Source organism: Aegilops tauschii, chromosome 2 (genome assembly GCF_002575655.3).
Source record: "Aegilops tauschii subsp. strangulata cultivar AL8/78 chromosome 2, Aet v6.0, whole genome shotgun sequence".
Classification (NCBI taxonomy): Eukaryota; Viridiplantae; Streptophyta; class Magnoliopsida; order Poales; family Poaceae; genus Aegilops; species Aegilops tauschii.
The window spans coordinates 71,773,288-71,842,921 of NC_053036.3; the positions used below are offsets into that span (position 1 = coordinate 71,773,288).

At 49.6% G+C, this 69,634-nt stretch overlaps 5 protein-coding genes across 5 annotated transcripts; 4 read left to right on the forward strand and 1 right to left on the reverse strand.

Moving 5' to 3' along the window:
- The first annotated feature begins 7,829 nt into the window (after nt 1–7,829).
- On the forward strand, nt 7,830–10,431 carry LOC109769581 (uncharacterized). Its single transcript, XM_020328313.4, has one exon. It carries the CDS (start codon nt 8,029–8,031, stop codon nt 10,264–10,266), a length of 2,238 nt encoding a protein of 745 aa, XP_020183902.1. The 5' UTR covers nt 7,830–8,028; the 3' UTR covers nt 10,267–10,431.
- An 8,630-nt stretch (nt 10,432–19,061) lies between these two features.
- On the reverse strand, nt 19,062–19,721 carry LOC109769610 (uncharacterized). The gene has a single exon (XM_020328350.1). It carries the CDS (start codon nt 19,719–19,721, stop codon nt 19,062–19,064), a length of 660 nt encoding a protein of 219 aa, XP_020183939.1.
- A 6,916-nt stretch (nt 19,722–26,637) lies between these two features.
- On the forward strand, nt 26,638–27,950 carry LOC109769597 (protein SRC2 homolog). The gene has a single exon (XM_020328334.3). It carries the CDS (start codon nt 26,845–26,847, stop codon nt 27,865–27,867), a length of 1,023 nt encoding a protein of 340 aa, XP_020183923.1. The 5' UTR covers nt 26,638–26,844; the 3' UTR covers nt 27,868–27,950.
- Nucleotides 27,951–44,981: 17,031 nt separating this feature from the next.
- On the forward strand, nt 44,982–48,296 carry LOC141041954 (autophagy-related protein 18d-like). Its single transcript, XM_073509531.1, has 5 exons — nt 44,982–45,440; nt 45,546–45,707; nt 47,383–47,626; nt 47,734–47,866; nt 48,069–48,296. Exons 1-5 carry the CDS (start codon nt 44,982–44,984, stop codon nt 48,148–48,150), a joined length of 1,080 nt encoding a protein of 359 aa, XP_073365632.1. The 3' UTR covers nt 48,151–48,296.
- Nucleotides 48,297–52,516: 4,220 nt separating this feature from the next.
- Nucleotides 52,517–54,392, forward strand: LOC109769621 (autophagy-related protein 18a-like). Its single transcript, XM_073506871.1, has 5 exons — nt 52,517–52,847; nt 52,901–53,214; nt 53,547–53,778; nt 53,904–54,033; nt 54,305–54,392. Exons 1-5 carry the CDS (start codon nt 52,517–52,519, stop codon nt 54,390–54,392), a joined length of 1,095 nt encoding a protein of 364 aa, XP_073362972.1.
- The last annotated feature ends 15,242 nt before the right edge of the window (nt 54,393–69,634 follow it).

Consider the following 69,634-nt stretch of genomic DNA (forward strand, 5'->3'; position numbering starts at 1 on the left):
GCCCCAACGCTCAACCACCATCTGGGCAAATCCCTCTGCTTCAAACCACGCCGTTTCGAAGTAGAACCTAGGGCTACGGCGGATGAGCTCCTCCCCTGAGGAGAAAATGAGCGGGACGTGGTCTGATCCGATGCGCGTCTCCGCCACGAGGGAGCACATGGGGAACAGAACCTCCCATTCCGGAGTAAAAAAGACCCTATCTAGCACGCTACGGACCGGCTGCATTTGCTTGTTAGTCCAGGTATATCTAGCACCAGTCCGTGCGGCCTCCCGCAATGCTGCTGCCGCAATGGCATTATTGAATAAGGACACCCTTGTCCAGTCAATATGAGCATTATTCTTATCCGCCCCCGAGCGAATTAAGTTAAAGTCTCCCCCTACCACCACAGGGAGGTTGATATCCCTTTTGGCCCCGACCAGGGTGGTAAGTTCTAGCAGGAACGCTGGCGATCTGGAGTGGTCAGCCGGCCCGTAGACACACACGACCACCCACGACAGGCCAGAAACACGATGCTTAATAGTAGCAGATAAAAGGAACACACCAACATCCCAATGCAGAACATCACATACATCTTTATTACAGCCCAAAAGAATGCCACCAGAATGACCGACAGAGGGAACCCACTGCCACTCAAAACATTGAAGAGGATCAAAAGCAAGAAAATCCCTGAAGGTAAAATCAGATTTAATCGTCTCTTGTAACGCAACCACGTCTATATGTTCTTTGACCATGTATTCCCTTAGCTGCGTGCGTCGACCACCGTGGCCACAACCACGGATATTCCAGAACATGTAACGCATCTAAATCACCCTGTTACGTAGGCGCACACCTCTAGAGGTCACCGCCTTCGCCACTCTCTTCCTAGCCGTCGCTCGGCCATTAGAAGGAAGGACACCAGCTTCCCTAGCTAGTGACACCTCGTCGGGCACTCTCTCAGCAACAGCCTCTACTGGCACACTGGCTAACTCGCTGTTGTTAGCACAGCGCACAGCAGCGGCCGCCAGCGCAGCCTGCGCCTCTTCCCTAGCGCGCACAAGAGATACAATATCGGCGCCTCTTCCCTAGCGCGCACAAGAGATACAATATCGGACTGCGCACCACGAGTCTCCACCCCGCAGTCATCTAGAATGCTCACCAGCTGCTCATCCGAGAAGGCATTAAGAATGCGACAAGAGGGCAAGGGGTTACCTGCGGCGTCCATGTTCTTGTCAGCGATGCGGAGTTTGGCGCTCTCCAAGGAGGAGAGGTCGCCGAGCTTGGCCTTGGCCCGAACGCTCGGGGCACGCTGCACCACCGGGATCGCCTTGGTGCGCCTGGCCTTGTTGATAGTCCCCGTCGTCCCCAGCGATGCGCCCAACTCACCACCAAGGTCAGAGCTCTCCGCCTCCGCCACCACCATCGCCTGCTTGTTCACCGGTTTCCTCCCCGCCGTCTTCTTCGGTTGCCTGCCCCCACTGTTGGAACCCCGGCGCGGAGCAGGCGTATTGTCAGCTGGCTCGCTCACCACGCCACCATAGTCCGCCCCCACAGCCACTGGTGAGGAAGAGGTTGGAAGAGAGGGAGGGACAGCAGAGGAGACCCCGCCCACGCCAGTCATAGTCGCCGCCACCTGGGATGGGCCAAGGTTGGACCCGTACTCGTTGAAGGAAAGTTCCAGCGACCTGGCTAGCGGGGGCCCGCTGACCGCGGTGTCCTGGGTCGCCACCCCCATGGCACCAATCTCGGCCGACAGCGCACCCAACTTGTCCCAAGTTTTCGTGTCAATGGATGTATCCTGAATGCTGTTGTCTTGGTCCTCTCCCCTGTCTGTCATCTTGGTATCCTGGTTCTCCGCACCACGAGGGCCGCCCTCGCACCCTTGCGACTCCTTGCCTGGTTCGGCCCTGCCGTGCTTTTCGGTGCCCAGCGTCCGTGCGCCCGGATTCGCGTCCTTGTCAGGAGGGTTGGCAGGGCCCGCTCCCAGCACGGCCCGCTCACCACCCCTTTTGGGCAGGGTCTCACGCTCCACCTTGATTTGGTATCCCTCATGGTTGAACCACACCTCGACAACTCCATTGAGCTTCTCCGGGGCTTTGCACGCAAGCTTCATCCGAACAGGCCCCAACCTGATCAGAGAAAGTTCATCGACCACAATTGGCCTGCCCAGCATCCGGAACCCTTCCCTGATGCGATCCTCACGCCTATGTTTCTTTGGGATGCCATGGAGACGCACCCAAGTCTCCGACATCACCATGGGTTGGACCTCCTCGTGTAACATGTCGCGCACCCGCGCAGTGATGTCATTGATGGACAGAAACAACTTACCACTAGACTTCGCCATGTGTAACAGATTTGCAGAAGGAAAGACCACCACGAAGTCATCATCACCCACTTGAGATACCTGCCAGTCCCAGTCGCCTGTCACCATGTGCTTCAATTCTTGCTTGAGAATCCGTAGGTTCAGTTTCCCCGGCTCCGCAGATAGGATGGCCGCGTTCTTGATGCGAGCATCTATGGGTGCTTCGGTCTCGTCCACGTCCTCGAACTCCAGGCAGAAAAAACCTTCCCCAGAAATGGCGCTGCCCATGATTTGGAGGTGGAGTTGCCGGCCCCTTGTTGGACAGTGTGCAGACGCATGCCCTTCTTCCTTGCAGAGCACACAAAGGGGCAAGAACTTGCACTGGGACTGGAAGTGGCCGGGGCGCCCGCACTTGAAGCACTCCACGTCCGCCGCCACTTCCACTAGGATGGGTTCCTCCGCCGTACCCTTGGGAGCAGAGGGCAGTGCCACCGCCAGTGAAGCTGCCCTCGGCTTCATGGCCTTTGGGTCCCCGTGGCCCCCACCACCGCTGGGGAACGGCTCGGGCTTCCTCTCAAGCTCACGACGCCGCTGCTGAACCTTCTTTTTCTTCTTGCGCTCCTGCTGCTGGATCCACCACGGGGGAGGAGGACCCCAATCCCCCTCGCGCCCGCCCTGGTCGCGGGCTCCACCTCGCTCTTCTCTGGCCTCGCGTCCACCCGAGCGCTCGCGCATCACACGCTTCGCCTTGTCACGAAGTGCCCGCTCCCTACGCCGCTCCGCCTCCGGATCTGAGACCTCCATCAGCCGCTTGTCCGCACGCCTATCTCCCATCACCACCGCCGCGAAGGACTGGAGAAGGGGGGGAGATCTGGATCGAGCGAGCGGAGTGGGCAAATCGCCGCACCTCGCGAGTGGTGGCTGGAAAACCTAAACGGGGATCCAGGCAGCCCCGCCTCACCCATTTATATCCAGTGATCGGGCCAGAGTCGGGCCGCGGCGCGTTGGGCCGTTGGGAAGCATGAGGCCGCGGTTCCGAGGCCGTCTCCAGTCCTAGTCCACTCGGCCCAGGCCCAGAAGCCGCTGCCAGCCCCACGCACGTCGCCGACCCCGAAGGGGCCCCCACCAACGGCCCACCCGGCCCAACCCTAGGGCCTGGTGCCAAGCGCATCGGCGTCGGACCGCACGACGCCCCCGCCGCCTCCACCGCCGCCGCCACGGGGGACGCCGGCAGGCGCGGCCAGTCCTCCCTGGACAGCTCCGTCTGCGACACCGTCAGGCTCGCCGCCGCCTTGGCTCGAATGCACGTCGCCGCCCCCGACGAACCGCCGGCACCCGAGCCCGAGTCGAGCTCCCGCGGCGGCTGCCAGATGCGAGAAGCTATGGATGTGGAGCCACGGCCGCCCGGCGCGAAGCGACTCCCGCGCCCCGAGCGCGAAGCAACCCCGCCCTGCTTCGCAGCCAAGGCCACGAAGTCGCCGATCGACGGCCCTGCCGGCGCCGCGCACAGGCCTCGCTCCGGATCTAGCTCCCCGCCTCCGTCCTCCTCTTCCGAGTCCTCCGCCGCCAGCGCCCAGAAGCGATTGTGGCGACCTGCATCCCCCACTGCCGGTGAGCCGGCGCGGCCCTCCCCGCCGCTCACCTGTAGCACGCTCGCGTTGCCCGGACCCCGGGCCAGCCCGTCTTCCCCGCCACGGCTGGCTGCCACACCGCGGTCGGCGCGTCGCCCACGCTGTCGCCCATCTCAGTTCTCCCTCACTTTGGGATGTTTTGATCTCTTATGCTTATTCTTCATCGTAGCCAATGAGTTGGTCGCAATTCGCCAGCCGAAGACGCGTACCTTAGGTGGAGCAGGGCACCTCCACAATGCTCTCCAGATAGCACGATTGCCATCCGGTGCACTGCTCGCAGCACATGAAGACGTGCGAAATTTATCCTCAAGACCAATCTTGTAGGCCGACTTGACAGAAAAGATGCCTTTTGGGTCTGGACCCCAAGCCAAGACATCATGCATCCTTGGCGAGGGATGCAACTTTAGTATTTCATCAACATCAGGTGGCAAGAAGTGTTGTTGAAGTAGCTCAGTGTTCCATGCACCACGATCATCAAGTAGTTCTGCCACCCGGCGTAATCGGCACCTTCCAGCCTGTGATATGGGCCGGTATGACGCCGGCCGTTCGAGCCAAGGGTCGCGCCAGATACGAACATTTTGACCGTCACTGATCCGCCATACGAGCCCTCTCTTGAGGAGCTCCAAGCCATATGTTATGGCCTGCCAAGTAGAGGACGCGTTATCTGCAAAAACAGTATCCTCCGACCGCCCATTAGGATAATATTTAGCTTTCAAAACCCTTGCACATGAGTTGTCCGGATTGATGAGTAATCGCCATGCCTGCCGTGCCAAAAGCGCCTGATTGAACAAGCTATAATCCCAGAACCCCATACCACCCATCGCTTTGGGTTTGATGATCTCATCCCAAGCCATCCAATAGGTTTTCCGTTTCCCTTTCTCCGCACCCCACCAATAATTCCGGACCATCCGAGTAAGATCATCACATACAGAGAACGGCAGTTTAAATACTCCCATGATGTACGTAGGGATGGATTGCGCCACCGCCTTGATCAATACTTCTCTCCCAGCTTGGGCCATGTAGCCATCTCCCCATATACAGATGCGTTTCATTAACTTCACTTGCAAATTGTGGAACTTGCCTTTATGCATAAGACCGTCTGGTGTTGGAAGTCCCAAATATTTGTCCTGAAATTGATCTTTCATAATTTGTAGCTCTTGTTTTATTATTTCCTGGGCATTATTCGGACATAACTGTCCAAACAGAACCGAACATTTGGCTGGGTTTATAATCTGTCCGGTGGCTCTCTCGTACACATGAATAATCTCCTTGACTGCCACAGCCTGCTGTTTGTTCGCCTTGAAAAATAGGAGTGTATCATCAGTGAATAACAAGTGCGAGACCCCCTGTGCAGCCCGGCATAATTTTAGTGATTCAATAGCATTTGATCGCACCCCCTGTTTGAGCAACTCAGAGAAACCATCAGCCACAAAGAGGAAAAGAAATGGCGAGAGGGGATCACCTTGCCGAAGACCACGCTCCGGTGCGAATGATTCAAAGAGGGTTCCATTAAATTTAACCATGTATCTCACCGTGGTGACGCACGTCATGATCCATTGCACCGACCGATGAGCAAAGCCCAACTTATTCATCACTCGCTCCAAGAATCCCCAATCAACCCTGTCGTAAGCTTTGGAAAGGTCCAACTTGTATGCACAGAAACTAGCATCCGATTTCTTCTCTTGATGTATTGCATGAACACACTCAAAGGCCAACAGTGCATTATCCGTAATCAAACGACCTAGAATAAATGCGCTCTGAAACGGTGATATGATCTCATCCAGTATAGGGCTCAAGCGATTAACCAGACACTTTGTAACAATCTTATAAATTACGTTGCAAAGACTGATGGGCCGAAAATCTTTAACACGTGTTGGTTCATCTGACTTTGGAATAAGAAGAATGATCGCCTCATTTACACCCTCGGGCATAACACCGGTCTGGAAAAAATTCCTCACTGCCCTAACATTTTCCTCCTTGAAAGTGCTCCAGTTCCGCTGAAAGAAGCGAGCCGGCAGCCCGTCACTTCCTGGAGCTTTTAGGGGGCCGATCTGAAAGAGTCTGTCAGCTATCTCTTTTTCAGAAAATTCAGCACACAGCTTGTCGTTCATCTCGTCAGTTACAACTGTCTCAAAAAGATTTACCACTGGAGTTGGATCCAAGGTCGGGTCACGTGCAAAGATAGACTGAAAATAATCTTGCACCAAGTTCCCCATGACAGTATGATCAACTTGTTCCACACCACTGTTATCAATCAGGCTTTTCACTTTATTTTTACGCGCTCGCCAAACTGCCTTTCAGTGAAAAAATTGTGTGTTGCGGTCTTCTTCATTTAGCCAATCGATGCGTGACCGTTGTAGCCACAACATTTCCTCCTGATACAACAATTCATTCATATGGTCTGACACCTTTTTTATTTCATCTCTATCCGCATTTCATATTAAGGAGCTCTTCTAACTTGGTTCGATTTTTCCACTATGACCAGCCTGATCGACGGGATCTCTTATCTTTCCGGCATTCATCACAGTCAAATCAGAGTTTACAGGTCGATCCAAAATCCTTTTTACCTTTTGGGTCATCCATCCAGCAAATTAATCACCTAAACTAAGTTTTTATAGGCCTAAAAAAACTCAGTACGTGCGGTTAACAAGCAAGGCGGACAGAGCAATAATCAAGATCTGCGTGTGCTCCACAAGAACCAACCCGTCAAGCGAATAGGTTAATTAAGCCATTAACAGTACGTACAAGAAAGCACAGTGTCAAGAGATATTTCTGAAGAATAGAATCATCATGAACACTAGTACTACGGCTCTGTCTTTGCACCACTACACACCGGCACATTGGAAGGCTCAGCAGCAAAGAAGAGTCTGAAAGAAACGGTAGAACATATCCGAGAGAACCTCGCATCTTTGCAACAGAGAAAGCCGAACGAATAAATCGCAGAGAAAAGCCGGATTCGAAGCAACGCCAAGGATATTGGCATCGATCGTATGCAGGCAATCTTCTGAACGTCTGTGTCAGATTCCCTTGAGCTGTCGATCGAGCATCAGATGCCTCCATATCTTTCTTTGCCTACCGGGGAAACATGGATTAACCCGAAGCTGCTGTCCCTTGTGGCTTGTGCTTGCCAATCACGGTGTGTCTGCTTGTGAAGATGAATTTTTCCATCCAATGGCCTTGGATCGGGCAATATCAAGGTGCCACCGGCTCTGAATTGCCTGGTTGCTGGGAATTTTTCTCCAACGGACACAACATAACTGCTGCCTCTGTTTTCGCAGTCTTCAGAAAGGAGAAGCCCCAAATGCCTGCAATCATCTTTGTTTTTGTCCCTTCTAACAGAACCTCTAAACATTCTATTACAACTTTAGACTTTGCATCCGATTCTTCCAAAAACAAAGTATATATCTCCCACCACTACTCTGGTACTAGTATGGGTCGAGGTTATTATATGTACTATGAGGTGCAATAATAGTGTACTAAGTCTAAAATTCACAAGGCGGCTATTAGTGACACTTTCGGCGAACCTTTATAACTCTTTTCGCGAACCTATAGTTCTTGAACATGCTTCTACATATGTCACAAAATATCAAATTTCAAATATGACCAAAATACAAAAAGAGTGCTAAATAGTACTAGCACGATACTATTAGCTCTGTATTTGATAATTTTAGTAATTTATTGTAGGATTTGTCCTTTTGTTTGTCAAGTTGTGGGCCAAACCTAGATCTGAAATTTTGTGACGACAGTTGTACGCGTTCTTTCTATGTGCCATGGTTTTCTTTCCAGATTCTCTACAACTTTCAGCTTCACGATTTGTTTTACTATAATGGCGTATGATGTCCTAATTTTATTTCCGTAGCTTTATTGCACTAGCTAGTGCTCAGTGCTCACCAATATATATGTGCCTCGAGAATCAAACAGGTGTCTATGACGATGCCCCGATCTGAATTTACACCCTGTTTTGCTTGCAAACTGGAATCTTATTTGCCCGCAAGCAGCGCCCCTACGCCTATACATACACGTAGCGCGCATTCCTCTCCCTCTCAGCTTGAAACCACCATCACGATCACCACCTAGCACGAAGCACTGCAAAGTCCAGCTTGCTTCAGTTCATCGGCATGGCGTACCGAGTGCTGGAGGTCACGCTCCTGTCAGCCAAGGACCTGAAGAGCGTGAACCTCATCACGCGCATGGAGGTGTACGCGGTTGCGACCATCTCCGGCGACCCCATCACGCGCCAGTGCACCCCGCCGGACCCCCACGGCGGCCGCAACCCGACCTGGAACGCCACGCTCCAGTTCGCCGTGCCGCCCACCGCCGAGGAGGCCACGGGCGGCTGCCTCCACATCCTCCTCCGCGTCGAGCGTATCTTCGGCGGCGACCGCGACGTCGGCGAGGTCATCGTGCCCCTCTCGGAGATCCTCTCCGGCGTCGGGCACGGCGCCGACTACGGGGCCCACAGCATGCCCCAGTTCGCGTCCTACCAGATCCGCAAGGTGCACCGCACCGAGGTGCGCGGCTTGCTCTACCTCACGTATCGTCTCGGCCCCATCGTCCTGCCGGAGCCCCATCTGGAGATACCCGTCGACGAGTGGCCGGTCGTGGCGTACCCGGTGAAGCAGGTGATGCCGCCGCCTCCGCCTCCACCGCAGGCTGCCTGGCCCGGGTATGTGGCCGCGGCACCGCCGGCGAAACCACCTGCCGGCTACGTGGCTGTGCCGCCTGCAAAACCAGCCGGCTACTTGGATGTGCCGTTTTCGCCTGAGAGAGCACCCGGGCATACGGCCTGGCCTGCGCCTCCGAAACCACCGGTGCCATCGCCGGCAAAGCAAGAAGGACATGCCGCCGTGCCGCCGTCTCCCAAACCTTCCTGGTACGGGACCGCGCCATCGCCGGCAAAGCAAGAAGGGCATGCCGCCGTGCCGCCGTCTCCGAAACCTTCTGGGTACGGGACCGCGCCATCGCCTGCAAAGCAAGAAGGTCATGTCGCCGTGCCGCCGTCTCCGAATCCTTATGGGTACGGGACCGCGCCATCGCCTGCAAAGCAAGAAGGGCATGACGCGGTGCCGCCGTCTCCGAAACCTTCTTGGTACGGGACCGCGCCGTCGCCTGCAAAGCAAGGAGGACATGTCGCCGTGCCGCCGTCTCCTGAACCATCCGGTCGGGTGGTGTCCATGCCGCCTTCTCCCAAACCAGTCGGACGTGTGGTGTCTATGCCACCGTCTACTCCGAAACCATCCGGTCAGGTGGTGACCATGCCGCCTTCTCCAAAGCCAGTGGAACGTGCGGTGTCCATGCCACCGTCTCAGAAACCGGTCGAACGTGCGGTGTCCATGCCGCCGTCTCAGAAACTGGCCGGGCCTGCGGTGTCCATGCCGCCGTCTTCGAAACCGGTCGACCGTGTGGTGTCCATGCCGCCGTCTCAGAAACCGGCCGGGCATGTGGTGTCCATGCCGCCAGCTCCGAAGCCACTTGAACGTGTGGTGTCCATGCCGCCGTCTCAGAAACCGGCGGGGCATGTGGTGTCTATGCCGCCGCCGCCTCCGAAACCAGTTGAACGTGTGGTGTCCATGCCACCGTCTCAGAAACCGGCCGGAAATGTGGTGTCCATGCCGCCGCCGCCGCCGAAACCAGTCGAACGTGCGGTGTCCATGCCGCCGTCTCAGAAACCAGTCGGGCGTGTGGCATCCACGCCGCCGTCTCCAAAGCCAACCGAGCAGCACGTGCCCTTGCCGCCGTCTACAAAACCAGCGGCACAAGTGGCCCCGCCACCGTCTCCCAAACCTTCTGGGTACGAGGCCGTGCCTTCTCCGAAACCAGCTGCACATGTGGCAGTGCCGCCGTCCCCAAAACCATCGGGTCATTACACCGTGCCGCCGTCTCCGACACCGGCCGGACATGTCGCCATGCCGTCGCCGTCTCCGAAACCATCCGTTCATGCTGTGCCGCCATCTCCAAAACCAGTCACGAATGTGGCCGTGCCGCCGTCTCCAAAGCCATCCGGCGGGCATGTGTCCATGCCGCCGTCTCCGGCACCATACGGCCAGGTGGTGTCCATGCCGCCGTCTCCAGCACCATACGGCCAGGTGGTCTCCATGCCGCCTGCTCCAAAACCAGCCGCCCCTGTGGTTGTGTCGCCGCCTCCAAAACCAGCCAACTTGCCGGCAGATCACAACCCCAGCATGGAGTTCGGGTGGGGGCTGGGCGCCGGCCTGGTCAGCGGCGCAATCAGCGGGATGCTGGCCGGCGGCAACAAAGGAGAACCGACGGCGTATGCACCACAAGTCGCACCACTCGCCCGCAGTCGTCAAGTGTCTGTGTCTAAGACGTACGGCAGAGATGTTTACACGCACTAGTAGCTAAAGATTCCAATTTATGGCTTGATAATATACGAGTGTATAAACACTTGTATTGGCATGACTGGGTTTGTAGCTAGTTATGCTATAAATTAAGACATGGGTACGAGTATGTATACTTTGTAATTTGGAATAATGAAGCTTTTATGCTCCTTATTAAGTTGCATATATGGAAGAGTAAACAGCACGAAACCACCATATGTGGAAAATCGATTTGCTCAAACTACCTAAATTGCAGTGGATCTTAGTACTGAACATACTGAAACGTGTGGGTAAATGATGTTTGTGTCTTTGTGAGCATACTGAAACCTAGATGTGGTAGTTTTGTGCAATTTGCTCATATCATTACCGACAGCGTATGCACCACATAGTTGCAGAGATTTACGTGTTTGCTATTTGTAAGGCAACTTTGACTAGATTTGGTATTAATCGATTCGGGAGAGAAGAGGAGGCGCAACTCTGTGGCAGAGCTTGTAGCGGCAACCGACAACAAGGCTCGAGGATGCCGTCGAGGTCAAGCCAGAACAAACCCGGAGCCGGTGACGATGTGACAGTGGCGTGACTGATGGAAGCAGTCAAAGGTAGACGAATCAAGGAGTGGGGTGGTCTGCCAACGCTAGAGAAGAGCAGGGCATAGAGGGATGCCTGGAGGGGCGACACGGCGCAAGCGGCGCCGGGGCGTGCGGTGGAGCACCGCCGGTCGTATGTGGTGGCAGCAGGCTGCAGACCGATGATACATGAGTTGAGGGCGCTGGATTTCAATATAGAGGAGGAGAAGAAGGAGAAGATGGCCTATTGTTGGATTAAAATCCGACAGGTGACGGGGGCCTCCATATTGTAGGCCCCATAGATTAATCCCTATCATACTTTTGAAAAGAAAAGATTACTCTCCATCATCGGGTGTACACGAAGGGATGGCCATATTTTTTTTTCGGGAAAAACTTCCAATCTATTCATCTTCAATCATGGTAATACAACGAACACTAGAAATAATAAAAATTACATCCAGATCCGTAGACCGCCTAGCGACGACTACAAGCACTGAAGCGAGCCGAAGGCGCGCCACTGTCATCGCCCCTCACTCGCCGGAGCCGGGCAAACGTTGTTGTAGTAGACAGTTGGGAAATCGTCGTGCTAAGGCCGCATAGAACCAACGCACCAGAACAGCAACCGCCGCAGATGAAGAGTGTAAATCAAAAGGATCCAACCTGAAGACATACGAACGAACACGAACGACGAACATATCCGAGCAAATCCACCAAGGGAAGATCCGCCGGAGACACACCTGCACACGCCCACCGATGATGCTAGACGCATCACCGGAACGGGGACTGAGCGGGGAGACCTTTATTCCATCTTCAGGGAGCCGCCGCCGTCTCGCCTTCCTGAGCAGGATACAAATCCTAAAAAAGCTTGAAAAAAGATCTAAAAACGGAGCCCTCCTACCGGCAAGGGCTGAGATCCGCTCCGTCTCCATGGCCCTAAGGCCACCGGAGACGGGACGGACCGGCGCCGGCGCCGACGCCAGCGGGAGGCAGAAAACCTTAGTTTTTTTTAGGCGGCGGCTGCCTAGGCCAAAGTGGATGGGGTTACGAAGGGATGGCCATATTAATCTGATGGTCCTTTTCAATTTACTGGCGCAGCCAATTTCATCAATCCGCGCAACACAAGAACATCCACGTAGCTACACACACCACGTCACAAGCATGATGAGCAATTTTCGTGGTGCACTTCGGTTGCAGCAAGTACATAGCAAGATGCAACAACAGTTTACTACCCATGTGAAAGAAAGAAAAATCAACAGACCACCCTGTACAAAAATCCGAAAAGAACACGCAAGAGGAGAGGGTAGAATGGTGAAATAATTTGGAAATAAACACGCAAAAGGGGAGGACAGAATTTACTTCGACAATAATTTGTGCGAGCACCTATAGCTGTACACATCGAGCATCTTCAGTACCATGCGTCTCAATTATGCGCAAGGCAGAGCGAGGGCGACAGCTGAACCCAAGATATCAAACCACTTTTAACCACCGTCCAGACTATCCAATCGCTGATAGTTATCCACTACAAAAATGAAAACAACACTGAGACGGAAGAATTGATTCGCGGTTTTACCGTTCGTGCACTGCAGTAACATCAGATGTAGAGACATAGGTGGGGAGGAGCACCAAGAGAGATTGGCAGGTTCAGATTTGAGCCACCTACCAAGCCAGTTTTACTGTGTCAGTGGGCCCAACATGTCAAATTCATTATTTAAGAGCTCGTAAATCAACAATTTGGGTCATGTGTGTGTCATGTCTTAATGGTGTTGGGTTTGAGTAAAATGTCAGTGAAATGATGTTTATGAGCAAACCGAACTTAAATTTGACAGTTTTATGAAATTTACTTATATCCTTGCATAGTTGTAGAGACTAATGTGTATGCTATTTGTAAGGCAGCTAAAAACAGACTGGCGTCAGCCGATTTGGGAGAGAAGAGTAGGCACAACCCAGAGGTACAGACGGCGTCACCGCGGCGAGCGGCGACGAGGCATGGGGATGTCGGCGAGGTCAAATCGAAAGTGACCCGGAGCCAGTGACAATGCGACAGCGGTGTGGCCGATGGGGGAGTCATAGGTTTACGATTCTAGATGCAGGGTGTCCTAATGGCACCGGGAAAAGCACTGGTGGGTGTGGGGTTAGAGGGATGGCTGGGGTAACATGACAGAAGTAGAGACAAGGGGAGGGCGATCAGGCGTGCGCAGGAGCGCTGGCTGCCAAGGGTGGTGGTTGCAGGTGAGCTGGCCGATGGTACATGAGGTGGTGGCGCTGGATTTCAATTTAGGGGGGGGGGTGAAATTCAAATTTAAATTGAAATTACTGATGGGTGTGGGGTTAGAAGGATGGCTGAAGAAGAAGATGTTCTGGCATTGGATTGAAATTGAAATCTAACAAGTGGAAAAATTGACCGATGCCAAAAATAAACGGAAACACTAACGCCCACACGTGTGGCACGTCTCCAACTCGCCCACACGCCTGGTTCGTCGTTGGTTGTTTTTTGCACGAATCCTGACATCAAAAGATGGATTTTGTGTGCCACGTAGGACGAGCCCGGTGTGTGGTGTGTAGGTAGTTCGCCCGCACGCTGTTTCTCCCTCGGACGAGACCGGTTGCGAGTCGAGGCATGCGGTGGAACTGCCGTCGCGCCCGCATGCCGCGCACGACTTCTGTTCCCCATCTTCCACGACTGGCCATTTTCCCACTCCCCCACACCCAAGCTGTCATTTGCCATGTTTTTTACAGGGTACATGATAACTGCCCTATTTGTGATTGTAAGCAGATGGCAACTCTTTTTACCCCGAATATGATATTGTTGCCACGTCTGTTTTTTGTAGCGCTACATGGCATCTGTCTAGTGTTAGTAGGTGGCAACTCCTAAAGATACCACCGTCGCCATCTCGCCCACACGCCCGTCTCCTCTCTCCACACCCAAGCTACCAGTTGCCATGCGTTTTGCAGTGTACATGGCAACTGCCCTAGCGTGCTTGTAAGCAGATGTCAACTCTTTTTTTTTACCCGAACATGTCGGTTGCCATGCGTTTTGCAATGTACATGGCAACTGCCCTAGCGTGCTTGTAAGCAGATGGCAACTCTCTCTTTTTTTTTACCCAAACATGTCAGTTGCCATGTGTTTTGCAGGGTACACGACAACTGCCCTAGTGTGCTTGTAAGGAGATGGCAACTCTCCTTTTTACCCGAACATGTTGTTTTGCCATGTCGCTTCGTAGCGCTATATGGCAACTGCCAAGTGTTAGTAGATGGCAACTGCCTTAGTGTGCTTGTAAGCAGATGACAACTGCCCGTCTCCTCTCCCACACACCAAAAGCTATCATTTGCCATGTGTTTTCAAATCATGACAACTGTAGTAGACCAGACCATACATGGCAACTGCTGCAGTTGCCCAAAAATGGCATCCGACACTTGACCTGAGATGGCAACTGCAGTTGAGCAACCATGGCAACTGTAGTTGTCAGACATGGCAACTGTAGTTCAGCAACATGGAAACTGCAGTTAAACGAACATGGAAGATGGTCCGGACCATGGCAATCGCGGCGGGACGCGTGGTTACTGCCACGCGGGCCGTCTGGCTCGCAGGCGGGGAGGGGCGACAGCCGAGACGGGTCGTGCGGGCCGCGTGGTCGCTCGCCCGGACGTGCTCGTGCGGGCGATCGCGCCGCACACCGAACATGCGGGATGTGGCGGGGTGCGCCCGGACGTGCTCGTGCGGGCGGGCCTGTGTCGATGCCACACGGGGCGTGCGGCACATACCCCCTAGATGCCAAACGTGTGGCAGTTATCGTCGTCCAAAATAAATTCCCGAGCGCTTAGTTGGGCCCACTGATTAATAGCCATCATACTGTCGAAAAGAAATTGTTACTCCCCGCCATCAGATCTACACAGTTGTATGACCCATATTAATCTGAAGGTCCTCTAAGATCTACCGTTGCAACAAATTTCAGCAATCGGCGCAACACAAGAACAATCTACGTCGCCACACGGCAGAGCATGCTGAGCAATCTATCTCGTGCGCTTCAATTGTAGCAGAGTACATGGCAAAATGCAACGACAATTTACTACCCATGTGGAAGAAAAAAAAATCAACAGAGCACTCTACACAAAAATCCTGAAAAGAACACGGAAGAGGAGAGGACAGATCTGTAGCTGTACACGTAGAGCATCTTATGTTCTGTGCGTCTCGATCACGCGCAAGGCAGGGCGATGGCGACAGCCGAACCCAGGATATCGAATCACTTTTAACCGACGTCCAGACTATCCAGTCGCTGATAGTTATCCAGTCAAAAAATGAAAACAGCACCAAGACGGAAGAATCGATTCGTGGTTTACCGCGCGTGCGCCGCAGTAAATTAGTAAACCTGTACCTATAACACATGTTCTACCAATCTATCAACAACAGGCAAGACAAACACATCAGAAAATATCGAGAACTGGACTAAAGTGTGAGGACAAACCAAAAATTCTCTCCATAATATCTGTACAATTAACTATGCAAAGTACACTTAAAAAATATGAAAATATCTTGCAAGTTATTAACAATTAGGAACGAATCGATCCCGTGATATATTTCCAAAATAAGAAAGCTCAGAATTAGAGTATAAACAAACAGCACCTTGGTCTTGTCTTTGCACTACTGCGGTCCTGAAATGCCTGCAGCACATTCAAAGGTTGAGCGGCAAAGTTTGGCTGAAAGAATTGGTATACATATCCGAATATCGCATCTTTCAGCGACGGAAAAGCAGGAATAAACCGAAGCGAAGCCGGACCGAAATATCGGAATCGATCATCAGAATAGAAAAGCAGGAGCTTTATGCTGGCCATGATTGCTGTTATGAATCTAGTCTCTAGGGCTACGAGAACAATGCCTTGCCCAAGTTGCTGAGCATCCGATGCCAACAAATCTTGGCCTACCAGTACCAGCCAAACTTGGACTAACAATACTGCTTAACCGCAAGCTGCTTCGTCATCAGGGAATTGTAAATATGCATCCGTGGCGAGCCTCGCGTTGTTTTTGTATTGCATTGTGTACTTGATGTGTGTAATAATAATACAGTTATATAGAGACACAAAAAAAAACTGTTATATAGTTCTAATAGTATTCCCTTCTTGTAGCTTCTATTCTCCACCGGATGGCTAAGAACCCAGAAGTGCCACTGAAGCAATATTCAAGTTCCCAAACACATTACCATAGTATATATGCAGAATCGATACTCCCATCTAACTTTTACACATTTTGGGCCCCGAAAGGAATGTAATCATCACTTGGGCCACGCTTGATTGCCATTCTATAGGACATTATCCATGTAACTGCAACCAGTTTTTAGTTCCGAGCTAAAAATCACACTTGGTTCGGCCCAAAACGATTGTTTTTGCCATTTCCATCTGGAAAAAAATGGTGGCCACCCAGACAACGATTATACTCAAATTTTGGTAAATGAAGTTGATTCCCACCTTTCTTCTTTTCTATTCATGATAAGCACCTCCTATATTAGCGCCAGCATGCAAATAAAAAGTGCAACGGCACACATAAAATGCAAAAGAGTGTTATTGCACAAAAGGTTGTGCAGTAATGCCAAAAAAGCATAATTACACAAATACAAAGGTGCAGTTGAACAGGTAAAAAGTGCAACTGCACAAATTAAAAGAGCTAGTACCGAGTTTAAACTTTAAAGACCAACTCGCTACTGCTATGTGCAATATGAAAAACATATTCAAACAGTAGTAACTAAGATAAACACTTATATATACCGAAAAAGGCTTTCGCCCCGCTTTATAAATAAAGCAACCACCAAGCACAGAGTATCAGGTAACAACAGAACACACAACACACCAACACAACGCCACCGTAGACAAGGTCCAGCACTCACACACAGACCAACGCACACAGACCCAAGCTCCACTATGGGCACAGCATCACAAACCCAACACAGACTCACAACGAAACACCCCTAAACGGCGGTGGCAGCGGCGAGAAGACGACAAACTAATCTGGTTCTGGTGGTGGCGGGGGAAGTGGTGGAGCCAACCGGAGAGCCATCGCGTGAAGCTGGGTGATGATGGAGGTGATGGCGTCTCTCTCCCTGGGACGGCTAAGCGGCCGCCAAAGCTGCAACTAACCAGACCACTTGAACAAAGCGTCAGTAGCACGACGAAGAGGAATACGCTGAATCGCAAGTTTATTCCTAACAGTCCACAGTGTCCAGGCAAGAACTCCAATGGTCAGCCACCTAATGTGGTGCAACACGGGGGGGGGGGGGGGGGTCGCCTGGAGTTCGGCAAAGAGAGAGGGGAAGTTGTTATGGTCCCAGCTTCTGCCCACAATCTCGCGGAAACAGCTCCATAGGAACTGCGCGGACACGCAGGTGAAGAAGATATGGTTCGAATCTTCTTCAGGCCCACAGAGCGGGCAACGCCCATCACCAGGGCCATTGCGCTTCAGAACCTCTACGCCAGATGGGAGGCGGCCGCGAATCCATTGCCACAAGAAGATCGTAATTTTCAGGGGAAGGCGAATCTCCCAAATGGAGGAGAGCGCCTCATGGCCGAGCGAGGGGGCGATGGCCCAGTAGAGTGATTTGGTGGAGAATTGCCCAGACGGTTCAAGGCGCCATCTGGCGCGGTCATCGTCTGTCGTGAGATCAGGCTCATGGAGTGCAATACAGTCAAGCAACTCCTGTCAGTCCGCATTCTCAGCCGGTCCAAAAGGCCTCCGGAACGCAAGCCACCCTAGGTCACCAAGGGCGGTCGCTACGGAGATCTGCGGGGCAACCGCGATGGAGAACAGGTCTGGAAAGCGGGCCGCAAGGGGCGTGTCACCAGTCCAGCGATCGAACCAGAACAGCGTGGCGGTGCCGGAACCAATCTCGATCGAGGTCCCGATCCGGAGGACAGGGAGGAGCTGAATGATGGATTGCCAGAACTGGGAGCCCCCAGATCGCTGGCAGAAGGCGAGAGGCTGGCCTCAGAGGTATTTCCGCTGAATGATGCGAAGCCACAGGCCACCATCTCCCTTGCCTATCCGCCAGAGCCACCGATTCAGAAGGGCAATGTTCATGCGTTTGGAGGACATGATCCCGAGGCCTCCCTGGTCGCGAGGTTTGCAGATCTCAGACCACCTGACCATGTGGTACTTCTGCTTATCCCCCTCGCCGACCCAGAAGAAACGCCCCTGAACGGTGGCAATCTCGTGATGTAGAGTCTCCGGAAGGCTGTAGAAGCTCATGATGAATAATAGGAGGCTAGAGAGGGACGAGTTAATGAGCACCGTACGGGCCGCTTTCGAAAGCCATCGACCCTGCCAGGGCTCGATACGGTGCTGGAGCTTCCCCACTGTGGGGCGTAGCTCGGCCACCGTAAGCCTGGCGTCACTAATGGGTATCCCCAGATACGTCGTGGGGAAACACCCAAGCTGGCAGTTAAGCCGATCCGCTATGCTTTGTCGCTCGTCTTGGGCGTAGCCCAAGACCATCACCTCACTCTTGTCGAAGTTGATCCGAAGGCCGGACATCTGCTGGAAGCACAATAAGAGGAACTTGAGGTTCGAAATATCACTCTCCGACCTCTCCACCATGATAATGGTGTCGTCCGCATATTGGAGAAGGGAGATCCCGTTGCCTCCAACTAGATGCGAAACTATCCCCTTAATGTGACCCACCGCCTTGGCCTTATCGAGGATGGCCGCCAGCGCATCGACAACCATGTTAAACAAGAACGGGGAGAAGGGGTCGCCCTGGCGCACCCCACAAAACGTGGGGAAGAATGGGCCGATCTCCCCATTAATGTTCACCGCGGTGCGGCCTGATGACACCATCTGCATCACTCTGGTCACCCACCTATCGTCGAAGCCCTTCCGGAGCAGACATTCCCGAAGGAAGGTCCAGCTGACCGTGTCATATGCCTTGTGGAAATCCAGTTTCAGGAAGACTGCCTTGAGGTGTTTGGCGTGCACCTCATGGAGAGGTTCGTGGAATACCAAGACTCCATCAAGGATATAGCGGCCCTGGATGAAGGCCGACTGGTCAGGGTGAGTGATCCAGTCGGCAATAGGGGCCACCCTAATGGCGTACCCCTTCGCGAGGATGCGGAAGATGACATTGATCACCGTAATCGGTCAAAATTGACGGATGTCCGAGGCGCCCGTCACTTTAGGGATGAGATTGATTACCCCATAGTTCAACCGGGCGAGGTCAATGGATCCAACCAGTAACTCGTCAAATAGGGCCATCACCTCAGGTTTGATCACCTCCCAGAAGGTCTGGAAAACTTCACTGGGAGGCCATCCGGGCCGGGAGCCGAGGAAGGGTTCATGCCCTTAATTGCCTCCCACACTTCCACCTCTGAGAACGGGGCCGTGAGGGCCGCGTTATCCGCAGGCGAGACGCAACAGTGGGCAGGCCAGATATCTTGCGCTAGTGCAAGACCTCCTCGAGGGGAGGCAGAGAATAGGTCTCTGTAGAAGCCGTCGACATGTGCCCGGATGTCCTCCGGCCGCTGAAGGAGGGTCGGTCCATCCCACAGGAGGGGGATGGAGTTACGGCGTCTACGGCCGTTAGCAATAGCCTGGGAGTAGGCAGTATTAGCGTCCCCCTTGAGGACCCAGTTCTGCATACCCCGCAAGCGCCAGTATGCCTCCTCGTCAGTGTAGATGACCGTGAGCTGGTCTTCCAAGTCGTATCTCAGCATCCATTCGTCTGCCGAGAGGCCAGCGGCGTCAGCCCGCAGATCGAGGGCCTGGATGCCCTCAAGGAGGGCTTTCTTCCGCTCACGGATGTCCCGGCCTACGTTTGCACCCCACCCTTTCATGAATTGCCGTGACCGCTTGGCGCAGAAGTGCCAGGAATCAACGGCTGACAGGGCCCGGTGTGGGGCATCCCTCACCTCGCGCCACCTGGCGGCCATCGCGGCGGTATATCCTGGCTGACGCAACCAGAAGGTTTCGAAGCGGAAGCGTGGCGGCAGGGGGGGTGCTCATTCTCCGAGGAGAGGAGAAGGGGAATGTGGTCAGAACCAATCCGCGTAATCGCCCAAAGCGATGCTAGGGGACACCGAATGTCCCACTCAGGGGAGGCGAAGACTCGATCGAGGACCGAGCGAGTCGGATTAACTTGGTGGTTAGTCCAAGTGAACTTGGCCCCTACTCGATCGAGCTCACGCAGCCCCATATCAGCGATGCAATCATTGAACATTTGCATCCGGGGAAAGTTCACTAAATTATTGCTCTTGTCTTCTTCCGTCCGGATGAGGTTGAATCACCGCCCACTACCACCGGTAACTGGGCCGACGCCACCTTCCTCCGGAGCTCAGCGAGGAAGGTCTCAGACCGGCGGTGATCGGCTGGACCATAAACCGCAATGATCTCCCATTTAAAGTTTAGGGCCCGCTTGAAGACCTCCATGCTAACAAAGAACTCGCCCCGGTCCATGCTCCCCACCTCAAGGGTGGCATCCTTCACACCTAGGAGGATGCCACCCGAGTGGCCCGTACTCCCACTAGAAGGGAGCCAGTGCCAGGCGAACAGGTCGGAGCTCAGATGTTCAAGTTCCGACAGGGAGAATTTCGTACGCATCGTTTCTTGAATGGCTACAATGTCAATTCGCTCGGTTCGCATGTACTCTATGAGTTGGCGGCGACGACCATCTTGGCCAAAACCGCGGATGTTCCAGAATAGGGCTCGCATCACGTATCCATCGTGGGGCTGCTTGACCCCAAGACATGTGAGGTGCTCTAGACGCGGAGGGCTGCGGTACGGGAGCGGGTGCGGCCCCGGATCTCAGCGGGAGCGGCCGCCGCGCGAGGAGGGGCGCTCGGGGCAACCCCGGGCGGCGCTCCCGAGGAGGGAGGGGGGCGTGCACGGGCCTCGGCGAGCCGACCATCGAGGATCTCCCATGCATGGATGGCTTCGATCTGAACTAGAGGGGGAGCAACCTCCCCCCTGAACACTATGGCTGAGTCCGCTGCCACCTTAGCAAGGTGGCCAAGCGGAGCCGACTCCAAGGCAGAAAAGGAGCAATTAGCAGAGGTGGCCGGGATGATCGTGGTACCTGACTCGAGGTTCCGGGCAGCGTCCCAGAGAGCGGCCTGCTCGGGGATAGGTACAGCCGGACTACCCACCGGCCTGGCCGCCTCAATCCGAGCACTGCGGCGCGAGGAGGACACCGGGGTCGAGGTCGAACGGACCTCCTGGAAAAGGCCGCAGTCCGAGGGGGAGGCGGAGGACCAGCCACCGGGGTGGTCACCACCACTGCCAGTCCCTCGAAAGCGCAGCACGGAGGCACCAGGGGAGGAGCAGGGGTCATCACGCAGGGAGCGCGAGAGGAGGGCGGCGGGTCCGCAGGTGCGTCATCCACCGGAGGCGGGATGTTCGGTCGTGCAGACGGACCAACCTCCATCTCCGGGGGCACCGGATGGGGCGAGACTGGGGCCGAGCCCATCGCCCCCATCGGCTCCAACTGGAGATCGGGCGCTGCGGGAGAGGGCGGAGCAAGCAGTGCCGGAGTGGCGAAGATGCCAAGGGGGGATCGTCGGGGGAGCGGGGCGAAGAAGCCGGGAAGACTTGAAGACTAGCATCTGAGGTGTCGAGGCCGTCATCGGGGGATGGGGGAGCCGCGGCATGGGAGCGGCCCGCCCCAGCCCCGCCCCTGGCAGTCGGCGCAGGAGGTTGGTCGTGCGGGGGGGCTGTCCTCGAAGTCGTCGTCGTCCTCGTCCGAGCCAGAGGGGTGGCCGTGACGGGGGTCTCGGTCGCTGCGATGGCCTCCGGCGCCTCCCCCATCTGGGCCGCCCCCAGGAAGCTGTCGTCTATGCGGGGGCGGCCAATGTGGTTGGGAGGCTCAGGGGAGATGCGGAGGTCGAAGCCCTGGTCGTTGAAGAACACTCGAATCGTGGCACGGAGTCTGGAAGAGTCGAGGGATTTGACCTTGACCCGGACCTCCTCCTCCTTGCGGAGGGAGAGCTCGTCGACCACCACCACCTTGCCGAGGATGCGAGACATGTTCCGGATGACCCGCTCGGAGCGGGCGATGTTCGGGAGGCCACCAATGAGGATCCAAGCCGTGTCTAGGACCGCGACCGCCATGGGGTCCCGCACCGGCACGGAGATGTCCACCACTAGCTTATTGAGGGTAAGGGTGATGTCTCCGCTGCAGGTGCCTTACCCGTGGCTGACCACGTCCGGGAAGACGACCGAGAACTGGCCTCCCGCCAGCATGGTGACCTGCCAATCCCAGGTGCAGTGGTAGAGGTGGTTGAGCTCGGCCTCAATCATCTCCGGCGAGGCCACCCCATCCTTCACGGTGACAATGGCCAGGAGCGATGGTGAGGGGACGGGGATGTCGGGCACCTCGATGTGGGAGTAGCCGTGGCCCTCAATCCCGTGCCCGTACTTCATCAGCTCCTCCGCCACCGGACGATCAGGGCAAAGGAAGGCGGGGTGGTCCGGGTCCGAGCAGAGGTAGCAACACTGAGGCCAAGTACATGCCACCTGGGAGTGGCCAGAGAGGCCACAGTTGAAGCACTTGACGAGGTCGGCGGAGCGGTCGTCGGGGAGGAGAGCGGTCGTAGTCGAGGCAGCTGTTGGAAATATGCCCTAGAGGCAATAATAAAATGGTTATTATTATATTTCCTTGTTCATGATAATTGTCTATTGTTCATGCTATAATTGTATTAACCGGAAACCGTAATACATGTGTGAATACATAGATCGTAATATGTCCCTAGTAAGCCTCTAGTTGACTAGCTCGTTGATCAATAGATGGTCATGGTTTCCTGACCATGGACATTGGATGTCGTTGATAACGGGATCACATCATTAGGAGAATGATGTGATGGACAAGACCCAATCCTAAGCATAGCACAAGATTGTGTACTTCATTTTGCTAGAGCTTTTCTAATGTCAAGTATCGTTTCCTTAGACCATGAGATTGTGCAACTCCCGGATATCGTAGGAGTGCTTTGGGTGCATCAAACGTCACAACGTAACTGGATGACTATAAAGGTGCACTACAGGTATCTCTGAAAGTGTCTGTTGGGTTGGCACGAATCGAGACTGGGATTTGTCACTCCGTATGACGGAGAGGTATCTTTGGGCCCACTCGGCAATGCATCATCATAATGAGCTCAATGTGACTAATGAGTTAGCCACGGGATCATGCGTTGCGGAACGAGTAAAGAGACTTGCCGGTAACGAGATTGAACGAGGTATGGGGATACCGACGGTCGAATCTCGGGCAAGTAACATACCGATAGACAAAGGGAATTGTATACGGGATTGACTGAATCCTCGACATCGTGGTTCATCCGATGAGATCATCGTGGAACATGTGGGAGCCAACATGGGTATCCAGATCCCGCTGTTGGTTATTGGCCGGAGAACGTCTCGGTCATGTCTGCATGGTTCCCGAACCCGTAGGGTCTACACACTTAAGGTTCGGTGACGCTAGAGTTGTTATGGGAAATAGTATGTGGTTACCGAAGGTTGTTCGGAGTCCCGGATGAGATCCCGGACGTGACGAGGAACTCCGGAATGGTCCGGAGGTGAAGATCGATATATTGGACGAAGGGTATTGGAGTCCGGAAGTGTTCCGGGGGTACCGGGTGACGACCAGCGTGTCCGAAAGGGGTTTCGGAGACCCCGGCAAGCGTTGGGGGCCTTATGGGCCAAGGGGAGGGGGCACATCAGCCCACTAAGGGGCTGTGCGCCCCTCCCACCCCATCTCACGTAACGTGGAGAGGTGGGGGCGCCTCCCCTACGACAGCCACCCCTCCCGGCTTGGGGGGCAAGTTTCCTAGGGGTGGGGGCGCCCAAACCCATCTAGGGTTTCCCCTATGGCCGCCGCCCCTCCCCTAGGGAAACCCTAGGGCGCCTCCTCCTCCCTCCTTCCCCCTATATATAGTGAGGGAGAGAGAGGGCAGTCGCACCCCTTCCCCTGGCGCAGCCCTCTCCTCCTCCAACACCTCCTCCTCCTCCATAGTGCTTGGCGAAGCCCTGCCGGAGAACCACGAGCTCCATCGCCACCACGCCGTCGTGCTACTGGAGTTCTCCCTCAACTTCTCCTCTCCCCTTGCTGGATCAAGAAGGAGGAGACGTCCCCGGGCTGTACGTGTGTTGAACACGGAGGCGCCGTTGTTCGGCGCTTAGATTGGAATCGACCGCGATCTGAATCGCTGCGTGTATGACTCCACCAACCGCGTTCTTGCAACGCTTCCTCATCACGATCTTCAAGGGTATGAAGATGCACTCCCCTCTCTCTCGTTGCTAGTCTCTCCATAGATTGATCTTGGTGATGCGTAGGAAAATTTTGAATTATTACTACGTCCCCAACAGCAGCGAGGTCACGGGTGGAGCCATAGGCCGGGGCAGCGCCATTGGCACGCCCAAGGCCGCGCTTCTTCTTGCGCTTGCCACTGGGTCGGCCCCTTCCCGCCCCATTGCCGGCGGGGAGGAAGTTCGGCTCCCCCCAAGGCGGCTGGTACCGGCGGACCGAAGCGGCAGCGGGATGGGGGCTTGCTGACCTTGGGAGCGGGCCGGGGAACGGGGCCTGCCACCGCGGGCCGGGGAGCGGCTGGCATCCCGCCGGCGAGCCGGGGACGGCGACCTGCGACGGGGCTCACGCCGGTCTGCAGCCGGGGGAGGCGAGCGGGAGCGGGAGCGGCCACGTCGGCCAGCGCGGGGAGGAGATCGGCGGGGAGGGGAGCGGTGGTCGTCGTGTGCAGGAGACCGGCGGTCGCCGCGGGAGGATAGGTGCCGGCGGAGATCCGCCTCATGGCGGATCGAGTCGGGGGACGGGCGGCTGGGGTCGCGTCGCGCCTCCGCACGGGAGACGTCGGGGCGGCGGTCGTCTGCGCGCCGCTTGGGACGCGGCTCCGCGTCGTTCCAATCGCGGGGCATGGAGGCCGACGGAGAATTCGGCGGCAACGGGGGAGGGTGCGGGGTGCTGGCGGCGGGAGACGGGTGCGCGAGGGTTAGGGCACGGGAGGGTTGAGAGGGGGGCGAGGGAAGCCCGCTGGAGGCCAAATAGGCCGGATGGCCGGGCAGGCCGGCCCACCAGGTCCGAAGCCTAAGCTAGGCCGGGAAGCGTCGGAGTCGGCCCTGGTCCGAGGCCCCTTCCCTGGCCTAACACGGGGGTGGCCCACAGCCGGGCGGCCCAGCCAGCGAGGCGGGGCAGCAGCGGCTAGGGTTTCCCCTAGTTCTGCGACCACCGCCACGGCAGCGGCCGGCGTCGGCGTCGGCGCAGGGGCTCCAGAGGGCAGGGGCGTCGACGAGGATGGCCAGGCGTGATCCGGAGCGACGAGGAACCAAACGAAGCGATGAAGGGCCGGAACGGCGAGGTGCGGACGATCACCGGCGAAGACGCCGCCGACGGGAAGGGAGCAGGCCGAAGGCTAGGAGGGGCCGCCGTCGAGCGCCATGAGCACCGGGCACGACCCATGTCGGACCGCCCTGCGACGCCCCACGCCGGAGCGCAGCGGCGGCGAGCGGCCCGAGATCCAAGGTCGGCCCTTTGGCCTGGAGTCAGGAGGAGGGGACGCGATGCAGGCCGCGAGCATGAGGTGGGGAGGGACCTCCTCGACGCGGCGCGTCGACCAAAGCCGGGCGCAGCACAGCTCGGCGAGCCGGAGGCTGTGCCGGACGGTGGGACGGCCAGCGGCGGAGTCGTCGTCCTCTGCCAAATCAGCCCAGCGCAGCGGCAGCACCTCCACGACAGGGGCGGCAGCGCACGGGACAGACGGGCCAGCGGCCAGCGGGAGGCGGCGGCGCAGGCGAGCCAGCCGCGACCGGCGCGGCACCGTCGGGGTCGCGGGAGCAGAGCGCCCATCCGTTGTCCGGTCCTCAAATCACTATTTTCAACACTTACATATAAAATAATACAAATATAGAACTAACAAAATTTTGGACTGTAGATGACAGAGGAACTCGTCTGAACACAGAGACGATAAAGACTTCTTTACTTAGCTCAGCGACACTTATTTTGAAACGGATGGATGAGTACTTAGCACACAAAGTTGTGTCTAGGCGGATGGGTAATGCACTAATAAGCTATTGAACCCATCAGCTGACCAGACCAGCGCCTCACAATTCCACTAGGCGGATGGGTACTGTCACTGAGATTGAGATGAGCTTCACGCTTCTGGCCGTAGTCCTGTTGGCCAAGGAGCCGAGGGCATGGAGGTGACGAAATCACGATCCATGTCGGTCAAAGTTGGTCAAGTGAAGTACGTAGTAGTAGTACTCCATTTTAACCGCGGGCTGCTTTCCCGGACAGGAACCGATGCTATGCGAATTTCGAAGGGTGGATACGCACTATGCTAAGGTGATCACCACGTCCACGGCGTGCAATTTCTATTCCACCTTATCCAAGCAGCTCAGTGGCGCTAGCCAACATAGTACTACTATATGGTGGCATGCATGTGTGCACGCAGCCCTCGGTCGTTTCCGTTTTGGATGTACTTTTATGCTCGTAAAGTTGATAACTCGAAGAGGTAGTAGTAGAACTTTAACTGACATGCACACTCCTGTGGAGATGCATAGATGGATCATGTATATCCAGTAGTTATCCACAGCTCAACCCATGCATGCAAACAAAAGATGACCACCGCTTTGAACTTTGAAGCAGTTTAGTTCCTTTTCTTTGTTTGTATTTTGTTGTTTAAAAAACAGAAACAACTTATTCTCGATCGGTGGCTCGGAATCCAGAAGTGCCATTTGATCTGATCGTCAAGTTGCCATGCACTATGAATATAATCCTGTGGGCATAATAATCACACAGCTCTTGAGCCCACACTATGCAACCGGCCCGGAAGTTTCCCATCTGAATTTTCACATAGTTTTGGAATTGTGGGCCCACACCTCCTGCTCCTATACATACGCTCCCCGCTCAAGGTGTTGCGTACCCCGCAGCTTCAAGCAAGCCACGACCACGAGGCACGAGCTAGCTAACCCAGCACACCTGCTAATCCTAGCACACGAGCAACCATCTAGCTTAACTACTTCGAGAGTGAGTGAACTCCAGCTAATAAAGTAGCAAGCATGGCGTACAGAATGCTGGAGGTGACCCTCCAGTCGGCCAGGAACCTCAAGAACGTGAACCTCATGTCGCGCCTCGAGGTGTACGCCGTGGCCACCATCTCCGGCGACCCCATGACGCGCCAGTGCACCCCGCCGGACCCCTACGGCGGCCGCCACCCCACCTGGAACACCACGCTCCGCTTCACCGTCCCGCCCACCGCCGCCGCCGGCGCCAGCGGCTGCCTCCACGTGCTCCTCCGCACCGAGCGCTCCCTCGGCGACCGCGACGTCGGCGAGGTCGTCGTCCCGCTCACCGACATCCTCGGCCTCGGCGGCTCCTTCCGCGACCCGCGCGACCTCGGCCCCCGCCCGCCGCAGTTCGCCGTCTACCACGTCCGCAGGGTGCACCGCCCCGCCGACACCTACGGCGTTCTCTACCTCTCCTACCGCCTCGGCGGCGTCGTCTTGCCGCACCAGCAGCCTCATCCTCATGCGCCGCACCCGCACCACGACCACATGCCGAGCGCCGCTGCCGCTCACGAAGAGCACCACGTCGTCGCGTACCCGGTGGCGCGGCCGTCGTTCCATCATCACCAGCCGTACGCCTACATGCCGGGCCCGGCGCTCATGCCGCCGCCGCACTCCGCGCAGGCTTCTTCCGGTTCCGGCGGGCACATGTCGTCCTCGCCGCCGTCTCCACGGGCTTATGGTGGTGGTGGGCATATGGCCCTCGCTCCGCCGCTTTCAAAGGCTTACGGTTACGGGCACCTGTCGATGCCGCCGCTCCAAGCCTCCGGGCACACGGCCACGCAGCTCCAAGCCTCTGGGCACACGGCCACGCCGCCGGCGCCTCAAAAAGCAGCAGCCGGGTACAACGTTAACGCAGGCGCCTTGCCATGGACGACTGCGAGGAGTAACGGCAGCGCGGACTTCGGCATGGGGCTGAGCGCCGGCGACATGATGTCCGACGCCGCGGCGTACAACGCCGGGTACAGGGCGGGGATGGCCCGCGAGTGGAGCGGGGCCCGCGGGGCCGTGTACTAGCTAGTGGAACATCGGGTTGATCAGTCCTATTACTTATTATTAAGCTGAATACTAGTAATAAAGTTGATTTGATTTACTTGGAAGTTTTGGTCGCGACTCGCAAAGATCGAGCTATCGCAACTGCATGTCGCGCGCGTCCCCTGCTAGTACACGGTGTGCGTAACAGCGAATGCCAGGACGCCGCGCGCCATTCTATTTTTCAAAAAAACCTTCCTAACTTAATTTAATTTTAGTATAAATAATAAGGGAGGAGCTAGCCCCTCATAAGACTTAATAATCACCCGGGACCCCTCTTTTGGAGAAACCCTACCACCCGGCCGCCGCAATCGACAAGATCTATCGATCGTCTCGTGAGATCCATCGAGTCGACGAAACGCCCTGACCTTGAGATTGAGATGGAGAGTAGCGATCAGTCCAATCCAAGGAAGAACCGCAGCAATCGAGTTGCCCCTCCGGAGAGTCTAGGGCGCCTGCTCCAGCAGCTCAAGGAGGAGAAGGAAAAACTCAAGGAGTCGGAGTCGGAGTCGTCGGAGGCCACGTCGGAACGAGTTAATTCACTCCGGGAGGAAATCAGGACGCTGCGCCCCGAGCTGTTTGGTGGTCAGGGAGGAGCCCGCGGCATGCCGGAGCAGCCCATGATTCGTCCGTCGCCTCGTGATCAGTCTACGTCGATGGAAGGAAAATCTAGTCAGCAGTCTCAGCCTGTTTCTTGCCGACCCCATGAGAACGAGATCGGTCAGTCTCGTCGTGGCAGCAAGAAGGGGAAACGCGGAGGTAGTGCGGGTGCCGCCGCTCCGACGGCGAGGCCCAACCATGATTCAGCCATGGATCAGCAGCAGGTCCAAGACCAAGGCTACCACGAAAAGGTTGATGTCTCTGGTGGTGACGGTGATGATGATATGAAGGAGGAGATGGACAGAGGCAAATCGGCCCAGCAAATAGCCAAAGAGGAGGAGGAGATGGCCTTTGAGGCCAAGACCTTTGCCTCGTACCGTACAAGCTGGGAATCTAACTGGGGAGCGAGTGGTCGCGCGTTCTTCGAGGACACGAGTGAGTTCTACTGATCAGTAGCAAGTAAACACATTCGTGCATGCTTATGCTTTGATCCATTCATGTTAGATTTTTGTAAGACGCGGTTCTGTTTGGTTGGTGTTTGCAGCGACCGTGAGTCTCATGCACTTTACTCACTGCACACCTGGATGCGACCCAGGTGATGCCGCGATCGCTGGGGCCACCCTGCAGATCTTCACCATCAAGCTCCTGGAGATAAAAGGCGGCCTCGAGTAGCCATTGTCTGTGTACGGCGTGGTCGCTGCGCGAGACTGCGTGGATCACAGCCGCAATCTCCTCTTCTCTTGCGATAGGTGGAGGTCACAGAAGCTCAGTCAGGACGTACGTATGCTAGTACTTCATAATATTTTCCTATACTTTTTTGTATGTTATATTCTTGTTTTTGGTGTGCACATGTGGTCGCATTCTTCTCTACTTGCTTCTTTTGTTATCATATCGTGTCGGTTAAAAAAATGGCTTCGAAGAAGCGTCTGACTTGTTCTTTTAGAATTGCTGGTACTAATAGCGTGTTTGGTGATGCCTGCAGGATCTTTTTTGCGCTTAATTGGCCCATCTCGTGCCATTGTTTTTATTGATGATGTTTATTTTGAAATCGAGCTAAAAGTAAAAGGCAAAACATTGCCTCAAGATAAAGCATTGATCAATGGGAGGCGCCATTATAGCGGAGGACGTACCATTTGCTTCAGCAACTGCTTCTGCACAATAGAGTTGTGCATGGAGCGAATTCATGAAACTGTCCAGGCCACCATATTGGGTGTCCGCGTCAAAAACGGGCCATGGCCTTTCGATTATGGCGGTCAAGCACTAGTAGAAAACAGGGTACTAGTCCCGGTTCGTGAGGGCCTTCTGTCCCGGTTTTTGAACCGGGACTAAAAGGTCGTTACTAATGCCCTCGGCCTTTAGTCCCGGTTCTTACATGAACCGGGACAGAAGGTCCTCCACGTGGCCGCTGCGGCCAGCCCAGGCAGGGGGCCTTTGGTCCCGGTTGGTGGCACCAACCGGGACCAATAGGCATCCACGCGTCAGCATGTGGCTGGAGCTGAGGTTTTTTTTTGAAAGGGGCTGATTTAGGGGTTTTGGGGGTTAATTTAGGTTGTTATTAGGTAGCTATTAGAGAGAAGTGTCCTCTCTTATATCTCCGTGCTTGGTTTACCAACGCTACGTACTGATATGCCTAAACATGGCTTAGATTGAAGTGAAGGAAACATGTGGTGCATGTCGAAAGTAATACTAATCCTAACTTGATCAAGTTTGGATTGTACTACTTTCGACATACACCACATGCATGTTGCCTTCACTTCAATCCAATCCATGTTCATTTCACCCGTTGATATATAATAACTCTTCATGCTCGCATCATGCATCATCATATATAATAACAAGTCCTACTAATCATCATCATACAACTTCTACTTGTTATTAATAACAAGTCATACGATCATCATCCTCATAGTCATCGAACCAACCCTAGCTACTTAATTGTTCTTAACACATGATCATCAGTATTAGGTAGTACACCGAAATACCCTCTTTAAGGTAAAATAGCATAAAACAATATAGACCCTGACTCTCCATTATGGAGAATGGAGATCATCCTGTCTCCAATTCTTGCGCTTCGCTTCCTTTTGCTTCCAAGAACCTCCTTACGACTGTCCATACATTTTTTCCATTCCTTGATTTGCATGTCTCCACTTCTTTTAGAAATCCGGTATGGACAGTTGAGATTCGTAGAATGACCTGGACATATGTTCAAAACATTAAGGAGACCACTCTGATACATCAAGTGAGGCACACAATCCTCTGGAATTATCTGTTGAAAAACATAGTAATAACTTCATAGTTAGAAATGATGTACTAGTTTTAGAAGTATGCAAAAGATGTACGGATGTCGTAATAGTAAAAAATCTTACCAGGGTATCTCCATAGTAGTTACCGTAGTTCAACACGTGCACTAGTGGCACGTATTGACCATAATGTGGAGGAGTTTTACAATAGATATTGTAATTCTCAAGATCAGTACAAAACTCGACCAGATGATTTTTCTCCTTATAAGTTAACTCAGAGCCATCGGTGTAGTAGGTTCTGTCTATCATGTTCCGCACATTGTTTGAACAATCAAAATAAGCTGTCAATGGAAATAAGTTGTCAACTATTTTGAAATGAACAATATAAATTAGTTAATAACTATGTTTGAGAAACTCACATAGCGGTAGAATTGGAGGCGTATCAATAAGGGCCCAAATGTCCATATTGTCCTGCTCGATGTCAGGATCACCAAGATCCATGGTGACAAGCATACCCTCATCAAAACCATACATCTTGCAAAGTGCTTCCCATTTTTTGCAACCAAAATGGGTTACGCTCTCATAATTATACAACTTTACTTCAAAATCCACATCATGATGGGTCCTTAGGTGAATTTTCTTTGTTTCAAAACTTTCATGGTCTTCAAAACCCATCCTCTCCAAGACATAGCGTCTTGCATGGCATGGGATAAGCTAGTCGAATTGTAAAAGATGAAAAGTACACGTTGAAATATTTGAAGTCGTGCTTAATTACAAAAAAATAACACTTGTCGTCGTTCCGTACCGTTTCAACATCGAAGGTCTCCTCCAGCTTAATGCTGAAGCGCCGATCTTCGTCAAGGTGAGGCCTGTCGCACATACCTCGGTCGTCGTGGCACCATTCGCACTCCCCCGGACGGTTTTCGTTGTCCGAGTACGACATTTCCTATGTTCATAATTCAAATATTAAACTTTTACAATTAAATATATGGTGGAGAAGCTACCCCCATGGGAATGAAGGAGAAGCTACCCCCACGACAACAGTCGGGATCCTTCGTCCTCTCATATATGGTGGAGACTCGACAGACTTACAGTCAACCCGAGGACTCATGCATATTAATTATAGGACTCATATTGACATGGAGATTTGGCCGGTCTCACCTCGAGGTCGCAGGGGGGTCGGTGACGGTGACGACGGCGTGGATGATGGAGGGGGCTCCTAGATTTCTGTAAAAACAAAAACCCTATAAGCTATCAAGTAATCAAATGCATACGCCTTGCATAGTGCTCTTCAATTTTAGCGTTCAAAGTAGGAGTACTTTTCCAATTTGAGCATTCAATAAGCAAAATCAAATCGTAAAATAAAGTAGTATTCAAATTAGCATGCATTCAATTATAAGCAAAACTACATCATCTCTTGCGTCCGTCGAATATTATCACTAATTAATACACCTCGAATACTATCATACATATAGCATCGCTAATATAGCTAGAACCGTAGCGCCCGATGGGTATCGGCGCAGGCGGTGGACACCCAAAGAAAATGAACCATCACAGGATCATAGCTCCAGTGAGATCCCTGAAGAACCTGCCAGGTATTGTCGGACCTGCCCTCTAACGCAACCATGTAGCAACGCACGTGCTCGTCCTCCTGGCTGACACGGTGATGTACCACCTCCGCGGTGTCCGGAAGCCTCGGCACCGTCAATGGCCCACGCGGCCGCCACCAAACAAGGATCGGGTCAACAACGGGCTGGCTCCTCACCAACCTACGCACCCCGGAAGGTAGCACCTCCCAATACCAGCCTGGCGGAGCCCAGTCCCGGACATGGCCCTGATCAAGCAGGCCTCCACCGCCGAGTCGACGGAGAGGATGCGGGATAGGCATCGTTGACGTCGATGCGGGATAAATTGCTTCTATATATAGTAAAATAAAGTAGTACCTAATTACTAAAAATAGTAAAATAAACTAGTTCAACTACTAAGCACTTACTATAAATAAATAAAGTAGTACTTACTAAAAATAAACTACTTCTATAGTAAAATAAAGTAGTTTAATTATTAAATCAACTAGTTCAACTATATATTAAGCACTTACTATAAATAAAATAAAGTAGTACTTACTAAAAATAAACTAGTTTAACTAGTTCTATTATTTTTCTAACTAATTATATTAAACACTTTCTCTTCTTTATTTTCCTTGTTCCTCTCCTGCTTTTTCTTCTAAATATGAACATATACATAAATGACTTTGATCATACACAATTTTCCTATACATACACAATATGAACATATACATAAATTGACAAAGAAAATTCTATGAACAAAAAAATCATTAAAATTCTATGAACAAAATTACAACAGAAAAAATCATAAAAATTCTATGAACAGAAAAAAAATCATAAAAAATTGACATATTCGATCTTTGCATATATATGAACATACAAACATGCATATTCAACAATAATATCACCAAAAAATATATGAACAGAAAAAAAATCTAACACAATATGAAAAAAAATCTAACAAAAAAATCTATGAACAAAATCTAACTCAATTAACTACACATCTAAATTACTACACATCTAAATTAACTACACATCTAATTAAATTGGCAACATTTATATAAGCTAGTTCACGGGATGGCGACGGGCAGGGGACGGCGACGGCGACGGTGCGTGAGGGGCGGCGCGGCGACGGGCGACGGTGAGGGGAGGCCGCGTTGCGGGGCACGGGGCGGCGACGGGCGACGGTGAGGGGCAGCAGCGTCGCGGGGCGCGGGGCGGCGACGGCGTCGGGGCGGCGCGGGGCGACGACGGCGAGGGGCGACGACGGGGACGGCGAGGCGGAGAGGGGCAGCCTGGCGGCGTCAGGGCGGGGAAGAAGGAACTGAATGAAATTTTGACGACTGCATTATATATAGTCGACGCATTGGTCCCGGTTCGTGAGACAAACCGGGACGAATGCTACCTTTAGTCCCAGTTGGTGGCACCAACCGAGACCAAAGGCCTCTTTTCAGCAGCCCAAAGGGCGGGAAGCAGAGGCCTTTGGTCCCGGTTGGTGGCACCAACCGGGACTAAAGGCTGGCATTGGTACCGGTTGGTGCTACGAACCGGTACGAATGGCCCCCTTTAGTCCCGGTTGGTGGCACCAACCGGGACTAAAGGCCTCGTGCTGCCCGTGCCCAAATGTTTAGTCCCACCTCGCTAGTTGAGAGGGGCGCGCAGTGGTTTATAAGCCCCACTGCCGCACCCCTCTCGAGCTCCTCTCCATTGCAGGCTTACGGGCCTAATTGTCACTGCTATGCCTGATGGGCCTACTGGGCCTTCTGCGGGCCTGAATCCTGGCCCATGGTGTAAGCCAGATTTACACACGCGAAACACTTAGGTTGACTTGACGAGCCTAGCATGTACAGACATGGCCTCGGAACACAAGAGACCGAAAGGTCGAACATGAGTCGTATAGTGGATACGATCAACATGAAGATGTTCACCGATGATGACTAGTCCGTCTCACGTGATGATCGGACACGACCTAGTTGACTCGGATCATGTATCACTTAGATGACTAGAGGGATGTCTATCTGAGTGGGAGTTCATGAGATAAACTTAATTATCCTGAACATAGTCAAAAGGTTTTTGCAAATTATGTCGTAGCTTGCGCTTTAGTTCTACTATTTTAGATATGTTCCTAGAGAAAATTTAGTTGAAAGTTAATAGTAGCAATTATGCGGACTGGGTCCGTAAACTGAGGATTGTCCTCATTGTTGCGTAGAAGGCTTATGTCCTTAATGCACCGCTCGGTGTGCTGAACCTCGAACGTCGTCAGTAGATGTTGCGAACATCTGACAAACACGTTTTGATAACTACGTGATAGTTCACGGTTGAGAATTGAGGCACCAAAGACGATTTCGAAACGTCGCGGAACATATGAGATGTTTCGAGGGTTGAAATTGGGATTTCAGGCTCGTGCTCATGTCAAGAGGTATAAGACCTCCGACGAGTTTCTTAGCTTGCAAACTAAGGGAGAAATGCTCAATCGTTGAGCTTGTGCTCAAATTGTCTGAGTACAACAATCACTTGAATCGAGTGGGATTTAATCTTCCAGATGAGTTAGTGATGTTTCTCCAAAGTCATTGCTACCAAGCTGCTAGAGCTTCGTGATGAACTATAACATATCAGGGATACATATGATGATCCTTGAAATATTCGCGATGTTTGACGCTGCGAAAGTAGAAATCAAGAAGGAGCATCAATTGTTGATGGTTAGTGAAACCACTAGTTTCAAGAAGGGCAAGGGCAAGAAGGGATACTTCATGAAACAGCAAATCAGTTGCTGCTCTAGTGAAGAAACCCAAGGTTGAACCCAAAACCCGAGACTAAGTGCTTCTGTAATGTGAGGAACAATCATTGAAGCAGAACTACCCTAGATACTTGGTAGATGAGAAGGCTGGCAAGGTTGACAGAAGTATATTGGATATACATTGTATTAAATGTGTACTTTACTAGTACTCCTAGTAGCACCAGGGTATTAAGATACCGGTTCGGTTGCTAAGTGTTAGTAACTCGAAATAAAAAGCTATGAAATAAACGGAGACTGGCTAAAGGTGAGATGACGATATATGTTGGAAGTGTTTCCAAGCTTGATGTGATCAAGCATCGCATGCTCCCTCTACCATCAAGATTGGTGTTAAACCTAAATAATTGTTATTTGGTGTTTGCGTTGAGCATAGACATGATTGGATTATGTTTATCGCAATACGGTTATTCATTTAAGGAGAATAATGGTTACTCTGTTTATTTGAATAATACCTTCAATGGTCTTGCACCTAAAATGAATGGTTTATTGAATCTCGATCATAGTGATACACATGTTCATGCCAAAAGATATAAGATAGTGATGATAGTACCACATACTTGTGGCACTGCCATTTGAGTCATATTGGTATAAAATGCATGAAGAAGCTCCATGTTGATGGATCTTTGGACTCACTCGTTTTTGAAAAGATTGAGACATGCGAACCATGTCTATTGGTGTATACGCATGAAGAAACTCCATGCAGATTGATCGTTTGAGCTCACTTGATTTTGAATCACTTGAGACATGCAAATCATACCACATGGGCAAGATGACTGAAAGTCTCGTTTTCAGTAAAATGGAACAAGAAAGCAACTTGTTGGAAGTAATACATTTTGATGTGTGCAGTCCAATGAGTGTTGAGGCACGCAGTCACAGATGATTTGAGTAGATACTGAGTATATTTACTTGATGAAACACAAGTCTGAATTATTGAATGGTTCAAGTAATTTCAGAGTAAAATTGAAGATCGTCGTGACAAGAGGATAAAATGTCTATGATATGATCATAGAGATGAATATCTGAGTTGCGAGTTTGGTACACAATTGAGACATTATTTTGTTTCACAACTAACACCGCCTGGAACACCATAGTGTGATGGTGTGTCCGAACATCATAGATGCACCCCATTGGATATGGGGCATACCATGATGTCTCTTATCGAATTACCACTATCGTTCATGGGTTAGGCATTAGATACAACCACATTCACTTTAAATAGGGCACCACGTAATTCCGTTGAGACGACACCGTATGAACTATGGTTTGGAGAAACCTAAGTTGTCGTTTCTTAAAAGTTTGGGGCTGCGACGCTTATGTGAAAAAGTTTCAGGTTGATAAACTCGAACCCAAAGCGGATAAATGCATCTTCATAGGACACCCAAAAACAGTTGTGTATACCTCCTATCTCAGATCCAGAAGCAAAAGGGATTGTTTCTACTAACGGGTCCTTTCTCGAGGAAAAGTTTCTCTCGAAAGAATTGAGTGGGAGGATGGTGGAGACTTGATATGTTTATTGAACCGTCACTACAACTAGTGTGTAGCAGGGCACAGGAAGTTGTTCCTGTGGCACCTACACCAATTGAAGTGGAAGCTGATGATAGTGATCATGAAGCCTCGGATCAAGTCACTGCCGAACCTCGTAGGATGACAAGGACGTGTACTGCTTCAGAGTGGTACGGCAATCCTGTCTTGGAGGTCATGTTGCTAGACAACAATGAACCTAAGAGCTATGGAGAAGCGATGGTGGGCCCGGATTCCGACAAATGGCTCGAGGCCATAAAATCCGAGAGAGGATCCATGTATGAAAACAAAGTGTAGACTTTGGCAGAACTACCCGATGGTCGTAAGGCTGTTGAGTACAGATGGATTTTAGAAGGAAGACGGGCAATGATGGTAAGTGTCACCATTAAGAAAGCTCGACTTGTCGTTAAGATGTTTTCCGACAAGTTCAAGGAGTTGACTGTGATGAGACTTTCTCACTCGTAGCGATGCTAAAGAGTCTGTTGGAATTATATTAGCAGTTACTACATGATTTATGAAATCTTGCAGATAGGATGTCAAAACATTGTTTCCTCGATGATATTCTTGAGGAAAAGTTGTATGTGATACAACCAAAAGGTTTTGTCAATCCTAAAAGATGCTAACAAGTATGCAAAGCTCCAGCAATCCTTCTAAGGACTGGAGTAAGCATCTCGGAGTTGGAATATACGCTTTGATAAGATAATCAAAGATTTTGGGTTTATACAAAGTTTATGAGAAACTTGTACTTCCAAAGAAGTGAGTGGGAGCACTATAGAATTTCTGATGAGTATATGTTATTAACATATTGTTGATCAGAAATGATGTAGAATTTCTGGACAGCATATAGGGTTATTTGAAAAGTGTTTTTCAATGGAAAACCTGGATTAAGCTACTTGAACATTGAGCATCAAGATCTATAAGGATATATCAAAAACGCTTAATAGTACTTTCAAATAAATACATACCGTGACAAGATTTTGAAGGAATTTAAAACAGATCGGCAAAGAAGGAGTTCTTGGCTGTGTTATAAGGTGTGAATATTGAGTAAGACTCAAGACATGACCAGGGCAGAAGAGAGAGAAAGGACGAAGGTCGTCCCCTATGCTTCAGACGTAGGCTCTATAGTATGCTATGATGTGTACCGCACCTGAAGTGTGCCTTTCCATGAGTCAGTCAAGGGGTACAACAGTGATCCAGGAATAGATCACAGGACAGCGGTCAAACTTAACCTTAGTAACTAGTGGACTAAGGAATTTTCTCGGTTATGGAGGTGGTAAAAGAGTTCGTCGTAAAGGGTTACGCCGATGCAAACTTTGACACTAATCCGGATTATTCTGAGTAGTAAACCGGATTCGTATAGTAGAACAGTTATTTGGAATAGCTCCAAATAGAGCGTGGTAGCTGCATCTAGGAGATGACATAGAGATTTGCAAAGCACACACGGATCTGAAAGGTTCAGATCCGTTGACTAATAACCTCTCTCACAAGCGAGATATGATCAAACCCCATGGGTGTCGATTCATTACAATCACATAGTGATGTGAACTAGATTATTGACTCTAGTGCAAGTGGGAGACTGTTGGAAATATGCCCTAGAGGCAATAATAAAATGGTTATTATTGTATTTCCTGGTTCATGATAATTGTCTATTATTCATGCTATAATTGTATTGACCGGAAACCGCAATACATGTGTGAATACATAGACCACAACATGTCCCTAGTGAGCCTCTACTTGACTAGCTCATTGATCAACAGATGGTCATGGTTTCCTGACCATGGACATTGGATGTCATTGATAACGGGATCACATCATTAGGAGAATGATGTGATGGACAAGACCCAATCCTAAGCATAGCACAAGATCGTGTAGTTCGTTTGCTAAAAGCTTTTCTAATGTCAAGTATCATTTCCTTAGACCATGAGATTGTGCAACTCCCGGATACCGTAGGAATGCTTTGGGTGTGCCAAACATCACAACGTAACTGGGTGGCTATAAAGGTGCACTACGGGTATCTCCGAAAGTGTTTGTTGGGTTGGCACGAATCGAGACTGGGATTTGTCACTCCGTGAGACGGAGAGGTATCTCTGGGCCCACTCGGTAATGCATCATCATAATGAGCTCAATGTGACTAAGTAGTTAGTCACGGGATCATGCATTACGGAACGAGTAAAGTGACTTGCTGGTAACGAGATTGAATGAGGTATTGGGATACCGACGATCGAATCTTGGGCAAGTAACATACCAATTGACAAAGGGAATTGCATACGGGATTGCTTGAATCCTTTACATCATGGTTCATCCGATGAGATCATCGTGGAACATGTGGGAGCCAACATGGGTATCCAGATCCCGCTGTTGGTTATTGACCGGAGAACGTCTCGGTTATGTCTGCATGGTTCCCGAACCCGTAGGGTCTACACACTTAAGGTTCGATGACGCTAGGGTTATAAAGGAAGTTTGAATGTGGTTACCGAATGTTGTTCGGAGTCCCGGATGAGATCCCGGACGTCACGAGGAGTTCCGGAATGGTCCGGAGGTAAAGATTTATATATGGGAAGTCCTGTTTTGGTCAACGGAAAAGTTTTGGGTGCTATCGGTAACGTACCGGGACCACCGGGAGGGTCCCGAGGGTCCACCAGGTGGGGCCACCGGCCCCAGAGGGCTGCGTGGCCAAGTGTGGGAGGAGACCAGCCCCAGGTGGGCTGGTGCGCCCCCCCCCCCCACCAGGGCCCAAGGCGAAGAGAGAAGGGAAAGGGGGGAAACCCTAGGCTCAGATGGGCCTAAGGCCCACCTAGTGGTGCGCCCTCCTCTCTCCCCCCTTGGCCACCCCTCCAAGTCCCATCTAGGGCTGGCCGCCACCCCTAGAGGTGGAAACCTAGGTCGGGGCGCAGCCCCTCCCTTTCCCCTATATATAGTGGGAGTTTGGGGCTGCCATACACATGAGAACATCTCCCTCTTGGCGCAGCCCTACCCCTCTCCCTCCTCGTCTCTTGCGGTGCTTGGCGAAGCCCTGCTGGAGTGCCACGCTCCTCCATCACCACCACGCCGTTGTGCTGCTGCTGGACGGAGTCTTCCCAACCTCTCCCTCTCTCCTTGCTGGATCAAGGCATGGGAGACGTCACCGGGCTGCACGTGTGTTGAACGCGGAGGCGCCGTTGTTCGGCCCTTAGATCGGAATCGACCGTGATCTGAATCGCCACGAGTACGACTACCTCATCCGCGTTCTTGTAACGCTTCCGCTTAGCGATCTTCAAGGGTATGAAGATGCACTCCCCTCTCTCTCGTTGCTAGTCTCTCCATAGATTGATCTTGGTGATGCGTAGAAAATTTTAAATTTCTGCTACGTTCCCCAACAAATAGTGATCTAGGAGTAGATCACTGGACAGTGGTCAAAATTTTCCTTAGTGGAATAAGGATATGTTTCTCGATTATGGAGGTGACAAAAGGTTCGTCGTAAAAGGTTACGTCGATGCAAGTTTTGACACTGATCGAGATGATTCTAAATCTCAATCTGGATACATATTGAAAGTGGGAGCTATTAGCTAGAGTAGCTCCGTGCAGAGCATTGTAGACATAGAAATTTGCAAAATACTTACGGATCTGAATGTGACAGACCCGTTGACTAAAATTATCTCACAAGCAAAACATGATCACACCTTAGTACTCTTTGGGTGTTAATCACATAGCAATGTGAACTAGATTATTGACTCTAGTAAACCCTTTGGGTGTTAGTCACATGACGATGTGAACTATGGGTGTTAATCACATGGTGATGTGAACTATTGATGTTAAATCACATGGCGATGTGATGTAGATTATTGACTCTAGTGCAAGTGGGAGACTGAAGGAAATATATGCCCTAGAGGCAATAATAAAGTTATCATTTATTTCCTTATATCATGATAAATGTTTATTATTCATGCTAGAATTGTATTAACCGGAAACATAATACTTGTGTGAATACATAGACAAACAAAGTGTCACTAGTATGCCTCTACTTGACTAGCTCGTTGAATCAAAGATGGTTAAGTTTCCTAGCCATAGACATGAGTTGTCATTTGATTAACGGGATCACATCATTAGGAGAATGATGTGATTGACTTGACCCATTCCGTTAGCTCAGCACCTGATTGTTTAGTATTCTGTTATTGCTTTCTTCATGACTTATACATGTTCCTATGACTATGAGATTATGCAACTCCTGTTTACCGGAGGAACACTTTATGTGCTACCAAACGTCACAACGTAACTGGGTGATTATAAAGGTGCTCTAGAGGTGTCTCTGACGGTACTTGTTGGGTTGGCGTATTTCGATATTAGGATTTGTCACTCCGGTTGTCGGAGAGGTATCTCTGGGCCCACTCGGTAATGCACATCACTATAAGCCTTGCAAGCACTGTAACTAATGAGTTAGTTGCGGGATGATGTATTACGGAATGAGTAAAGAGACTTGCCAGTAACGAGATTGAACTAGGTATTGAGATACCGACGATCGAATCTCGGGCAAGTAACATACCGATGACAAAGGGAACAACGTATGTTGTTATGCGGTTTGACCGATAAAGATCTTCGTAGAATATGTGGGAGCCAATATGAGCATCTAGGTTCCGCTATTGGTTATTGACCGGAGACGTGTCTCGGTCATGTCTACATAGTTCTCGAACCCGTAGGGTCCGCACGCTTAAAGTTCGATGACGGTTATATTATGAGTTTATGTGTTTTGATGTACCGAAGGTAGTTCGGAGTCCCGGATGAGATCGGGGACATGACGAGGAGTCTCAAAATGGCCGAGACGTAACGATCGATATATTGGACGACTATATTCGGACTTCGGAAAGGTTCCGAGTGATTCGGGTATTTATCGGAGTACCGGAGAGTTACGGGAATTCGCCGGGGAGAAGTATTGGGCCTTATTGGGCCATACGGGAATGGAGGAGAGAGGCCAAAAGGAAGGAGGCGCGCACCCCCCCCCCCCTCTGGTCCGAATTGGACAAGGGGTGCAGCCCCCTTTTCCTTCTCCCTCTCCCCCTCTTTTCTTCTCTCCTACTCCAACAAAGAAAGGAGGAGTCCTACTCCCTGTGGGAGTAGGACTCCCCCCTTGGCGCGCCCTCCTCCTTGGCCGGCCGCCTCCCCCCTTTCTCCTTTATATACGGGGGCAGGGGGCACCCCATAGACACAACAATTGATCGTTTGATCTTTTAGCCGTGTGCGGTGCCCCCCTCCACCATAGTCCACCTCGATAATACTGTAGCGGTGCCTAGGCGAAGCCCTGCGCCGGTAGAACATCATCATCATCACCACGCCGTCGTGCTGACGAAACTCTCCCTCAACACTTGGCTGGATCGGAGTTCGAGGGACGTCATCAGGCTGAACGTGTGCTGAACTCGGAGGTGCCGTACGTTCGGTACTTGGATCGGTCGGATCATGAAGACGTACGACTACATCAACCGCGTTGTGATAACGCTTCCGCTTTCGGTCTACGAGGGTACGTGGACATACTCCCCCCTCTCGTTGCTATGCATCACCATGATCTTGCGTGTGCGTAGGAATTTTTTTGAAATTACTACGTTCCCCAACAGGCCGTACACAGGGCCACTCTCTGGTCCTTCCAGCTGAGTTAATCCAACTATATATAATTGTGCCTGTGCATGTCCATCCAACTATATATACTTGTGCAGTTGATTTAGATAAATCAAGTTTCATGTGCCATGCATGTCGATAATCTTTTTTATTTATAAATTAATAGAGTCAAACTCTACGAGCTCTCTGTTTTCTTTCATATAAAAGTACTCCACGCATTTATTGTCCCTTTCCAGAACACTGTTTGCGGATAAATCAGGCTAGTCTAGAACCATGCGTGTTTCACATAAACCTTTATCAACATACATATCTGCAAACTGTATGATCTATCTAAACCTTTGTCCTTTTTCTCCTTTGCTGCCCGTGGGCATGCTTGTGCTGCTGTACAGACTTGTTTGTGCATGGAGTTGTGCTTGCAATGTAGGGTCTAGAGGCATGTATAAGGCACAAACGACAGCTCAATGGCAATTTTCTTTTATAAATGGGAAGAAGACGTTTGGACTCTTTTCCTTTTGTGAGAAGGGATCTTTCGTTTTATGCTAAACTGAACATGCTTGGTTTATGGTGCCCATCCAGACTCTCATTTTGCTTTTGTTTCATGATCAGGTTCTCAGGCAACCAGAGAAGCAAGATGAACCAATTTGGACAAACTATTGGCCATTCAAAAACTGGGTGATCATGACATCATCAAGAGCAATTCATATGTATGACAACATCATACTCAGTGGTCTGTAAAAATATAACTAATTGTGAGCTATTGCACAAGTACCATGTGTGCATTATGTTTGTTGCAAAATTATGGTGTTGCTGTGAAAGATCACGGATGAGATATTATTGATTCCAAGTCATGTTGTTTATGAGAAATCATGTTGTTGCTGTGATATAATTGATATTGTTGTGACGAGATATTGATCTAAAGTTAGGCAAAAGTTATGTCGTTGCTGTGAAGAATTGCTGCAGAATTATTCTCCTATAGCAAGTTCTTTTTACTACGATGTTGTTTTACTTCTAAAGATTGCATTTTTTACACATTTGCACTATCTTATTCTGAATATGGGAATCCCTCCCTACCAAACAAGTTTTTCATATGGAGGGGATTGTGGCTAGAGGGGTTTAGAGGGTTTCAAGGGGATCTGAGGGGATTGGGTGGAACAAGGGGATTCACCAAATCCCCTGAAATCCCCTCCTCCCCAAACCTCCCAAATCCACTCCTACCAAACAAGGCCTAAAGAGCATATCACTATGCGGCGATGGGCCGTTTGAAGCTTCGGGTGATTTGGAACTTAGTGCTCTTTCCCTCTATATGTCACCTATTAATTAATGTATTGGTTGTGTGCTGATATGTTTGTAATGCCTCTAAACTGAAATTATGTGCCAAATTTTGCTAACATTTAGTTGTTTACAATTGTTTTACTTCGAATATGAGCACCTAAGTGAATCCCAAATATCATATTTAGTACTCCCTCCGTTCACAAATATTGTTCTAACTTCTTTTATGAATTGGATGTATATATAGAGGCGGTTTTGTGTATCTGCACTCATTTCAGAATGCATATGGTGCATATTGAAATATTCAAAACATATTATATCGGAATTACTTGTCGCATAAATGGATGTATCTAAACGTATTTTAGTTCTAGATATATCTATTTCCGAGACAAGTAATTCCGAACGGAGGGAGTACAAATATATAAGAGCATGCATACATACAAGATTTACCTATTGGTCGTTCCATCTCGCAGAGAACAAGATATAGCCTTTGCCATTCCTATTTGGCGCTTGTAAACGGTACAGTACAGGGCCCCCACGCGCGATTCTATGGTTGGCCCATGTAAGATTTGGGGTTTCCGGAAGCATCTCCATGCTTTCAGCCAATTATTATTATTTTCTTCACTGGTTTATCTATATGCTTATTTGGTCTTTTTTATTTCCCTTTTTCTTCTATTGTTTTCTTTCTTTATTTCATGTTTTTTCAAATTCACAAGTGTTTTCGAATTCAAGAACATTTTTTGAATTCAGGATATTTTTCTTGAAATCGTGATTTTTTTTTCAAATTGGCGATATTTTTTCAAAATTTGTGAACTTTTTTCAGGTTTTGTGAACCTTTTTCAAACTAGCAAACATTTCAAAGTCATGACCTTTCTCAAATTCACGATTTGTTTTTGTCAGAATTCATGTACTTTTTTTTAATTCATGAACAATTTACAAAAAAAAGTTTTTTCAGATCAACGTTTTTTCAAATCAATGAACAATTTGTGTAAAAATAACGTTTTTTCAGATCCACGTTTTTTTTCAAATCCATGAACATGGTTTCAAATTGTTAAAAATCAATTTTTTGTTTCCACAAAGTCAATGGTCAACCAGTGAACCAGAGCCCAGAGGGCAACCCGCTTATTGGGCTGGCCGAACCGATTAGCGCGCGAGGCCTGTGCGTCTTTTCACTGACGCGGCGGTCAAGGTTTGGACGCGCTGCGGTGACAAAAGAGAGCCGAAAGCCTAGCCCAATAAGCAAGACGGGTCCAGGTCATCTACGTTTGGTCCAACCCAAGGAACCAACGAGGTGCACCGGGAAAACCGAAACTATTCCGACTCCGAACAGGCATGCAACTCCCAGTTCGACATGGTTACCAGCATAACTAGTTTTTAGGGAGAGATCTATATATACACATACCACGGACACGTTGACGATCGAGCCTTTGGTTGCTGATGATGAATCACGCCGTGATTGATCATCAATTGAACTAGAAGCAATCCCAGAACCAAGCTTCGGTCGGTCGGTAGGTAGGTCGACGTTCGATGGCGTCTACGTTGTCTTCCTCCGAGCTGGCGGACGACGGAGCAGTCCTAGTCCCCGCTCCCGATCCGCTCGTCCACGTCGCCTTCAACCAGCACGGCACACACTTTGTCGCGGCCACAGCGACCGGCTTCTATGTATTTTCCTGCCACCCTCTCGAGCGTGTCATGCGCCGGCTCGGCTCCGACGGCTGCACGTTCAATTTCAATGTGACCTCTGCCCAGCTTCTCACGCGGTCTCAGCTGGCCGTCGCCACGCGGAGGCCCAACGACGTCAGCGGCGCCGTCGACGACCACGTCATCGACTTCTGGAACGGCATGTGCAAGCCCAAGGACGCCAGGACCAACACCGTCAGGAGCCCGTGCGGCGCCGTCGGCGGCTTCCGCCTGCGGGGCGACCACATGCTCGTCGCCGGCGAGGGGACGGCCACGCTGTTCGACGGCGTCCACTGGGAGAAAGAGGTGACGACGGGGCCGAACCCGCTAGGGCTGTGCGCGATGGAGGAGCCGAATGGGCCTGCGACGCTCGTCTACGCCCTGCCGCTGCCGGAGGCGGGGTCGGTGCAGGTCCGCCGGCGCGGCAGGGCCGGCAGCGTCAGCGTGCGCGCGCACGGCTCGGGCGTGGCGTGCCTCGCGCTGTCCCGCGACGGACGGCTGCTCGCCACCGCTGGCTCCCGGGGCACACTCCTGCGCATCTTCAGCACCGCCGACGGCACCAAGCTGCAAGAGGTATGTACTACTTATGTCTCAAAGCTTGTCTTCTTTTCGATCCTGAACTACTGCCTACTCTGCAATTTTGACCTCAAACTTTGATCCTGAAACTTTGAAATGGCAATTTGAAAAGACAGATTCACTACTCCATACATGTGTATTCGTACTTCTTACTAAGAAGTTTTTCCAATAGTTAATCTAGAAAAAAATCTCGGAATTAGTAACAGTAATAATCCTAAGAAAGGATTAATAATAATCAAACACATACACACATGTCGTAATTTTATGAAAAGGTCTGTCTAGGACACATCTAGATGTGACATAGTTACGTCACATCTAAGCTGATGTACACTTTATTTGTGGTCTATTTTTTCTTTTTAGTTTTTTTTTTCTATTTCTTGTTGTTGCATTATATATTTGTGGGAGCTTAGATGTGACATCCTTAAATAACATCTAGATATGAATTAGACAAACTGTTTATGAAACATGTCCTAATCTCACTAAGAAGTTTTTCTAAAATTTGGGTTTTCTTTCCAAAGAAATAATTTTATGAATTTTACTTGCTTGATCGTAAGCGCAACACATACACACATGTCGTTCTAGCATGCTTTTGGTGAGAAATCCCCCATTTATATTTTGTCGTATCAATCATTAATTTTACATAGAAGGCTAGTATGATTTTTTTTTGTGGCAGATAATTTGATGCGTGAGGTCCGCTCCAAATTTCAACTCATTTGGATATCTGAGCAGCTCTCGGCAAAGAAGACAAATCGGGTCAAAACAGTTCGTGAAAAATAAACTTTTTTACAGACCCCGATTTTGTCTTTTTTGCAGAGAGCTGCTCAAATGTCCAAACGAGTTGAAATTTGCAGCAAACCTCACACATCAAATTATATACCACACAATTTTTTTTGGATTTTTTTGAATTTTTCTAGTATTTATTTTGATTTTTTTCGTCGGAGCGGGTGCTGCTGAGCCCGGGAGCCAAATTGGCCTTCTCCTAGCCTGAAAATCCGCATCTGAGCGGGAGCATCTGAGCCCGGGCTCAGATGCGGATTTTCGGGCTAGTACCAACTGAAATCCTATAATATACTATATATAAAGTATGAAAAATACATCTAAATATGTATTTTCTTTTCCAAAATTGTATTGGACAAGATCCAACTTGATTTTTACCTCTTTAGAATCCAGATTGTTTTAATCCATTTTTATTAGAGTGTCAGATAAGCATGTGGATAGATGCTTTTAGAACACATGAGATGGTGGGAGTTGGGGGTTCAATTAGAAGATCACGTGGCAGAATCCTATGGGTTCAAAGCTTTATCCAACATATGATAATAATGCTCGGATTTGCCATCTCTTGACTATTGGATGGGCATATCCAACGACTTATATTTAAAGCTATCGGCACACTATATAGTGTATAGAACTAAATAAGTGATCCACCTAAATCTATTATATTATGCTACTTCTATTCAATAAATATTTTAAGATATACAATCATTATAAATAAAGTAAAATCATTAACACGTCCAGTTCCAAATAATAATGCTCCATATAATCGAATTTCACTGAAATATATTGCAACTTATTCCGACAGCACATTCGGATATCATCTAGTTACATTTAGAACTGTAATACATTGGAATTTCATCTCGTTCACATGGTGGTGTTCTTGACACACTTGTTGTAGCTAAGGAGAGGCACCGACGGAGCAGACATTCACTGCATTGCCTTCTCCCCAGACTCCAAATGGCTGGCGGTATCCAGCGACAAGGCAACGGTGCACGTCTTCAGCATTGACGACTTCAACCTTACAAGCTTGACGCCTGAGGATGACCATGCCGGCGATGATCTTCTGGCGGCACCACCAGTACCATCTTTTCCTACACCTGCAACAACCAACCAGAGCTCATCACGAATGTCATTCTTGAAAGGTCGGTGAATATTCCTACATGTTAACTGGTAAAATTAACGTTTTTCTCTACATTTTTTTACTCGATCGGAATCTTAACTTAACACTTCACTCCTCATGAACACACAGGCTACCTGCCGACGTATTTCAGTTCAAAGTGGTCGTTTGCTCAGTTCCGGATCCCTAACGCCTGGACCAAGTGCTCGGTGGCGTTCGACCAGAGACACCCCAACACCATTACCATCGTCTGCATGGACAAACGGTGCGTTGAAGAAGCTAAAATCACTCTCTCAATGTTATATTGACACACGTGTGCAACATGTTGTCACACACACACATGTGGCATGCTGTATCACACGCTCGCGCGAGCTTACCTCCCACTTCTTTATCCATTTTGTTTAGAAGTTTCTGAGATGATAGCATAACGTTACATGCTGACAACGACTGTCATGGTGTGCGTGCAGGTTCTACCACTGTGAGTTCGACCCGGTGAAAGGAGGCGACATGGTGCCGGGGGTGTACCACGAGAACTTCATGGACCTGTGAAGGGATTAGGGACGCAAGGCAGCAAGACACTTCTTTAGGTCCAGTTGGAAGCCAATATACTTTCAAGTTGATGATGTCTAGATTTTTCTAGGTAGAATACCTCTATGGTGTTGTATGAATCATGACTTCTTTGACATTTTGATCATCTTTGTTTTTAATGAATATACTCCCTCCGTCCGGAAAAGCTTGTCGCTTAAATGAATGTATCCAGTACTAACTTGATGCTAAATACATCCATTTAAGGGATAAGTTTGGGACAAATTTTTTCGGACGGAGTGAGTACATGCAACTCACCCGCATAATTCGAAAAGAAAAAAAGAATTATACAGCACCAAGGTCCAGGTCGCTCCCTCGGGCGGCCCGGGAGCGAACCCTAGCCGCCGCCAGCGCAGGCCCCTCCTCCCCTCGCCGCCGCCGGCGGACGTCGCCGGGCGAAGCCCGCGCGGCTCGGCGGCGGCGGGGCCCTTCCCTCCTCCAGCTCGAGCAGGGGTAGCGCGGGCCGTTCGTTCGGGCGGGAACTCGGCGCGGCGCTCGCGCGGGTACGCGCACCGGCGAGGGTAGCCGACGGCGTGGCGAGGGCGCACAAGGCGCGGCGCGGACGCGTTCGATTTCCGGCGGCGTAGATCGGACGCTGGGCCGGGAATGGCGGGCGGGGAGGCTCGGCTCCCTGTGGCGTGGTGCAGGCGGAGTGTGACGGATCTGAGGTTGCGCCTCCGGCGGGTGGCGGCCGCGGGAGCGTCGTCGGCAGGCCCCGGGGCTGCGGCCTGGTGGTTTCTGCCCGACGAGTTTGGGTGGGGTTGCGGTCCCCCCCTCCTGCCTCCTGGATCTCTGTCACCATGGTTCTGGCTGCGTCGGCTGCGGGCGGCGGATGGGATGCCGGGGCGGCTGTGGTGCGGGCGTCTCGGCGGCGCCCGATCCAGATCTGAAGGCCTCCGTCTACTTCAACCAAGGCTGCCTCCGATGGTCCTGCTTTGGGCGGCCTTTGTCGCCGGAGTTGTACCTGTTTGGCGGCTGGAGGTGGGAGGTGGCTCCGGAGAAATCCGAGGCCAGCAGTGCTGGCCACGACGGCGGCGACTCCCGAGGGCGCCGTACCCTTCTTGTAGGCGCCGTCTAGGTTGCCGCCTTCCCCTCTTCCTTCCATCCAGCTCGTATGCCAGGCGAAAGCCCAAATCCTTGCCAGATCGAGCGACAGCGGCGCTCCGGGCGTCGTCACCTTCTTGGGGGTGTCGTTCGTGGTGAGCTTGGGGTGGATGTGATGCTTTGGTTGCTTGGCGGCGGTTGGTGGCGTGGTCGGAGTTCGTCTGGTGGCGGTGCGTTGGCGCTCTGCCGCCTATGTGCTCAGCCTCGGAGTCCTCCTTCCACGGTGCTTGGTCTTCAGCAGCCCTGCCGGACTCGGCGGAGCGGTGCTTCATCCTACTCATTGATGGCGGCGTATCTCGGCGGCGTGGCGCATGGAGATTCGGCGTTCGATGTGTGATGATGGACTCGCGCAGGAGGACGAAGTTGTCTGGTGTCGTGGTGACGTCGATGGCTGAGTGGCCAGACAAGGTAGAAGCCTCAATATTTGCTCTGAAGACGGACCTGTGGAAGATGGCGGCGACGACACACGAGTGCGTCGGACCGGTTTGTACCCCAGACCCGGTATGTGGCTCGGCTGGGGCTTCCGGCTTTTGATGTTAGGCTTAGGTGAGTGGTCTGGGTAGTGGCCCAGCTAGCACCCCTTCATCATTTTGATGTTAGGCTTAGATGAGTGGTCTGGGTAGTGGCCCAGCTAGCACGCCTTCATCATTTAAATAGGAGTAGCGGCCTATGTTGCCAAGATGGCGGAGTCAGACATATTGTTGTAATACTTTGTAAGGTCCTTGAGAATAATCAATAAAGTGGCCACATGCATCTCCCAGATGCAGAGGCCGGGGGTCATCCTCTTCTTCTAAAAAAAAAGCACCAAGGTGCAACCACTAGTCCTACGGCGTGACGCTCATGGAGCCTACCGCATCACAGTTTCCACCTTCATGTGTCGTTAATGCCTCCGCTTTGCCGCGTTCTGTCTTTTCTCTGCCTTTTGTTGCTCATCAGTGCACTACCGCCATTTTAATCTGCTAGCCAAGTTCAAGTTGGGGCGTTGAAGTGCTCAGATAAAGCCTTCTCCTAAGGTTGTCGGGGTGCACATTATATGTCCGTTACCCCGTGCAATCTCGTCGTCCTTAACATCGTCGTAATTTTGTTGCCGATGACCGTCGGGAACTCGGGATCTCTCATGTCGTGATGCAGCTAGCTGCTAATTAGCAGCACCCCTAATGTCTACTTTATCTATTTCAAAATATAAGGTGTTTTAGTTTTTTTTTACCGGAACGACAGGTGCTCTGCCTTTTCATTTAAGTAGAGGGCAAACTGTACAATCTGAGAAAGCCTCAGCAAGAAACTCAAAAGAAAGGGGTCCGGTGCTGCACAAAACAGCCCGGCTGTACATGCCTCACAAGACTACTCCCTGGCCTCCATAAGGAGGCCTAAATCATCCCTAATGAGCAAGCAGACACCCTCAGCTAACTTCTGCTCGTTCTGAAAGATGCGTTTGTTCCTTTCGTTTCAAATGTTCCAGGCCACATAAGTCGCTGCCACACATTCATCTATCACCTCCCCTTTTCGCCTGAGCAGGAATGTTTTGTCCCACCAATCATTAATCGAGGTTGCCATTCCGTGCAACTGCCGCCGCCTTGGGGTACTTGGATGCCATTCCGTGCCATACCGTCTTGGCATAGGAGGATCTCAAGATAAGATGACCAGCCGATTCAATGATCTGATCGCAAGCACAGCAAACATCTTGATGATCCCATCCTCTTCTAAGCAGCCTATGAGTCGTCCAATGTCTGTTTTGAAGCAAAGTCCAGATAAAGGATTTTATTGTTGATTCGCTTCGGGTCTTCCATATGCTTAACAGGCGAGGCATTGGGAGGTGCGTGATGAAGTGCTGCTCATACGCCGATTTGGCAGAGTACATTTCATTAGCAGTGAGGGTCCAACTAATCACATCGGTGGTGCCACTGAGTTGAACTTGCTGGACCTTGTGCCAAAGAAGGGCAAAGGAGCGAAGCTGGTCGGCTGAGTTCAGCTGCTGCAAGCCCATCATCCATTTCCCATCGTGGAGAGCATCCGCAACAGTGGTCCGTTTGTGACGAGCAAGGCGAAACAGCAGGGGCGCCACCTCCATTGGAGCAGCTCCATCCATCCATCGATGAGTCCAGAAAAGGGCTCGTGAGCCGTCGCCGATGGAGACTTTTGTGCAACCTTTGAAGAGCTGCAAGTCAGGAATATCACACGGAGTTGGTGTCCCTTTCCACAGCCTATCTTGGTTATCCCATTCGAACCAAGGCCACCTAAATCTCAGTGCTCTGCTGAAGGCGGTAAGATCTTTGATGCCAAGTCCACCGACAGCCTTGGGTGCACAGATGCGTTTCCAATTTACCAAGCACTTCCCACCATGAGCCTCCTCATCGGCGTTCCATAGGAAATTCGTTTTCATCTTGTCAAGCTTTTTAACAAACCATTTGTACGGAGCAAAAATCATCAAAAAATATGTTACCATGTTTGTAAGGATAGAATTGATCAAAGATAAACGGCCGGTCCTCTGAAGCAGCTTTCCTTTCCATGCCCTCAATCTGGCAGCCCCTTTGTCCAGCAACGGTTGCAGATCAATGCGTCTCAACTTGCGGAAGGAGAGTGGTAGTGCCAGATAGTTGCAAGGAAGAACACCATGCACCCCTCCGAAACCTTGGGTTAGGCCCTGAACATCGAGATTGTGGCATTGTATTGGGTATATGACACTCTTTGCCTCATTCACTTTTAGACCCGAAATTTCCCCAAATCTTGTCAAGATACGCCTCAGGCCCCCCAATTCAGAGGGGCAAGGGTTAACAAATAGGGCAGCATCATCCGCATAGAAGCTTGTCCTTAGCCGGGCTGCACGTAGCGGAATAGGTGACAAAATGTTGACCTGTGAGCCTATCAAAACGTCATATATTTTAGAACGGAGGCTCCACAATTTCACAAAAAAAAAAATTTGAATTTTCATACGGGGTGGATTTCGTCGACAGTTGTAGTCTGCTTACGTGTGCGCTGCAAGTTACAGAGTCCGGCTCCAACCATGCAAAGTTTTTTTTTTATTTCTGCGGGACCAAACATGCAAAACTTGTCACGGTCGGTTAAACGTAGTTATGGTTACCAAATTCCGTACGAGCGGCTTAAATCACGGTCACGGACGCGTCGATCGAGCCATCGACCCGAGCTAGGGTGCGCAGCGTACATACGTCGTCGCCGCCGTGCTGATCGATTCATCACGTAGCTAGGTTTCGACTTCAATTGATCGACAATGGTGTCTTCGTCGTCGTCCCCCGCGGCCAGCGCCGAAGCCGACTCCCCGATCGTCCACGTCGCCTTCAGCAGCGGTGCCTCCCACTTCGTCGCGTCCACGGCCACCGGGTTCCACGTCTTCTCCTGCGACGAGTCGGTCGAGCGCGTCCGCTACAAGTCCATCGCCGACGTCTCGGACGGCGCCGAGGTGACCTCCGCCGAGATGCTCACGTGGTCGCGCCTGGCCGTCGTGACCCGGGAGACGGGCGGCGCCGAGCACGAGGCGATCTACTTTTTTGACGAGAGCAAGAAGGCGATACGCATCAGCTCGGACAAGACCCCCGGCCTCGGTGTCGTGGGCGGGATCCGCCTTCTCGGGGACCGTGCGCTCATCGCCGGCCAGAAGATGGCGATGCTGGTCGTCAGGGCCACATCAAGAACTCGGAGCTGGTCGCGACGGGCCCGAACCCGCTGGGGCTGTGCGCGCTGGCGGTTGACCGCCGAGCGGCGACGTTCATGTACGCCCTGCCGCGGCCGGAGAAGGGCGCGGTGCAGGTCTGCCGGAGCGGCCAGCTCGGCAGCGTCGACGTGCGCGCGCACGCGTCGAGCCTGTCGTGCATCGCGCTCTCCCGCGACGGCCGGCTGCTCGCCACGGCCGGCTCCAAGGGCACGCTCGTGCGCATCTTCAGCACCGACGACGGCACCATGGTGCAAGAGGTATCCAACGCTTCTACTTCTCGCTACGCATCTGTTTAAGTTTTTTTTCCTTGAAAATCTACCTTTGTGGTACAAGATTTTCAAATCTGTTGCATACGAGTCGTTTTGCCTCTTTCATTTCATATACATCGATTTTGCCCCTTACATTTCATATACCTACTCCCTCCGTCGTTTTGCCTCTTTCATTTCATATTCATACGAGTCGTTTTGCCTCTTTCATTTCATATACATACTCCCTCCGTCCCGAAATGCCGAAATGTAAGACGTTAGACTTTCATTTCATATACATCGATTTTCATGTTCGGTCGTGTTCTTGACTTGCCTACATGCAGCTAAGGAGAGGTATTGACAGAGCAGACATCCACTGCGTCGCCTTCTCGCTGGAATCCCAATGGCTGGCCGTCTCCAGCGACAAGGGGACGGTGCACGTTTTCCCGGTCGCTAGCGTCAACAAGGCGACCGAGGGCGGCGGCGACGACAGCGATAACATGCCGGTAACACCACCGGCAGCGGCAGCGGCACCGGCAACAGCCAAGCAGGGATCGTCGCTATCATTCTTGAAAGGTGCAACGCCGGCCGGTTCTCCTACAAGGCTGCAAGAACCTACCTATTTAACGCACCTTCATGCAAGAACTGACGAGCCAATGTGGTAATTTGTTAAAAGTGCTTTCTGCATGCATCTTGTGCAGGTTACTTGCCGAGCTACTTCAGCTCGGAGTGGTCGCTGGCTCAGGTCCGGCTCCGTGAAGGCGTCGACTACACGGTGGAGTTCTGGCGGCACCACCCCAACACCATCCTCATCGCCGGCACGGACGGAAGGTGCGTATGTCCCCTCCTTTTCTTTTCTTATACTCCCTTCGTTTCTAAATTTAAGGCCTTCTAGAGATTTCAATACAAACTACATACGGGTGTATATAGATATATGTTAGAGTATAGCTTCATTTATTTTACTTCGCGTGTGGTCCATATTGAAATCTTTAAAATGACTTATATTTAGGAATAGAGGAATTATATAGTGGCGTAGAACAGAATGTTGGCATGATCCGTGAACTGGTCTTTTTTTTGTCACTGCAATGGTTCGTGCGTGCAGCTTCTACCGGTGCCGTTTTGACCCCGTGAACGCGGGCGAGATGAAGGAGCTGGAGCACGAGAGATTCATTAAGAAGATCAAGGAGTGAGACAGCAAGAGAGAAATATCCCAGTCCAGTAGGAGGCTTAGCCAGTTCACCTTTATATATATACACGATGTGTACAATGCAATGGCTTAGAGAGGTGTTTGCAAAAGTAAATCAGTTTTGGCTTAAGCATCGGTGCTTGTTTCTAATGCTTAATTAAAGAAGTGGCCAGGGGTTGAAATTAAAATTTGGGCCGGTCACTTCTTTTTGACAACTGGCTAGCCACCGGCGAGGGCAAAAGCAGCCCGCCTAGGGGTCTGACACTGCTTGCATACATCACTAGGGGTCTGAATACATCAAAACGCGCACCCCACCAATGAATTTAGTGTTATTTAAGAAGTAAGAAAACGAAGAGAAAAACGAAAATAGACAATGAGAAATTTTGCACACAATACACTACACATATATGTGCTTTTTAAAAATATATGCAGGAATAAAAATATAATAGTGGAATTGGAAGCATTGGTAGTACTCATTAAAAAAGAAATAAAAACTATAAAATAAATAATAATATAGTATTCTAATCCAAGAACGAAAAGGAGTTGGTGGCATTGGTATTACCCGTTAAGAAGAAAGAAATTAAAAAAAACTGAAAGAAGAAATGACACAGTTTACACATAATTGTGGATTTTTTGCAAAAAAAGAAGTTTTTCAAAGAATGAGTGAATCAGATTGCACTTTTCTTAATATGCAAAGAACAAAAATTTAATAGTGCATTTTTCACACTATAGTATAATTTGCATACATATTGTATAATATTGCATGTGTACTTACACAAAAAGTGAAATTTTCATAGTAAAAGTTTCCACATATAAAACTAAAAAAATCAAAATAATGAAATTTTCTAAAAAAGAATGAATTAGTGGCAGTGGTGTTACCCTTTAAGAAGAAAGGAAATGAAAAAAAAAACTGAAACAAGCGATGAAAATTTTAGCACACAGTTTACACAAAAATTCTATAAAGGAGTAGGATTTTCTATCATAGTTTGCCACAAAACTAGTTAAGGTTTTCAACGCTATAAAAGTTTCAGAGACAACATATTTTTTATCATGTCAAAAAGTAATATATTTTTTAGAATTGTTAACAATACAATCAAATCGAATGTTGAATAATCAAACTCAAAGACACTGATCGAGTTGGGAGCCAGGGATCGGCTAGTGGCACCATTAAGCCCAAAATGCTAGCTTGGCTTGGATCCAATTCAATTCTTTTATTGCATCCACTTAAATTCAACCAGGCCAAAATAAAAAAAACTGAAGATAGTTCTTGACCAAAGAACTTGGCCATGACACTTTTTTGGATCGGAGGATAAAAAGTAGACCATAGTAAATAGTGATTACTAAAAGGAAAAAAACAGCGAATCTTTCACACATCAATATCCTGCAAAAATGCTTGCAAAGAGGGTTAGGAGGGTATGAAAGCACCAATCATCTGTTGGGGAACGCAGTATTTCAAATTTTATACCTACGATCAAGATCTATCTATGTGATGCATAGCAACGAGCGGGAGAGTGTGTCCACGTACCCTCGTAGACCGAAAGCGGAAGCGTTAAGTAACGCAGTTGAAGTAGTCGAACGTCTTCGCGATCCAACCGATCAAGTACCGAACGTCCGACACCTCCGCGATCTGCACACGTTCAGCTCGGTGACGTCCCTCGTACTCTTGATCCAGCTGAGGCGGAGGGAGAGTTTCGTCAGCACGACGGCGTGATGACGGTGATGATGAAGTTACCGACGCAGGGCTTCGCCTAAGCACTACAACGATATGACCGAGGTGAAAATCTGTGGAGGGGGGCACCGCACATGGCTAAGACAACTATCAACTTGTGTGTTCTAGGGTGCCCCCTGCCCCTGTATATAAAGGAGCAAGGGGGAGGCCGGCCGGCCCTCATAGGCGCGCCAAGGGGGGAGGAATCCTCCTCCTAGTAGGAGTAGGACTCCCCCCTTTCCTAGTCCTACTAGGAGAAGAAGGAAGGAGGGGGAAAGAGAAGGAAGGAGGGGGCGCCGCCCCTCCCCCTAGTCCAATTCGGACTAGGCCCATGGGGGGGCGCGGGGCCAGCCCTTGGCAGCCCCTCTCTCTCCCCTGGGCCCAATAAGGCCCATTACTTCTCCGGTGGTTCCGATAACCCTTCCGGCTGTAGCGACCAGACCTCAAATAGTCTGTGCTGTTGTGCACCAGTGTCATCCCTGGATCAGTAATGCTGACACGCACAGTACAAATGGAGGATTTATAACAGAGTAGCAATCACACACTTATTACAACGAATATCTCCAAGGAGAATAAGTATGATAAATATGGCTTAAGGCCATCTAAATACGATAACAGCGGAAGACTTGGAAGATAAGTGAGTCCATCAACTCCAGCGGCATCACTGAGTATAAGACCACGACCTAAGGCACCTTACTCGTCGTCTGAAAAGTCTGCAACATGAAACGTTGCAGCCCGAAAACGGGTCAGCACATGGAATATGCTGGCAATGTAACACATAGAGAGTGATGAACAATAATAATGCTATGCTACATGCATATATGGCTGGTGGAAAGCTCTATGGTTAAAGTTTTTGCAGAAAGCCAATTTTTCCCTACTGCAAAGGAATAAATTTTATTTAACTATCATGGTGGTTGTTAAACATTGAGATGGTTGACAGCATCTCAATCCCAATAAAAAAAATCATCATTAACCCAACAAAATTAATTAAAAGTAACATGGTGATGAGATTCAAATGATAATCCAGGTACTAGATACTCAAATTGTCCATAACCGGGGACACGGCTAACCATGATTAGTTTGTATACTCTGCAGAGGTTTGCGCACTTTTCCCCACAAGACTCGATCGCCTCCGCTTGATTCTCGCACTACATGATGTTTGAGAAACGGATGACCGAGACACAGCCTTTCAGGAACAATCACTCTTTACTCTGGGTGGACAGTTACACCTACTTTCCCCTACATCTGCTAGCCCACCTCTTCAAGAGATCATGTAACCTACTCAACTATGCTAGAGCCCATAATAGCTTGTGGCTGCACACGGAAGTCTCTAGCATGAATAATCTTATGATCCCTTTGAGCCTGGGTGGCGGTCCTTATACAAACAGACAACACTGGATTCTCCAGGTGCCTCAATCCACCCATATGTGAGTTTTAGTTGCCACCTTAAGTAAACCATTATTAATAATCTCACATCTGTCATGAATATCACTCAAACCCAATCCACGTCTACGAGCATAGCAGGGCAATATAATAGCAAACGTAGAAGTAACTCCCAAGGGTTTGATAAAAGAAAAGTGAATAGGTACTACCTCAACTACTTCCCAATACCCACAATTTAATTAGATCCTAATCATGCAATGTTTGAGGATTGGTCTAAATGCAATAAAACTGGGTAGTAAAGAGGTATGATCAAAGTGTTACTTGCCTTGCTGATGATCCGCGAAACCTAGTGATTCGAAGTAACAAGCGGCACACTCCGGGTACTCTATCGCAAACAAACAAGCAAACAATAAGTACTCATCTAATGCACAGGTAAAACTCGAATGAAAGATCCAACCAGAAAGTTCAACTTAAGAACTCCGGTTTGCAAAAAGAATCAACTCGAACGAAGCAACGAAAGTCAAACGACGAAAGAAACAAGCTTCGTTTACTAATCTGGATCTAGGTCAAATTTTACAGTAGCAAAAACTTGTTTGAGTAGGTTAAACGGAAAGAGAATTTCGAGACGAAACTCTAGGCGCTTGAATCGCCTGATTCCGATAAACGAGCGAAAAGTTAAACAAAAATGAAGATCCGATCAGAAATCGAGATCTGAGATAATCAGGAAAAATCCGACGAAAAAGAAAAACGGACGAACGGTTAAAGAACGGACGTTCGTTAACAGAGAAAATCCGACGAACGCGTTCGTTAAATCAAACGGGTCGGTGAACGTTCACAAAATAACAAAACCGAAGAAATAAACCGATCTAGGGTTTTTTTTAAACAACGGGTTTTTTAAAACAAAACCGGCAAACGACGGCGAGGTGTACCTCGTCGGGGCAGGGCTCCGGCGGGGCTCCGGCTGGCTCCGGCGAGGGCGGCGGGGTGCGGCGGGGCTCGGGGTGCTCGGGGGCGGCGAGGGGCGGCTCCGGCGGCGGGGCTTGGCGAGCGGCGGCGGCCTTGAGCTTCGGCTCCGGCGGCGGGGTGCAGGTGCGGGGCGGCGGCGGGGTGAGAGGGAGGGGCGGCGGCAGGGTTTATAAAGGAGGGGGGTGGTGCTTGGAGGAGGGGGCAAGGCGGCGGGGCTCCCGTGCTCGAGCCGGACACGGCGCGGCGGCGGCGCTGGCGTACGCGGGGAGGAGACGCGGGGTGGGCCGGCGGCTCGGCTGGGCCTCGGCCCGGTCGGGCGCGGCGCAATTTTTTTTTAAACGTTCCGCTGAAAAATTCGTAGAAAAATAAATAAATATCCAAAAAAGATAAAACAAATTTTCCCCGTCTAGTTAGAATATTTAGAACAGGGTAAACATTTTTTTGACACAAAAATAAATTTTGAAAACGTGCAATATTTTTTTAATGCAAATAAAATCCGAATAAAATCCAATAAATGATTTTATCACTTTTCCTCCAATATTTCAATTTTTTTGGAGAAGTCATATTTTCTCCTCTCATTTATTTTTAATGAAATATTTTTCCGGAGAGAAAAATAATTAAAACCAAAATCCTCGTTTTTATTATTTGATGAAAATCAAATATGAAAATTCGAGAAAATCCCCAACTCTCTCCGAGGGTCCTTGAGTTGCTTAGGATTTATCGAGGATTTGTCGAAATGCAATAAAATATGATATGCAATGATGATCTATGTATAACATACCAAATTAAAAATTTGGGATGTTACAAACCTACCCCCCTTAAGATGAATCTCGCCCTCGAGATTCGAGTTGGCTAGAAAATAGGTGGGAGTGGTCCTTCCGTAGATCTTCCTCTCGCTCCCAGGTGGCTTCATCTTCCGTGTGGTGACTCCACTGGACTTTGCAAAACTTGATAACCTTACTGCGGGTAACTCGGCTGGCATACTCAAGAATCTTAACTGGTTTCTCCTCATAGGTCAAATCACTTTCCAGCTGAATCGCTTCCAGCGGCACAGTATCTCTCAGTAGTATCTCAGCCATCTCGGCGTGGCACTTCTTCAACTGGGAAACGTGAAATACATCATGGACTCCAGACAATCCTTCAGGCAATTCCAGCTTGTAGGCAACTTCTCCCATACGTTCCAAAACTTTGTATGGTCCGATATAACGGGGCGCTAACTTTCCCTTAACTCCAAAGCGCTTCACTCCTCGAAGTGGTGATACTCGAAGATAAACTCTGTCTCCGACTTCGTGAACTGTCTCCTTTCGTTTAGAATCAACATATCTCTTCTGCCTGGACTGGGCTACCTTGAGCCTATCGCGAATCAACCTCACTTTCTGTTCAGACTCCTTAATCAAATCTGGTCCAAACAACTGACGGTCTCCAACTTCGTCCCATAACAACGGTGTTCTACACCTCCTTCCGTACAAAGCTTCGAAAGGGGCCATCTTCAAACTGGTTTGATAACTGTTGTTATAAGAAAACTCCGCATATGGCAAATTGTCGTCCCAACTAGATCCATAATCTAGTGCACAAGCTCTCAACATGTCCTCCAAAATCTGGTTGACTCTCTCGGTCTGTCCATCTGTCTGTGGGTGAAAAGCTGTACTAAATTCTAGCCTGGTTCCCAATGTTTCATGTAACTGCTTCCAAAACTTCGAGGTAAATTGGGTTCCTCTGTCTGATACAATGGTCCTCGGAACTCCATGCAAACATACGATCCTGGCCATGTATATCTTTGCCAACTTAGCACTGGTGTAAGTGGTCTTCACTGGAATGAAATGGGCCACTTTCGTCAAACGGTCGACTACAACCCATATTGAGTCATAGCCTGAACGAGTCCTGGGTAATCCTGTGATAAAATCCATGCCTATTTTATCCCACTTCCATTCGGGTATCGGCAATGGTTGTAGCAATCCTGCTGGCTTCTGATGCTCTGCCTTCACTCTCTGACATACATCACAAACTGCTACATACTCTGCAATATCCTTCTTCATTCCGGTCCACCAGAAAGTATTCTTCAGATCCAAATACATCTTGGTATTTCCTGGGTGAATCGAGTACGGTGAATCATGGGCTTCTTGCAAAATCAACTTCCTGATCTCCGGATCTTTTGGCACATACACGCGGTCCTCAAACCATAAGGTATCGTGCTCGTCCTCACGAAATCCTTTGGCTTTTCCTTTGCTCATATTCTCCTTTATCTCTTCAATCTCCTTGTCTGTCTTCTGAGCTTCTCTGATCCTTTCCATCAAGGTAGACTGAATCTCCAGTGTCGCTAAATAGCCTCTGGGGACTATTTCCAAACATAGTTCGCGAAGGTCCTCGGCTAACTCCTGAGGTAACTCTCCTGTCATGAGGGTGTTGACATGACTCTTGCGGCTCAACGCGTCTGCTACTACGTTAGCCTTTCCTGGGTGATAATGCAATCTCATATCATAATCCTTAATGAGCTCCAACCATCTCCTCTGTCTGAGGTTTAACTCCTTCTGCGTGAAAATATACTTCAAACTCTTGTGATCCGTGTACACCTCACAATGGTTTCCGATGAGAAAATGTCTCCATGTCTTCAACGCATGCACCACGGCTGCTAACTCGAAATCATGCGTAGCATAATTCTTCTCATGGGGTTTAAGTTGTCGTGAAGCATATGACACAACTCTTCCTTCCTGCATAAGCACTGCTCCAAGTCCTCGACGAGAAGCGTTGCAATAAACTTCATAGTCCTTGCGTTGATCTGGTAGAATCAACACTGGTGATGTAACCAATCGTTTCTTCAACTCCTGCAAACTAGCTTCACAATCCTCAGTCCAATTGAATTTGGTGTCCTTCTTCAATAGCTCAGTCATGGGCTTAGCAATCTTTGAGAAATTCTCGATGAACCTCCGGTAGTATCCTGCAAGTCCAAGAAAACTCCGGATTTCTCCAACTGTCATGGGTGATTCCCAACCTGTCACTGTGTCAACCTTGGCAGGGTCTACTGCTATTCCTTCTCCAGAAATAACATGTCCAAGGAATCCAACTTCCTTCAGCCAAAATTCACATTTGCTGAACTTGGCATATAACTGATGTTCTCTGAGCTTCTCAAGTACCAATCGCAAATGCTCCTCATGCTCTTTCTCATTCTTGGAAAAGACTAAAATGTCGTCAATGAACACTACGACGAACTTATCCAAAAACTCCATAAACACTTTGTTCATCAGGTTCATAAAATAGGCAGGTGCGTTAGTCAGACCAAATGACATAACGGTATACTCATACAATCCATATCTGGTGGTAAAAGCCGTCTTAGGTATATCCTGCTCTCGAATCTTTAACTGATGGTATCCTGATCGTAGATCGATCTTGGAAAATACTTTAGCTCCTTGTAGGCGGTCAAACAAATCATTGATCATCGGCAGCGGGTACTTGTTTTTGATGGTTACTTCATTCAATCCACGGTAATCAACGACCATCCTCAGCGATCCATCTTTCTTCTCCACTAGCAGTACTGGTGATCCCCAAGGTGACAAACTTGGGCGAATATAGCCTTTATCCTGTAACTCCTTGATCTGCTTCTTAATTTCCTCCAAATCTTTTGCGGGCATCCTGTACGGTCTCTTAGATATTGGCCCTGTGCCTAGCAAAAGTTCAATCAAAAACTCAATGTCTCTATCTGGTGGCATGCCTGGCAACTCTTCTGGAAATACATCCGGGTAATCCTTCACCACTGGTACTTCCTCCTGTACAACTCCTGATAAGGAATTCACTTGAGTCCTTTTCGGCATATGCCGGGATACATACTTGATCCTTTTTCCTTCTGGGGTGGTAAGCAAAATCGACTTGCTGGCACAATCGATGTTTCCTCCATACAACGATAGCCAATCCATTCCCAAAATCACATCCAAACCTTGCGACTCCAAAACTATGAGGTCTGAGGGGAAAACATGCCTACCAATGGCCAATGGCATCTGAAAACATCCTTGGCTTGCCATATACTTTGCTCCTGGCGAGGTTACTAATATAGGTGTTCTGAGAACTTTGGTGGGCAGCTTAAACTTATTCACAAATCCCCTTGATATGTATGAATGCGATGCACCAGTATCGAAAAGAACGGTTGCAGTAAATGACTTAACCAAAAACTTACCTATTACTGCATCAGGCTAAGCTTCAACCTCCTCCACGCTCACGTGGTTCACGTGTCCTTTGTTGAACGGGTTCGGCTTCTTCCCAGAGCTTCCATTACCATTTCCATTCTGGGCTTCAGGACAATCAGTTGCATAATGTCCAGTCTTCTGGCACTTGAAACAGGTAACATGACTTAGATCCCTCTTGGCTGGGGTAGATGGGTTGGTGCGGTTCTGTCCATTGGTTCCTCCATTCCCATTACCATTCTTGGAGCCATTATGGTTGTGCGAACTACCTCCTCCATGGGTATGCTGAAACTGTCCTCCCGGTTTCGGGGCAAATCGTGGTTTCTGCTGAGCTCCAGAGTTATACTTCCCTTGTCCATACTTCCTCTTACGGTTTTCAATCTGCTGTTGCTTCCCTTCAATCATGAGAGCTCTATCTACCAGCTCCTGGTAGTTGTTGAAGGTTGCTACCATCAACTGCATACTCAGTTCATCATTTAGTCCTTCCAAAAACTTCTCCTGCTTGGCTGCATCTGTAGCAACGTCATCTGGTGCATAACGTGCTAACTTACTGAAATCCTCCACATACTGGCCTACGGTGCGTCCTCCTTGGCGTAGGTTGCGAAACTCGCGCTTCTTCATAGCCATAGCTCCTGCTGAAACATGAGCTGTACGGAAAGCTTGCTGAAACTGGTCCCATGTGACAGTGTCAATAGGGTGCGTGGCTGTATAATTCTCCCACCATGATGCTGCGGGTCCATCAAGCTGATGTGCAGCAAAACGCACTCTTTCCGCATCTGTGCATCCTGCAGTGGTCAACTCCCTTCCAACTTTGCGGAGCCAATCATCTGCAACAATCGGCTCGGTGCTACCGGAAAACACCGGCGGGTTTAGCCTCAAGAAACGGGCTAAGTGATCAATAGGTGGTGGTGGTGGTGGGTTGTTGTTGTTTTTGTTGTTGCCTTGGTTCTGCACTAACACTTGCATCAGGGCATTCTGTTGCTGAATCAACGGGGTGATCTCCGGTGGAAAAACAAATCCGGTGTCGCGTCTCGGAGGCATCTGATGGGTTAGAAAAGATGAGAGTTAAGAATAGAATGAGGTCTAGAGGGGAAAACACTACCCATATGCTCATGAGACAAATACAATCAATATCACTCAATCAATTCAAACAAGGCATAACAATCGATCTAACTAGCGTTACAAAAGTGCTTGAACTATACTATTAAATGGGGGAAAACTACTACTGATATGGTGGTCTACTTAGAAATTCTGATCCGTTGAAGACTCCATAACGTCTGCTCCAGCTTCATCAACAAAGTCATCTTCACTTGGTTCCGAGTCGGTGTCGTCGATGATGATGTAGTTATCCGGACAAGTGCATTCGTCATCTTCTGCTTTTGGCGCTGGATTTCCCATGAATACTCCAATCTTCTTCTCCAGGTCGTAATTCTTCCCTACTAGTGCGACGATTTCCTCCATATAATCCTCGCGTGTAGCCTGGAGTTCTTCCTCCAGCTCCTTGATCTTGGTTAATGCCTTCTTCAGTTCTTCCTTGTCCGTGCACATCTGGTTCTCCTAGCGACGAATATGTTGGTTTTGCTCCTGGATGAAAGCTGCGATTGATCCATCCTTCTTGGTTCTGATCATCTCCCATTGCGCGTCTCGGCGTCCACAAATTTGATAAATTGTATCCTTAAGCTCCTGGTGGTAGACTTCTCCAATGCGTCCCATAGCGATGTGGGCTGCCATGCTCTTCCCTAAACTCCAGGTTGGTGCTTCGAAAACCAATCTTATGGGTTCAGTAACTGGCACAAACGTCCTTCCTGGAATGTGAACTTGAATCTTCCAGCTCTCCTCTTCGGGTAATGTGGCGTTGTAGGTTCCGGTGATGCTTGGTATTCCTATGTTCAAGTACTTGGTGACTTCCTTCAAGTGTCGACCAAAAGGCGTGTCTTCATCTGGTTGCATGAACTTGCTCCTTGCATCCGCCATTCCTAAAAGAGTAGAAAGTGGAGAGGGGTCATAAATGAGAAGAGAGAAGTGTTCTAGGGCTTAAGCTTAGTGGTCGTGTCCTACAGTCAGCGTGTGCTCTGATACCACCTTTTGTAGCGACCAGACCTCAAATAGTCTGTGCTGCTGTGCACCAGTGTCATCCCTGGATCAGTAATGCTGACACGCACAGTACAAATGGAGGATTTATAACAGAGTAGCAATCACACACTTATTACAACGAATATGTCCAAGGAGAATAAGTATGATAAATATGGCTTAAGGCCATCTAAATACGATAACAGCGGAAGACTTGGAAGATAAGTGAGTCCATCAACTCCAGCGGCATCACTGAGTATAAGACCACGACCTAAGGCACCTTACTCGTCGTCTGAAAAGTCTGCAACATGAAACGTTGCAGCCCGAAAACGGGTCAGCACATGGAATATGCTGGCAATGTAACACATAGAGAGTGATGAACAATAATAATGCTATGCTACATGCATATATGGCTGGTGGAAAGCTCTATGGTTAAAGTTTTTGCGGAAAGCCAATTTTCCCTACTGCAAAGGAATAAATTTTATTTAACTATCATGGTGGTTGTTAAACATTGAGATGGTTGACAGCATCTCAATCCCAATAAAAAAATCATCATTAACCCAACAAAATTAATTAAAAGTAACATGGTGATGAGATTCAAATGATAATCCAGTTACTAGATACTCAAATTGTCCATAACCGGGGACACGGCTAACCATGATTAGTTTGTACACTCTGCAGAGGTTTGCGCACTTTTCCCCACAAGACTCGATCGCCTCCGCTTGATTCTGGCACTACATGATGTTTGAGAAACGGATGACCGAGACACAGCCTTTCAGGAACAATCACTCTTTACTCTGGGTGGACAGTTACACCTACTTTCCCCTACATCTGCTAGCCCACCTCTTCAAGAGATCATGTAACCTACTCAACTACGCTAGAGCCCATAATAGCTTGTGGCTGCACACGGAAGTCTCTAGCATGAATAATCTTATGATCCCTTTGAGCCTGGGTGGCGGTCCTTATACAAACAGACAACACTGGATTCTCCAGGTGCCTCAATCCACCCAGATGTGAGTTTTAGTTGCCACCTTAAGTAAACCATTATTAATAATCTCACATCTGTCATGAATATCACTCAAACCCAATCCACGTCTACGAGCATAGCAGGGCAATATAATAGCAAACGTAGAAGTAACTCCCAAGGGTTTGATAAAAGAACAGTGAATAGGTACTACCTCAACTACTTCCCAATACCCACAATTTAATTAGATCCTAATCATGCAATGTTTGAGGATTGGTCTAAATGCAATAAAACTGGGTAGTAAAGAGGTATGATCAAAGTGTTACTTGCCTTGCTGATGATCCGCGAAACCTAGTGATTCGAAGTAACAAGCGGCACACTCCGGGTACTCTATCGCAAACAAACAAGCAAACAATAAGTACTCATCTAATGCACAGGTAAAACTCGAATAAAAGATCCAACCAGAAAGTTCAACTTAAGAACTCCGGTTTGCAAAAAGAATCAACTCGAACGAAGCAACGAAAGTCAAACGGGCGAAAGAAACAAGCTTCGTTTACTAATCTGGATCTAGGTCAAATTTTACAGTAGCAAAAACTTGTTTGAGTAGGTTAAACGGAAAGAGAATTTTGAGACGAAACTCTAGGCGCTTGAATCGCCTGATTCCGATAAACGAGCGAAAAGTTAAACAAAAACGAAGATCCGATCAGAAATCGAGATCTGAGATAATCAGGAAAAATCCGACGAAAAAGAAAAACGGACGAACGGTTAAAGAACGGACGTTTGTTAACAGAGAAAATCCGACGAACGCGTTCGTTAAAACGAACGGGTCGGTGAACGTTCACAAAATAACAAAACCAAAGAAATAAACCAATCTAGGGTTTTTTTTAAACAACGGTTTTTTTTAAAACAAAACCGGCAAACGACGGCGAGGTGTACCTCGTCGGGGCAGGGCTCCGGCTGGCTCCGGAGAGGGCGGCGGGGTGCGGCGGGGCTCGAGGTGCTCGGGGGCGGCGAGGGGCGGCTCCGGCGGCGGGGCTTGGCGAGCGGTGGCGGCCTCGAGCTTCGGCTCCGGCGGCGGGGTGCGGGTGCGGGGCGGCGGCGGCGGCGGGGTGAGAGGGAGGGGCGGCGGGGGGGTTTATAAAGGAGGGGGGTGGTGCTTGGAGGAGGGGGCAAGGCGGCGGGGCTCCCGTGCTCGAGCCGGACACGGCGCGGCGGCGGCGCTAGCGTACGCGGGGAGGAGACGCGGGGTGGGCCGGCGGCTCGGCTGGGCGTCGGCCCGGTCGGGCGCGGCGCAATTTTTTTTTAAACGTTCCGCCGAAAAATTCGTAGAAAAATAAATAAATATCCAAAAAATATAAAACAAAATTTCCCCGTCTAGCTAGAATATTTAGAACAGGGTGAACATTTTTTTGACACAAAAATAAATTTTGAAAACGTGCAATATTTTTTAATGCAATTAAAATTGCAAATAAAATCCGAATAAAATCCACTAAATGATTTTAACACTTTTCCTCCAATATTTCAATTGTTTTGGAGATGTCATATTTTCTCCTCTCATTTATTTTTAATGAAATATTTTTCGGAGAGAAAAATAATTAAAACCAAAATCCTCGTTTTATTATTTGATGAAAATCAAATATGAAAATTCGAGAAAATCCCCAACTCTCTCCGAGGGCCCTTGAGTTGTTTAGGATTTATCGAGGATTTGTCGAAATGCAATAAAATATGATATGCAATGATGATCTATGTATAACATACCAAATTGAAAATTTGGGATGTTACACCGGCACTCCGATATTTATCCGGTGTCCGAATAGTATCGTCCAATATATCAATCTTTATGTCTCGACCATTTCGAGACTCCTCGTCATGTCCGTGATCACATCCGGGACTCCAAACTACCTTCGGTACATCAAAACACATAAACTCATAATACCGATCGTCATCGAACGTTAAGCGTGCGGACCCTACGGGTTCGGGAACTATGTAGACATGACCGTGACTCATCTGCGGTCAATAATCAATACCAGAACCTGGATGCTCATATTGGCTCCTACATATTCTACGAAGATCTTTATCGGTCGAACCGCATAACAACATACGTTGTTCCCTTTGTCATCAGTATGTTACTTGCCCGAGATTCGATCGTCGGTATCTCAATACCTAGTTCAATATCATTACCGGCAAGTCTCTTTACTCGTTTCGTAATGCATCATCCTGCAACTAACTCATTAGTCACATTGTTTGCAAGGCTTATAGTGATGTGCATTACCGAGAGGGCCCAGAGATACCTCTCAGACAATCGGAGTGACAAATCCTAATCTCGATCTATGTCAACTCAACAAACACCATCGGAGACACCTGTAGAGCATATTTATAATCACCCAGTTACGTTGTGAAGTTTGATAGCACACTAAGTGTTCCTCCGGTATTCGGGAGTTGCATAATCTCATAGTCATAGGAACATGTATAAGTCATGAAGAAAGCAATAGCAATAAACTAAACGATCATAGTGCTAAGCTAACGGATGGGTCTTGTCCATCACATCATTCTCTAATGATGTGATCCCGTTCATCAAATGACCACACATGTCTATGGCTAGGAAACTTAACCATCTTTGATTAACGAGCTAGTCTCACATCATTCTCTAATGATGTGATCCCGTTCATCAAGTGACAACACATGTCTATGGCTAGGAAACTTAACCATCTTTGATTAACGAGCTAGTCTAGTAGAGGCATACTAGGGACACTCTGTTTGTCTATGTATTCACACATGTACTAAGTTTTCGGTTAATACAATTCTAGCATGAATAATAAACATTTATCATGATATAAGGAAATATAAATAACAACTTTATTATTGCCTCTAAGGCATATTTCCTTCAGTCTCCCACTTGCACTAGAGTCAATAATCTAGTTCACATCGCCATGTGATTTAACACCAATAGTTCACATCTTTATGTGATTAATACCCATAGTTCACATCGCCATGTGACCAACACTCAAAGGGTTTACTAGAGTCAATAATCTTGTTCACATCGCTTTTGTGATTAACACCCAAGAGCAATAAGGTGTGATCATGTTTTCTTGTGAGAGAAGTTTTAGTCTAGGGGTCTGCCACATTCAGATCCGTAAGTATTTTGCAAATTTCTATGTCTACAATGCTCTGCTCGGAGCTACTCTAGCTAATTGCTCCCACTTTCAATATGTATCCAGATTGAGACGCAGAGTCATCTGGATCGGTGTAAAAGCATGCATCAACGTAACTCCTTACGACGAACTCTTTGTCACCTCCATAACCAAGAAATGTTTCCTTAGTTTTCTAAGGATAATTTTGACCGCTGTCCAGTGATCTACTCCTGGATCACTATTGTACCCCTTTGCCAAACTCATGGCAAGGTATATAATATGTCTAGTACATAGCATAGCATACTTTATAGAACATATGGCTGAGGCATAGGGAATGACTTTCTTTCTCTTTCTATTTTCTACCGTGGTCGGGATTTGAGTCTTACTCAACTTTACACCTTGCAATACAGGAAAGAACTCCTTCTTTGACTGTTCCATTGTGAACTACTTCAAAATCTTGTCAAGGTATATACTCATTGAAAAATCTTATCAAGTGTCTTGATCTATAGATCTTGATGCTCAATATGTAAGCAGCTTCACCGAGGTCTTTCTTTGAAAAACTCCTTTCAACCACTCCTTTATGCTTTCTAGAAAATTCTACATCATTTCCGATCAACAATATGTCATTCACATATACTTATCAGAAAGGCTGTAGTGCTCCTAGTCACTTTCTTGTATATACAGGCTTTACCGCAAGTCTGTATAAAACTATATGCTTTGATCAACTCATCAAAGCGTATATTCCAACTCCAAGATGCTGGCACCAGTCCATAAATGGATCGCTGGAGCTTGCACACTTTGTTAGCACCTTTTGGATCGACAAAACCTTTTGGTTGCATCATATACAACTCT

Coding starts and splice junctions, on each gene's coding strand:
- LOC109769597 (XM_020328334.3), top strand. CDS start 26,845: ATGGCGTACAGAATGCTGGAGGTGACCCTCCAGTCGGCCAGGAACCTC.
- LOC109769610 (XM_020328350.1), bottom strand. CDS start 19,721: ATGGCCGCCAGGTGGCGCGAGGTGAGGGATGCCCCACACCGGGCCCTG.
- LOC109769581 (XM_020328313.4), top strand. CDS start 8,029: ATGGCGTACCGAGTGCTGGAGGTCACGCTCCTGTCAGCCAAGGACCTG.
- LOC109769621 (XM_073506871.1), top strand. CDS start 52,517: ATGGTGTCTTCGTCGTCGTCCCCCGCGGCCAGCGCCGAAGCCGACTCC. Junction 52,848..52,900: donor GGACAAGACCCCCGGCCTCG/GTGTCGTGGGCG, acceptor ATCGCCGGCCAG/AAGATGGCGATGCTGGTCGT. Junction 53,215..53,546: donor ACGGCACCATGGTGCAAGAG/GTATCCAACGCT, acceptor GCCTACATGCAG/CTAAGGAGAGGTATTGACAG.
- LOC141041954 (XM_073509531.1), top strand. CDS start 44,982: ATGGCGTCTACGTTGTCTTCCTCCGAGCTGGCGGACGACGGAGCAGTC. Junction 47,627..47,733: donor ACGAATGTCATTCTTGAAAG/GTCGGTGAATAT, acceptor ATGAACACACAG/GCTACCTGCCGACGTATTTC. Junction 47,867..48,068: donor ATCGTCTGCATGGACAAACG/GTGCGTTGAAGA, acceptor GTGTGCGTGCAG/GTTCTACCACTGTGAGTTCG.